Source organism: Lactuca serriola, chromosome 4 (assembly GCF_051521515.1).
Source record: "Lactuca serriola cultivar US96UC23 chromosome 4, Lser_US96UC23_V15, whole genome shotgun sequence".
Classification (NCBI taxonomy): Eukaryota; Viridiplantae; Streptophyta; class Magnoliopsida; order Asterales; family Asteraceae; genus Lactuca; species Lactuca serriola.
Window position 1 is genome coordinate 64,656,737 of NC_136411.1, and position 72,089 is coordinate 64,728,825.

The 72,089-nt window shown below is 38.7% G+C and overlaps 1 protein-coding gene across 1 annotated transcript; it reads left to right on the forward strand.

Annotated features, from left to right (window-relative positions):
* Nucleotides 1–21,856: 21,856 nt before the first annotated feature.
* On the forward strand, nucleotides 21,857–32,989 carry LOC145098449 (amidase 1-like). Its single transcript, XM_079036085.1, has 6 exons — nucleotides 21,857–22,049; nucleotides 31,246–31,395; nucleotides 31,519–31,685; nucleotides 31,761–31,886; nucleotides 32,317–32,325; nucleotides 32,837–32,989. Exons 1-6 carry the CDS (start codon nucleotides 21,857–21,859, stop codon nucleotides 32,987–32,989), a joined length of 798 nt encoding a protein of 265 aa, XP_078892211.1.
* Nucleotides 32,990–72,089: the final 39,100 nt, after the last annotated feature.

The following is a 72,089-nucleotide window of genomic DNA, read 5'->3' on the forward strand; positions in this document are numbered from 1 at the left end:
TATGTCTGATTTTGTTCAAGTGTTTCACTCAGTTCCTTCTACTGCAGTCTTCGAACCACTCACCGCAAAAATGAAGCTATCTGTAACGATTATCCAATCCGCAATGGCTGTTCAATCCTCAGTTGTATTGAATGCACCTTCAACCACTTCATAAATTCAAGGAACTTTGTGTGCTATTAAATGATTCTCATTAAATATAAAACATTCTCAAAAACATTTGTTTGTAGCATATAACGTTTCAATTCCTTTTCAAATAGTCTATTAGTGTCAGACCTATTTTAGGTATCATGACAAATAAAATAGTTTTCCATAAAACAAATCTTTTTAGAAGTCTTCTCCTTAAACTGTCAACTCCCCTCATCCAAAATGTCAAATCCGTTCCAAATTCTTACTTTATTCGACGAACTTTTACCCCTCATCACACGTTCTCGAAACGTGCATTTTTGGGCCTTACATTTTTTTGAAAAAAAAATTTAAAAACTAAAAATAAAGTTTCTTGTATTTACTTTATTCACGGCTGCAATTGGTTAAAAGCCAAGGGTTTTTACGATTCACAGCTGTAAATAGGGTAAATCCAATAAACGTTTCAGATCTGGCGGTATATCAGTTCTTCTCCCCCTCCCCCCAACAAAGCTTTACGCTTTCTGTACTCTCAAACGACGACCTTCATGTTCTTCACCTTCTTGCATTCAAACTCTTTTCCCGCAAGTTCTTAAAATCTTTTTCAACAATGGTGAAGTCTGGCGTTTCAAAGAAGCAAGCCAAGGATTCTGGTTCCACTCATCCCGCTGGTTTTGAATCTGTTGCAAGAAATCAATCGCCTTCAATTGCATCTAGCAATTTTAGGGCAATCTTCGAAGATCATCACTCTTACAGTGATGCCATCCGTCTAGTGATCAAGTATATCTCAAATCATCCCCTGTTTGGAGCCTTTAACTCCTTCCCTGATGTTGTCCGTCTGTTGATTCTCTTCAAATGTGCATTCTCTGCATATCGGCCCATCAATAACCTTAATGAAGTTCATCTGAATCTAATTGATGATTCTTTGGTCGTCCTGACCAAAGAGAAATTCCTGAATGCGATCAACTTGTGTGTTCTTCCTACAACAAAATTCATCACTCCCAGTGTGAATGGCATCATCACCTCACTCTACGAGATGGGAGACCAAAAGAAACTCAAGGGAATTGGAGAGTTCAAGAAAAATTAGTTGCCTACTGTTTGGCAATTCATGTGCCATTTTATCATCTGCAATCTCTTAGGGAGAACCAGAGGCACTGATAATATGGGCCTGAAGCTACTAGAATTAGTTTGGAGCTTATTCAGTAACAACGACGTCAACTATGGGCAAATCTTATGGGATGAATTCCTTCAGTACATACCCAAATAGAATCCGAAGACAGCCCTAAGAGAGCTCACTTTTGCTTAATTTTGGTCCTTTTGCATTTCTGATCTCCACCGCGATGCACAACTGAGCATGGGAAATGACATCAACTTCTTCATCACTAGAGATCTAAAAAGGTACCCCACCTCTATGGATCAATCTTTATTTGGACCACTTAGACGTCTTCATGTTCATATTTTGATCTCCGTTGGACTTGAAATGCATGAAGTCACGAACCATATTGAGGCTACGGAAGGTATTGACCCATACCTTCCTACCCCACCTCCTCCAAGTCAATCTATAATGGCCTCGACAGAACCCCACCATGCGGTGAGTACCGCAGCCCCAAATTTTACTCAATCTCAGCTTCCACTAGAACGACATCTAAAACAGCTTGTATCATCAAAGAAAGCCCCCCGTGGCAAAGCAAAGAAAGGCGAAACCTGAAAAAAAAATGCAAGTCCAAGATCGTTACGTCCTCGGATGATGATTCTGATCACAATCCCCTATCAATGTTGAAGAGTCTAATAGTGACTCAGGTCCTATTCTAGCTCTCAAAAAACAAAGGACCAATCCCTGTTCTAGCCAAATGCGTATCTGGACTGATACCGTAGCCTCTCAAAAGGCTCCAGTAGTCCTTGGGATTCATGCAAACCTATTATGTACAACCCTCTCTAGCTACTCGGACACAACAGGTGTGTTCGTTTCATATTCAAGTGGAGACACGTCCCCGAATGAATCCCAAAGGGATTCACTTGGTTCAAAACTCCCTAAGGTCTCCAAGGCTTCTCGTATTCATTTCTTTTAGGAACAGGAGTTGGGCTCCATACTTGATTTGGTCATCCAAACACTCGATACACCTTCCCATCCGCATGGCGATTCTTCAGTCCATGCCAGAATTGAGCCGAGGCCACACTTGACTACCGGCCAAGGAGACCGAGGAAGCTCAGGAAACCCTAGTCTGCTTACCTTAGAAATATGCGTTTTAGGCATGGTGAGCACAAATGTGCAAGGGTCCGTGAACCCAGGGGACACCCTGGTGCGCAATCAAGGACTTGACGGTTATGATACTGATGATACTTGGAATCGGGATCGTCCCACTACTGAGTCTGTTATTTGAAATTATGAGGCTTTTCGCAGGGCATTCCAAGCCCGCAAGGATCAACAGACCAAGCAGCAACAACCGAAAGAGCAGGAGATCCAGACAGTAGCAAAATACTGGGCTGATGCAATTAACAACTCCAATACCATTGCCACCATCTCCAAAGTTCAAGATTGGATGCTCTCTATGGCCGAAACACTCCAAAGGGCTCAAGCTCTTCAACATAGTGAAGGTCCATCACAGCCCCTTCCAACACAAGTTCGAGACTCTCAAGATGATAGCCCCACAATGGAAGTCAGCTCCACACCTACATTTGGCTTTGATGACTTAGACATGACCGAAGTCAATCAACCTTCGGGTTCAGATGACTTTATGATGATTTTTGATGAAGATTCTTCCAGTGGTTCACAACACTCCACCTCCAAACCTAAACAGAAGAAGAAAAAGAAAATGGTTGTATCTCTTAAAGAGTTTTTAAGCCTACAAGCAAAGGTTGATCAAATTTTGGCTACTGTGAAGTCTACCCAACCGCAAGACACTCCTGCTCAAGAAACGCTCATCGAACGCATTGAATGTCTTGAACCCAAAGAGAGGCTAGCTGATGAGAGAATCTCTCTCAAGGTCGAGATGGGTATTCGATCCCTGGATACAAACAGAAAGGCTGATCATGCGCAATTCATCACCACTAAAGAGAAACTCATCACTGAGGTATCTACCATCATGAATGAACTTCTATCGGCCATCACGGTCCAAAAGCCTCATTCTACCAAATTTGTTGAGGAAAATCATAGTGCTTATGAGTCTGCCATTTTTGTTCTTCATTCAACTATCAATAGTCTCTGATGATCCTTTTTTTCCACTGATCATGGCCAAGAGATTATGAAGTTAACAAAGGAGATCCACACTCTGCTCTTAAAAACCATAATCCCCAATGATCAGCAACTTGGTGATACAATCCGAGCCCACTTTAACGATGTCATTGCGACGATTAACTGTCTTAAACAATGGCTTGTGGAAGACCCATGTGTTCCTTCCGCAAGAGGGGCAAGTGAAAACCGCAATACAAATCAAGTCTCTCATCAATTATCTCATCAACATCAAACTCCCATTCGAGTCAGTCCAAGTCCTCAAGAAAAAGTTCCTTCTCCATAACCATCTCCCAAATAGAAGAATTTGGTACCTTCTCGATCTCCTCCTCAATCTCAAAAAGTGCATAAAAAACCTGAATCGCCTCCTCTCCAAGAAACTCCTCCCTAGTTCAAAAACTTAGCTCCAACGATGTCATCAGAGCATGAAGACTCCACAGCAACGTAAAAAAGGAAGCGTGATTGGAAAACTGCCAAGTTCGCATATAAGATATGGAGAGACCATGGGTTTGACACTACCGTGGATGAAACCTTTATTAACTCGTGGGTCAATCCAACCCACAGGCTCCAGGACGATGACTACAGGCCAGTACTGATGTATGTTGAGCCTTCGGTGGATGGCTACTGGGACATTCCCATTTCCTTGAATGCCATGTTTTTCACGGTTTTTGAGCCATTCGACCTAAGCCTCCCTGATGACCAAAGGCCTTCCAGAGTCAAATTTGAGAGCATATGGTTATGTGACAGGCCTTCCGGTGTCAAAAACTACAAGATTCGAAAATTCGTGAAGGATGAGTTCATTAAATATACACCGACTAGAAGAGGATGTGATTACATCTGTACTCAGGCCGACTTTCCTTATATGAATCCTGAGGAAGTTTTTCTCATTTCTAGGGTGTTTCAATTCAAATTTGAAAAACATTCAACAATGACGATATTCTTTGAAAGAGCATGTGAATATATCTAGAGCACTGTATGCGACTTTGCGAAACTGGATGCGGAAATTCACCCTGCCTTGGCTCAAAAGTTTAATCTTCCTGCACTTGAGCCCGCACCCATCCTTACTGAAGGATATGAAGAACGATCGTTGGGTGCAACCAACTTTCCTGAGTTGGGTGTTATAATCAAATGACGAACAGCAAAGTAGAATATTTTGTCCTTATCTCAGCCATGCACCGCCTAACTCGAAGGCAAATGGAAGTCACCATGAATTCATCTAAAAGATCTAAACACACAACACATGAAGTTAAATTTGAGATCACCCAAAGAATCAACTGGCTGATTGAAGTAAGGAAGTTCTGGTGGCTGCTAATCGAATTTCTAAAGCTCGACAGATGAGAAGTTAAAGAGGTCACTTAGGGGAAATTGTTGAAACATATAAGTGACCCTCTTAAACTTGAAAGATCTGAAGCCATCTATAGATCCACAATCACTATCTCAACCGTAATCAAGAATCGCATCTGCAATCTTCATCTTACTAATTAGCTTTAGTTTTTTCTATTTACTTTTGTCTTTACATCTCTTTGTCCAGTGTTCCTTGCATAACCACATTTGAAATCATAGAACTTGTAACCTTCGAGACTCTATAAATAAAGTTCTATTTATGAATAAAAATAAACATCTCTTGAATCTCATATCTTATGTTACTATCTTCTTACTCTCACATCTTCAAACATCTTCACAATTTCTGTTTATAATCTCTCTTCGGAGCAATTCATTCTTGACTTCAACACTATGTTTGATCGCACTCCCTAACTTGTATTGATTGCAATCCTTGTTAAGAGTCAACTTAAGTATATACTTGATATAATACTTGTCATTTATATTTCCTTATATTTCCACACCTAACTATCTAATTATCTAACTAACTAACCTTTAACTTATTATTGTTGAGCTTTATGATCCTTTGAGTTAAAGTTTATTCCGAAATACTACTTGTACAAATGTTTTTTCAAGTGTGTTTCTTAAGTTTTCCTCTCAGCATCCGTCATCTGAAAGCCCACAGAAGAAACCTTTGTGGTTTTGGAGAGAAAGATGGCAAGCAAGGCTTATTGCTTACTAAAAATTGTAGGCGACCGTCTCAAAAAAACTTGATGAGATAGTTTTTTCCTTTAGCTCGAAAGAAGAGGTGGTGAACATTATGGGAGAGAACATGGTCGAGGCCGATTTTGTAGTCAAGGGGGTGTTCAATGTCATGATTCAGATCAGCCCCGACTTTAGGCTTTTGAGCCAAGAGACTTTTTTGATGAATGGTTACCGTGGAAGAACATTAACCCCCTTAAAAGCTAACAATTATCAAAGACAATATTGTTGCTAATCTTTTTTATGGTGAAAATAGGATTGATTTTGATATTTGGTACATTGATTATGGGGGTAGAAATCACATACCGAGAGCAAAATCAAAGTTTGATGAACTAGACGAGAGCATGCCAAGTTATACTCGGTTTGGATATGGGTCAAAATTGATATCAAAATAAAAGGTTCAATTTTGTTTGATTGTAAAAACGAGAATCAATAGCTAGTTAGCCAAGTATATTTTCCATCCTTAACTTAAAATAAATGTCACAAGTCTTGGGTAACTAATGAAAGATGGGAATGGTGTGAGTTGCATGGTGATACTTTACGAGATTTCGACAACAATAAAACTTTACTTTCAAAATCAAAGAGGTCCTTAACCAACTTTACAAGATAGTTTTAAAAGTAGGTCAAGCGGCATGTTTTTTTATCAACTAACAACGATCCCAATTGGTTGTGGCATGCATGACTTGGGCGTGTCAACTTTTACACCTTAAAATCCTTGCGAGAGAAGAAGACGCTTGACGGAGTACTCTTGATAAAACACCCAAATAAAATTTGTGAAGGTTGCATGGAGGGAAACAGTCGTGGCACCCTTTTCTTGACACAACAAGCTATGGCGCAAAGAAACCAATGTAATTAATTAATGTAGACGTTTGTGGACCGATTACTCTTATGAAACTTGGTGGAAGTAAGTATTTCTTGTTTGTTGATGATATTTTCGACATATATGTGGGTTTATACAATGTCGGGAAAAGACACTTTGAATGGATCATATGGGAGAGTTTCTTTTTAGAAAATTCAAGCACACTTAACCATATGGTTTCATGGGATTCGAGCCCCATTAGTTTTTAAAACACGTCTGATAAGTAAGGTTTCTACACCTCCTTATAAGCACTGCTTCGTTCTACTTACCATCTAATGTGAGATAGTGGGCACCACTTCTCCCCCACAGGGGGCCGACGTCCCCATCGAAAGTTAAACGTCACTGTTACCCAGCTTTCATACCATTTGTAAAATCCTCAAATGCACGTTAATAAGTATTTTATATGCTAATTTTTAATTTATTTATCCTATCTACTCTAACTACCTAAAACACAATAGGCAGTATACCTAGTCGCATAATACGATAGTACAGTAAGTAGGGTGTCGAACACTTGGGGGAATGGGAATGAAAAAGTCTAATAAAAGTTAACTATTTAAATAATTAAGAAAGATTTAGGGGTTATTCTGATTTTGCAAGTTCTGAAACTTAATAAAAATCAAATTTGAAATTTTATAAAATAGGAAGTACTCAAATAAAGACAAAGCAGAAAAAGGGTTTTGAAAACAAGATTTAAAAAGTATTTTCATTTAGATTCGATTCACCTATTCCATAATAAGTATCTTTAGTCGTTAATTTAAGACTAAATGTAGCTAAAAGTATTGAAATATCCCATAAAATATATAACCAAATATGGTGATATCACACGTGAAAGATATTGTCTGCTTTGGAGCTACTCGAATGGAAATGTTCCTAGGGATCACCCATCTAGAAATTTCTCCCATACAAGCATGCTTAATCAGAAAGTTCTCATAAGATGTAAGACCCTCATGATTTTAGAATATATCATGAAACTAAAGTTCCCGCACTCCCTTATAAGGAGTTCTTCATTACATATTAACAACCAAAGAGTAGTATGTTGCTAGAAAACAAAAAAGGCGAAACCATTGTGTCTCGGAAGATTTGATCTATACGGCCTACACCACTATGTTATTCATGGAAACCCAATCAAATTTTATCGCATGATCGAGATTTAATCAAGATGTTCTTTTATGAACATATGACATATGTGGAGTAAGAAGTTGATTCAAATGCATATCTAGACCCATTACAAAATGGTGATTGACCTGTTAAACCAATCGATTTTCACACACATATATTTCTATGGATACTTCTTTGATGACCAACCCTATGCCCTCTTTTGTTTCTCAAGTCTCAACCTTACTATGTAATCTTTATTACTGGGAATTTGAACTTATTTTATTATATGAACATATGTTCATAAATAAGAATAAGTACATATTCACAGAGAGATTGTATTTATAGACAAACATACCTTAGTTATCCATTCCAATCTACAATCCTAATGAAACAAATTTTTTTGTTCAGTTACATTGTCGAAATTGATTTTTTCTTTGATAATACGCTTCAAAAATGATGGACGCATGAAATTGGATGTTGGATTGAGATTTCAATATACAATCGTTTGCGAATCAATTGGTTCTAATACATTGTTAGGATTTTTGTCAATTATATGTCTTTTAATAGGTGAGTTTTCTTCCATAGCCCTACAAAAACATATAAAAAGGGGATTGTTAAGAGGGTGGATTCAAGAAAGAATGATTGCAGGAGGAAAACAATTATTGATTTTAGGTTTTAGTGAGAGCTTCAAGAAGAAGAGATGGAAATAGTTTTTTAATATCTATAGTTATAGGGAGATAAATATATAGGGAGATGAAACAAGAAATATCATATTAAACAGGAAGACAAAAAAAAAACCCTGAATTACCCCAACATACAATTCCACAAATTGTCATCGATAATTAAAAACTAAAATCACAAATGTCAACTATAATAGATTTAATACATAATATTTATCAATATAAGTAAAAATTCAAGATTTCTTATTAAAATACATCAGAAAAATCAGCTAAAATGTTCATAATCTATAAAAATGAGTGTGTGAAAATTTATGTTATTTTTAAGAAATAATAACGTATTCTAAAAGTATAGGTCGTCCCAATCCTGGAAATATAAATTTTGTAAAAATACAAATTCATATGAAGGGTGTATACATTTCAAAAAATATAAAAATCAAACTGCACACAAGGAATGTGCGATGTAAAAAGTTACAAAGAGAATGGTTGCCATCTGGCTAAGGTCACCAAAAGGAGAATTGTAATACTCCTCGAGCTAAGAGTTTTGAGAAAAAAAAATGCCAAAAATGGAGTCTATACAAGAGAGATATGATTCTTGGAATATTATTTAGGATTATAAAAATATGAAGTAAAAATAAGTCACAATGAGTGAATGAAATATAAAGGAAAGTTGTAGTATTCATCGATAGGTACGCATGGATATAAAGAACACCGAAAACAGAGCTTGTATGAGGAAGTTATGCAATTTACAAAAATCAGCATTCCGGCGCGCGCACTAGCGTACGACGCGTACCAGTGTGCTACACACACACACCTACTAGAAGGGAGCATCGTGGACCAGCAGGGTTTTGACATGTGTCACGTAACGGAAGGAGCCATGTCTTCAGAGCGTTGTGCGCTCCCTTAAGGCACAGAGCGCCTCCTATGACTTTTGCCCAATAAAAGGCATATGAATCCCAACCATTCTCTAAATCCAATCTTGTATTTTCTCTCATTTTCCTTATGAAAAATCCTTAGAAAATCATAAGAAATTTCTTCATTTAAATATTTTTGGTATTAGTAAGCTATAACGTCGAGCTCGGTTAATCTTGATCCCCTAACGCCACTAGCCGCAACTAAACAATTGTTGAATTAGATAATCCACTCATCTTAAGCTAATTAGGTTTTAGCTACGACCCTGACCTTTAATCGGAGATGTTTACAATGTAGTATCTGTTGGGTTTTTTTTTCCAAAATTAGTTTCAAAAACATATGGTTTACCAACAGAAGACTTATCAATTTTAAATAACATAAACAAGTTTAAACCCACCACGGATCATCTTGAAAGTTGTATAAAGATTTAAACATCAACCAAATAAGATATGAAGAAATAACAACCTTTGTACATATGTGGGTCCTCTTGAGAAGTTATGAAGTTGATGAAGGATAATGAACTTTTTAGACACCAAAAATGACTCAACTTGATGTAGACTGCTAGTTCCTTCGTATAAAACTCTTATATAACTCTTAAGCTTTGAACGAAACCAAGTATGGTTCAAAGAGAGCATAAATGCACGAAGTAAACTCAAAGCCTTTTGCAAATAGAGAGAACTTGCATAAGAGATGCATGTTACGTTTTTATGTATCAACAAAAGGAATACATGAAAGCCTTCATAAAGTGATTCCTTTACACATAAGTTCTTAACCTCTTAAGACCTCATGTCCCTAAATGTTGTTTGTCTCCCCATGCCTTTAAGGCAAGCCATGCTTTTGATTAATTTGATAAAAGGCCATGCCTTCCTTTTCTTCTAGTAATTTAAAAATTAAGAGAGTAAACAGAAGACAAAACTTTTATATTTTATACACTAAGTTTATGAAATATAAAATTTAACTTTTTGGTAAAAGATAAACAGATTCATCTAGTCCAAAATGTTGTGTATGACTTATTAATTCATACCATATGAATTATGTAATCTTACTTGCGAATGAAAATTATTATTTCCTAGAAATAAATGATTTCCAATTTATTTATAAGAGATTGTTGAATATGTATTAAAATCAATTTCTAATAAATAATCAATTATATCAAGTTGTTGTAAGTGTGACCCATTAGTATAATATGTTATTTAGCAATATCACATTAATATGATTCTTGAGCACACTAGGTCTTTCAGTATTGTGTGGAGCAACCATCTGATCAGGAGCTCGATTATGAGAGCTCATTGTAACATTTTCTGTCAGCTTTAACTAAAGAAAATACTTAAGGAGCGGGACACATCGTAGTAGTAACAACGCAAGTACTCAAACAAAGAATGCTAGGAAGATACATCCCTAGTACATTTAACGTACATAAGATCTGAGTACCATTGATAAGTAGTACACACAGTTACATGTAATAAAACTATGTGTAAGGGGCAAGATCCTTGAATCATATTCAGGATCTCTAAGTATCATGAAGCCTCAAGATCCTTAAACATATCCTAATTATTACCACTAATATTTCTAACACTTATAATGGCTATATTTTCCTTTATTTTCCTTACATGTGCATAATTAGTCAACACAAGACACATTCTCAATGGAAAGTCACTTCAACTAAGTTTAAGACTCGTGGATACTATGTCAAACAACGTGCAAATACATGTTCAAGGAGGATCCCAAAAATCTCAAACTTCTTGTTGATTAGCTTAGACTATAAATAACACTTTTAAATCACATACTAGACACACGATTAGCTCTACCATTACACTTATACTCGTATTATTATCATCATCTTTGTAATCTCATATTTGAATCAAGAAAACACATCAAGGCATGTGATCATTATCACCTACCAAGGTTTTATGTTGGAGATCCTATAAAGGATCATGGGATTTCCTTGTAACTCACTTGTCTCACAATGATCATTATTTTACACTTACATTGTAGTAACACCACAACCTCTCATACAATTTGGCCGAATTACACTTGATCAATATTTGACCAAAATAATTTGGTGCTCACCATGGGGCCATGGTGTTCATAGTCGGTCGAGAATCATGTCTACCCAATCGACATTATCCATTTCCTCCATTATTCCCATTTCCTCCAAAAATCTTCCTCCAACCCCAAGTGGAGCTCCCAAGAAAACCTCAGAGGTACCAAAGAAAAAAACCTCTCTAGTAGCTGCCTAAGTATTTTAGGATCCTCCTGTACTGATTTTCAATAACGAAGTCTTTGCAGGGAAAAATAGGATGATACTTTGACAATACGGGATCCTCAGCAAACCGCCGCGATATAGGATCCTCGACACCGGCATCTGCTCCCACTTAGGGTTCAACTCCAAAATAGCAACGACATACGATCCAGGATCTTGTCGAAACCTTCATCACTCCCAATAAGAAGGATCCCTGTAACTTCGTCAATAGTAATACCTTTACTACTAACTTTATTGATGTTCATGCAAAATTAGCCTCATCATGGGCAAAGAACTTTAGTAGTTGCGACAGAAGATCTTAAGCGTACACGGAGTAGTCCAACCTATATCGGAAGTCCCCCAACATGCCACATGATCTCGAGATTCGCTCCTACAATCAATGACATCGAGGTCCCTAAGCGTTGCCAAACTCCCAACATGAAGCCTTATGATGGGACCACGAATCATAAAGAACATGTGGCATATTATAGGGAAAGAATGAAGATCATCCTTATTCCCGCACACTTAAAGGAAGCTTGCCTATGCAAGGGTTTTGGTTCAACCCCCACAGGATCAGCATTGAAATGGCTATTAAAGGTTCCTCCTTACTCTATTACTTCATTTCCTCATTTAGTTAATTTTTTTAACAACCAATTTTCTTGTAGCTGAACATTAGTGAAGATCACTAGTGATCTCTATCGGGTGGTTCAAGATCCTAAGGAATCCCTTAGGGATTTCGTGAACAGGTTTGGCAGGGAAGCTCTAAGTATCCCCAACATCGACATGGAAACTGTCATAGAAGCCTTCAAAATGTGCGTATTGAAAGAATCTCCTTTCTACGATGACCTTGTAATGACTGCATGAAAAAGAATAGATGAAGTAAGGAGTGGAGCACTACGATTCATGAGGCTCAAAGAAGACAAGGAGATCCAAAAGAGGAGAAACCCACCAAGCTTATATGATAACCCCAATAGGAAGGCCAAATCCCCAGAGATCCCATAAATCTAAACCTTATTCCAGACCCGATCATCACAGGGTTAATTCCATCGAAGATGAAGGGGAGGAAGAAGAATTTCCTAAGATCATTGAATACTGTTTTTCAGTGGATGTTTTAGGTTTGATATTTTCCATGCAGGATCTTGGCAATAAAGCGAGATGGCCAAGAAACAAAGAAAAGTCCACTACCTGGAAAGATAAGTCCAAATAGTATGCATACCATGAGGATTTTGGTCACATTACTGAAGATTACTAAGCCCTAGGAAAGGATATTAGTTACCTACTATGAATGGGATACCTCAAGGAGATCATGTGAAAAAGAAAAGAAAGATCCAAAGAAAAGGATCTGGATCCTCATAAGACCCAAGCAAAACTAGGATCCCCTCCTGCGGATGCTATGATGACAAATGTGATCTCTGGAGGATGTAACATTTGTGGAACCTCTTACTCAACAGAAAAAAGACATGCTAAAGTATCAAAGGTGCAGAAAAAAGAAAGGCCACAGAAGAACGTATTGATCACAAACAAGAAGGAGATCACCTTAGATGAAAGAGCTAGAATAGTCGTCCAAGATCATCATCACGATGGATTGGTGATCACTATTTACATCGCACACCATTTGTCATCAGGATCCGTGTTGATGGAGGATCCTCAGTCAACATCATATTCTTGGCCGCTTTAAAAGGATGAACATCCCTGAAGCCAAGAAAGGTCAAAAGATCCTCATTGTTGATTAGATTCAGTGGCAAAACAAAGCATACATTCGGCGAAATAAAGCTACCCATTTACATCATGGGGGTAAACTCTATACAACGCTTTTGTAAATCGTTACATTATCCTCCTATTATATTATACTAGGTAGTCCATGGACCCACGATATGAAGGTTGTCCCTTCAACATACCATCAATGTGTTAAAATGCCCACTCCTTGGGGGATAGTAAAAATCACTGGTGATTAACAAGAGTCCAAGGAGTGCTATAAGAGTTAGATCTTCAACTGCAGCATGACAAGGATAGCAATTAAAGCAGGGGCACGAGGTGTGTTGGACACAAGAGAGCATGATATATATGAAGTGCGCCTGAACCTTGAGGATCATAGATGCTAGAAAAAATCGAGCGAAGACTAATAAAGTTCCTAAAATATAGAAGCAAAACATTCACCTGTAAGCATGAGGATATGACAGATATAGACGAGAATATTCTAACTCCTAAATTTAACAATGATCCTTATTAAAGATCAGTGAACCAAAAGAGAAGAAATTTTGCATCCCAAGAAACCAGATGTAACATCAATAAAAAACAAGCCAATTTATAAATTTTTAAATATCCAAAATACCATTAATTATTACAGAGTGTTTTCAAAATAGTTTAAGCATCAGACTTCCTAGAAATCAAAATCATAAATCGAGGAAGTGTACGGTCACGCCTTCGTCTTCACGCGGTCATCTGTTGCACCTGAAACAATAATCGATAAATGTAAGCTTGAAGGCTTTGTGAGTTACCCCCAAAATACCCATACATACAACAATACACATATAATAACAAACAACATACTATGGGTCCAATCATCCATCGGGATGGAATAACCTAGGCCCCTCAACCATCAGGTTGGAATGCCAACATACTATGGGTCCAATCAACCATCAGGTTGGAAGTCCACAGGACCTCAACCATCGGGTTGGAATGCCCACATACTACAAGTCCAATCATCCTCGGGATGGAATCCTCTCGGCCAACAACCATCGAGTTGGAATGACCACACACAATACATATATAACAGATACTATGGGTCCAATCATCCATCGGGATGGAATACCCTAGGCCCCTCAACCATCGGTTGGAATGCCAACAAACTAATGGTCCAATCAACCATCGGGTTGGAATACCCCAGGCCCTTAACCATCGGATTGGAATGCCCACATATTACGAGTCCAATCATCCTCGGGATGGAATACTCTCGGCCCACAACCATTGGGTGGGAATGCCCACACACAATACATATATAATAGACACTATGGATCCAATCATCCATCGGAATGGAATACCCCACGCCCTAAACCATCGGGTTAGAATGCCCCCAAAACCAATAAAAAATGTGCACTTATATCAGATAGTCATATAGCAATCTATAAAGACAACATACTAGGGACTTATCATCCTCGGGATGGAATACCCTCAACTACAAATCAATCATGTGCACATATAATAGGTAATCTCCTACCACCATACGGACAATCAGACCAAACTATAGGTCACTAAGCATGACGACATCCGATCTACCAGGATACCAATCTAACAAATCATACTAGCATATAACCATCCTATGTACCAGGATACCGAGCTAACATATCACAACAGTAACACTCCCAAATAACAAACCAAAGGGTCGGTCTTGGTGCCTTAGACCCTTAAGTACAGTGAGGATAACTCATATCGCAATGTCAGATCCGAACTAAAGAATCACTTTCCCGAATCACCGTCCCGCCAAGAGTCCCGAACTATCCAAAATAACAAATGCTAAGTCAACATATGGGCTATAAATCTTGACTAAGGGATCCATATAGTCCAGTTTGCCTTTTCTCTTGTTTGGGCCAAGGCCCAATAGCAAATCCATGGTCCACAAATCCACATATGCAAGGCCCATTATTGGCCCAATTTACCAAATTGGGCCCAACTCCCAAATCGGGGCTCATTTCAAGATCCATATTGAAAACTGGCCTAAAACACCATATTAATAAAGTCTAGCAAAGGCCCAAATCCAACTAATCCATAAACTTCCCAAACCCCGAAGCCTAAATGATAAAACCCAACAGAGGACGTACGTTGGGCATACTCCGCCTTCGGTTAACCACCAACAGGGTGGTTGACCCAGTATGTTGGGCGTACTGGATTTACTCAGGGCATACACGATCTTTTCTTAAAACTCTAATAAGTGCTTAATGGCTTAAGCACTTAAGCCCAAATTTCAGATCAATCGACCAAATGTGCCTTAGAACCATAAAGTCTTCAACTTAATCACTTTAGTCGTCTAGAAAGTTCTTAATATATGGTCTTAATCCATTAAGAACCTTCTACTACATGCATAGGACACCTGCAGCAATTGGGACATCATTTTAACACTTAGGACCCTTCCTAGACTCTGAAAGGACAACTCATATCGTCCAAATCATACCATTCACTAACTTGAGGACTTTTGGGACAAGAATGGTTCCATAAAGCTAGAACGGCTAGATCTATATCATTTAAGCATAAAGTTTGGATCTTTCTACCTTCTAGAGCTTCTAGGGCACCAAGCAACTTTAGATCTACAAGCTTAATCTCCTTCTCCAGCTCCATGATGCAACATCTTCCTCACCAACCACTCAAAATACACACTATAAGCTCACACACTCAAGGAAATGATTAGGGTTTAGGGAAAACGGCTCTAAATAATGGAGGCTAAGGTAAGGGAGGGTTATGAGCTCATAAGGTTGTTTATATTGCACTCAAACCCTAATTATTAGGGTTTCCTTCTGTCACGAGTACGCCCAGCGTACTAGGGTGCACCTAGTATGCTCAGCGTACCCTTATGTACGCGCAACGTACTCTTCCTAGTCCCAAAATTGCAACTTAGCCCTTAGGATTTTCATTGCTTTACCCTTCCATCCCCAGGGACTATAAATGAAAAATCTTGAGTTGTTACAACTCTCTCCCACTTAAACTAGGCTTCGTCCTCAAATCCTATTGTGGTGATCAATTCAGGATAATGCTCCCGCATCTTGGACTCCGCTTCCAAGTCTACTAGGATCCTTTCTGATAATGCCACTAGTTTCCCTACATAGTTCATGTGATCTCTGACCTAAACATCAACCAACGATACGACCGCCTACTCATCTAATATTCGCCTTTGCAGTTGCCAGACGTGTAGAGTATCACGAATTTGACTGAGCTTCATTAGAAGGTCTAACCTATACATCACCTTGCCAAACCTGATAGTAACCCTGATGATCCAAAGTATCGGAAACCCAGCCTTCGCTCTTCCTGAAGCAAACCCTTTGGTGCTGACAGGATAATGTGTCCTTCAGCTCCCAAAATATCATACATAATCAATCCACTAATAAACACGAACACTCATGCCTGGCCCAATCAGCCTCGGGTTAGAATAGCAGGCATGCCTATAACGGGTCCAGTCATCCCAAGGATGGAATACCCTCTTATCCCACACATGTTTGGCCCAATCAACCCTCGGGTTGGAATACCAAACATATCAGGTCCAATAAATCATAGGGTCCAGTCATCCTCAGGATGGAATGCCCTACATTGGAATACCTTTATGAACATAACTCGGGTCTACTCATAACTTGAGATCCAAGGATCTATCCTTGCGTCTCATCCACAATCCTCTGATTTGTCACAACCGAGTAAAACTCCTATGAATCTCAACAATACATCCATTCCGAACGCACTCCTACAAGAGACATAACCAACAAAATCTCTATGCCCATGACCTATAACTGGAATACTCCTACATGGTCCTCAACATAGGTCTAGATTGCTTCTGAGCCCACATCATGAGTATGGTATGCCCTCACCGACCCTCAGCTCATGAATGGAATGATCCCTGATAACCTATGGACAATGCTATTGTCACTTTAGTTGCCCAACACTCCATCCTGTAGATACTCACCTCCTCCATTGCCTAAGGAGGCCTAATCAATGTCCTTCACAACATCAACATGTGCCATAGTGCTGAAAACTCACCCTACACTATCCACTTGTAGAACAAGTTGATACCCCCATAACACATATATACTCAGTACCCGATCATATAACTAACAAACCCATATAATGTTTTTAGGATGCCTGGACCGCCTCTACCCAACCACTCTGGAAACCGTTATCCAAATTGCAACATACATCATCTCCCAGAGCTAACGTCCCATCCAAGAATTCCCAATTCTCACCCACTTAGAGCACTAACCACTACCTACTGGTGGCGAAGCTAATACGCGAGTTAAGCATCCTAATACGAAGTAACGAACTTCAAAAGAATCCAAAATCCCGCAGATGATCTCTAAATTTCTAAATTACAACTGCTCGCCCTAGACTGGCAATTCTCTATCCTATCTCTTATCCTCGAATGCATCTACAGATCCTAACCATGTATGATCTCCTAACAATAAACTCTCCTTAGCATCTCATATGTCCTAATAACACATGCAGTAAGAAAATGAAAGCTCATAATACAATCATAAACAAAGAGATAGGAGAAAAGACATATCAGTCGCCATATCTAGTACTGTCCTGGACTCCTCAGCTGTAAGCTGAAAGGCACGTCCTTGAGCCTTCGGAGGCTCTGCTCTACCCTGATTCCTGCCAGTAATCCTCAGGGTAGTTGGTCCTGGGCCTGCATTGGCCTGACAGCAAGTAGGGGAAACTGGGCCTCCATATGGCCCACCTACTCCCAATGGTAACAAAATCTGACACCAGCCCCTGGATTCTGCTTCCTGCAATCCTTCGCGATGTGACCCTCCTTGCCACACTTGTGACATCTTGAAGAAGATCGGCAAACCCCATCATGTTCTGTGCCGCACTTTCCATAAGTACCACCCTTTTGACTCTCCTGCCTCTAGTAGCAGCCCTAAATTGCTTCAGCGCAGATTGTGACTATGTTGGGGCCTGTCTTTTCTCCCTCAACTGAAGCTCAATCTCTAACTCACGCCGTCTGGCAGCCTCCTGCAACTCTATCAAGGTATCACATCTCTGTGTGGAAACGAACTCTCTAATATCCATCTTGAGCATGCTTAGATATCGGGTCATCTCAGTCACCGACTCTGAATCATGTCGCAAATCCAAGAACTCCAGCGGTAGTCTCTTTTTATCAACCCGCGGTACATAACGGGTACGGAACATATCCCGAAATCGATCCCAAGTAACCACAGTGCGCTGCTAATACGAATATGACCTAGTAATCAACCTCCACCTATCGTTTTCTCTGAACCTCAGCAGGTTTAGAGCACACATGACCTTCTGGTCAACAGGGCATGAACATGTGAAGAAGCATCCCTCCACATCAGATAGCCACCCCATGGCTACATTCGGATCCTGAGTACCATCAAATGTCGGGGGCTTCGTGTTATCGAAGTATCGGTACTGAAAAGATAGCTAGTTCCCAAACCTGTCGCTGATACATCTGTTGTGGCTACTACGACAGTCGCCTCAGTAAGGACCACATAACGATCATCGAAATACCCCACCATAGCAGACTTGATAGACCAAAACATCTTCGGCAACTGAGGCCGAAACATAGTGGCAACCCCATCATGCAGGATCTCCCAAATCCTGTCATCCATCTCGTCTGGACTCATCTGGCCGATAGTCTCGGACGCTGACGGCGCCTCCTGTCCGCCCTCTCTTGATCCTGACCTGGATACAGTCATAAATCATCATGTAACCACCATGCTGAAAATATACCGAAAAGATATCAGATACTCCTCATAATAACCCGGGAACCAACTCCCAACCAAACCCTAGGGGTTGTGACTTCCTTGATAAGCATATGGGTCATGTGCTTTCAGTAGTACGGACCCATACTACCTTCCACACCTACCCATATTTTTCTCAAGTATCACCACAACACCCTAATAATATATATATATATATATATATATATATATATATATATATATATATATATATATATATATATATATATATATATATACATGGTGACCACTCAATCCTCGCTCCTACAGGAATGCTAACTATCTCTAACTGGACTCCTAACCTCTCATTATCCACCCATCCACCAACTACAACACGACTCTCTATTGGTGCCAGTTAACTATTGCATGGATACAATCACATACCGCAAGGATTAAACAGTCTTAGACTAAAAGATTCAATCCCACAACGGTTGGACTCAGACAAGAGCTGCACAACAAGACCAAATCCCTTAACCTAAGATAATTTAACCCATGTAGCATGTGACTTGGAGTAGTCACCCAATAGTTAATTCAAACATGAAAGAGTCATACAACAATCAATGAGGTACTCTACATATTATAAGGCATCAAGGATCAGGCAATTCTAATATACGGTTCCTGAGGATCCCTATCTTATCACTAGCATGTTGTTCTAACATATCAATAATCAAATAGCTGCATGGTATTTTGGACTCTACTTACTGGCTCCGACTGATCGTACACTTCGCATCCTCTTTTACTTTTTTTGAAAACCATTTAAAAATCATTTTGAAAATCTTTACTTGATTTGAGACTGGATTCACACGTGTGATCCTCCAATTCACTCAAAGCAAGGCTTTGATACCAACTTCACTACTAGAAAACAAGCCTTTACCGACGCGCTATGCGTGTTATAAAATGCTCATACGATGCGCAAATGCACGTCAAGGAAGGCCTTGTCATAACGAGAGACGACACGGTTTTGTGCGTCGTCTATTTACGACGCGCATTTACGACACGCACTTATGACATGCATTTACAACGCGCAGTTATGACACACAATGCGTATCAAGGAAGGCCCTGTCATAAAGGAAGATGATACACATTTTTGTGTTGTAAACTTACGACGCGCATGTTTATGACACGCAATGCGTATGAAGGAAGCGCTGTCATAAATGAAGATAACACACATTTGCTTGTCATAAACGTCATTAACCCTTTTTGATATGCATTTACGACGCGTCTTTACGATACTCATTACACATAATACTAAAATATGTAAACAAATATATACCAAAACAATCAATTTCATCCAATAACATCATGTCAAAAAATGGTAATACATTGATATTAAGGGCATCTAATTGTACATTGTTATTAATAGGCTTTCCCTAACTATATATCCAAATACTACATTGCTATTAAGGGACACCTTCTGCGATGTAATGTTATAAAAACTAAAAGGATATACACAAAATTAAAGGAGTTCGAATGCAGTGAGCCTTGTCTGCTGACGAGATGAAACAAAAATTAAAATTGGTTTTGTTGGTGAGTGTGTACATATGGCAGCAGAGGTTGGCTTATTCATGCTATTCATTCTTGGATAGTAGAATTTCCCTGGGTACCCTTGTAAATTGAAATGATTAATTATTAATAATTGAAAATTTCTTGTGTATTTGAGACTTTTATAGATTTTGAAAAGAAAGTTGACTTACTTGTATATGAACTGCAAGAGGCACATGTCTTACACTTGGTTTGTAATTGAACAGACCGATATCCTCCACTCCCAATCAGTCAACCAAATTCCTGAATGTACATTGTACAATTGCAAAGTGGAATTCTTGAGGGATTATGACTTATAATTTTTTGTTGCAAAATATCCGCAACTCACCTTTACTTTCAAATATCTACAAAAAGTTTATCAAACAATGAAAATTTGTGTTTTGGAGGGCAATTATGTCTTTTAAACACATTACTGATCAAGAATATGTCCCTATCCCATCTTTCAAAATATGAAAATTTTGACCAGAGGCATTATGACGATATCCCATCTTTCCCACGTCTGGTAAGGACAAAAAATGAGAATTTTGACAAGGGGCATTATGGTTGTTTACACCTTCTTATTTAATGCTATAATTTTATTTTGACCAGGGGCATATTGGTGATTTACACACATAAGAGATCAAGAAGCATAAGAGAGAGATCAATAATTTGTGTCTATCCCATCTTTCCCACATCTGTCAGGGACAAACAATGAGAATTTTGACGTCGGGTAAGATTTGTGTTTTGTTATTAAGAATTTTTCTGGGTGTCGTTGACCTTCTAGTCAATAGATACCTTATTGGGAAGGCTTTCTTTGTGTCCATTTGTTACATCTTCCTTACTTTCAATAGAATCATGGTCATTTTTTTCACTGATTTTGTTGAAAAAAAAGAATAGAATTAAATAATGATTACAAGCATCATGGGAATTCCAAATTAGAAAAGTTAGATATTGTGAAAGTTTAGTTGCACAAAGATCTACGAACCTCTGTCTCTCTAGTTCCAAACTGTTGTTTAATGCATCTTTAAAGGTTTCATTTTCCTTAGTGTCAACGGGATTAGCCACAGTTTTTTCTCTGATTTAATATTCCTTAGTTCCAAATCTGTGAATGTTTATATGTTAATGAAAGTATATATGAAAAAAACCTTTATAATGATATTCTTATTCCGTAGGGTTCTGTTAAGAAAGATTGGATTCCTTTTAGGTAAAGTTTTCTCTTCACTTAACATGTACTAGTAATCATTTGTCAAAAAGATCAACAATCATAACCTGAGAGTGAGACAACATAACACATTTTCTATATTTCCTTACATGTTATGTGATTTGTTAAATATAAAAAAAAATGAAATTACAAAAAAGATTTGGAACTTTGAGAAGCTGAACATATACCTGACATCTCAATATATCATTCTTGGCTTTCTCATTATCCATGCCACTCCAACCATCAAACCGAGAAAAAATAACAACTAAAAAATCAAAGTTGCCACAATGAGATATTAATCCAGAAAATGAATAATATTATCTAGGTGGTTTTAAGAAGCACAGGCTCTTACCAGCACAATATAGAAACCATAATTTTTTTTCATTTCCCTATATGAGTGGGCATGAGACTGACAGACAGAGATATAAAGAAGAAAAAATAAACCAATACAAGTCATGCCTAGAAGATCAAATAAACCACAAATAAAAAAGTGTGAAGTTACCACCTATTCTTTGTATTTACCTATTGAAAAACTTGTGCAGCCTAATAAAGTTTTAATTGATGAAGATTGTTTCAAGCTTCGTAGTATTCCAACCACCCGAGTGACCAAACTTGTTGCTACATCAATCGAGAACTTATTCGGAGGTAATCATTTGATTTTCAAAGTTATTTGGAGGTGATATTGTAACATCCCAAAAATACAGGCCAAAAATTTCATTTTTTAAATACGTCATTATAAAACCAACAGTGTAATAAAACATCTGGAATATCATGTCATGTCAAAACCAAAGTAGAAATAATCAAAGTTGTTATCATAAAACAATATCAGAGTGTAATCCTAAAGATCTCATGTGCGGAAAACCATAGTGTGATGTGCTGCGATCAAGCCGACTCCTTTCCTTTAAACACGAAGTACCTGAAACCAAAACTAAAAACCGTAAGCATGAAGCTTAGTGAGTTCCCCCATCATACCACATACCATACAAGCACATAACATATATACTGTCGGGAAATTCTGGGGTGCCCGACCTACCCGGTATGGCCGTTCTGGGGTGCCGACCTACCCGTACGGCCATTCTGGGGTGCCGACCTACCCGTGTCAAGCCATTTTGGGGTGCTGACTGCTGACCTACCTGTCAGTCCTAACAACTGACCCTCGGGGACTATTCCACCCCTACTACTACTGTCACACATATCATAACATAAACATACTATTAGACATATCTGGGGTGTCCGAACTACCCTTCGGTCCTAACAACCGAACTTGGGGACTATTCCCCTCCTACTACCACTATCACATATAACATATCGTGCCAACATATAAACATATCATCACACACTGTCAGACATATCTGGGGTGTCTGACCTACCCTTCGGTCCTAACAACCGAACTCTACTACTATCACATATAACATATCATGCCAACATATAACATATCAGGTAGTAGCAAACCTAGATGATATCACAAAGACAATCATCTAGCACACAACTCCTACTGGTGGTCCGACATTATGGTCGTAGACCCACCGCTACTGGAAGGTAACTTACCTTACACTGTTGAAGTCCCAAAGACACAATCCCACACTTGCTGAAGTCCCGCAGACTCTACCCCAGCTGCTGACTGATAGATTCCTAAACTGTCAACACCAAAATAACACCCAATTATTAATTGGGTCCCAATACATAAACATAAGTACATTCTTTGGGTAATTACTACATTACCCCTAGCTTGGCTTATTCAAGCCCAAGGCCCAATCCATAGGCCCGAAGTTAATTATGAATCAAAGCCCAACACATGGCCCAATTTTCCAAATTGGGCCAAGGCCTATACATGGTCTCATTCTAAGCCCAACATCATATAATCATTTAGGCCCAAACTATGACCCATCTATGGCCCAATTTTCCAAATTGGGCCCAAGCCCCATACATGGGCCTTACCCTAGGCCCATTAAATTACTCTAGACCATTTGCTTGATCTTGGATAGCCCATTTAATAACCCTATCATCAAGGCCCAATAGAAAGGCCCAACAATAAACCCAAGTGAAATAAGGGTTTCACATAAAATGATGATTAGGGTTAAATTTCCTACTTAACCCATTAAGGACTTAATCCATTAAGTCTAATATTGCTTAGATTATTCATTGCCAATGAGTATTATTTAATATCTCAAGTTATTAAATAATTCTCGTGTGTGTGACCCGATTAATTCTTAAAGTTAGGTTTTCATTGACATTAGGGTGTTCCAATATAAATATTAGACCATTTATCAATTTGTTGGACTTTTATGACAATTAGGGCTTTATTGGGCCTAATAAGCCCACTAAAATCTTATTAAGCCCATATGGGTTTTATTGGGTCCGTTAGAGTCCATTAAGCTTCATTGGGCCCACTAGAGCTCCTTTGAGTCCATTAGGGTTTCTAGCACTCCAAACGAATCTACACAAGAGGCAAAGCGCACCGCCACCCGACACGGCGGCCGGTAGCGGCAGGAGGCGGCAACCACCACCCTAAGGTGGTGCTTTTCCATTTTCTTTTCATTACTCTTCTTTTTGTTACATTTTATAATGGTAAAACCCCAAATAATCACACACACACAAATACAACCACGTATACATAGCAACCTAGTGGGGACCAATGGTGGCGAATGGCGGTAGCCAACATGGCTGGCGGCCATGGTGGGTATCTTTTCCATTTTCGGCCTTCAAACACACCCTACACGACACCCACTCTACTGAAGCAATAACCAACGCACACAACATGTTGGACATGAAAAACATCCCATCGGACATCTCGAGGCGGCAACATCGGCGGTTGTGATGACAGCCACCACCTCACGTGGTGGTGGCGGTGGTTTACCTTGTTTCCCTGCCCAAAATAACACACACATTCCACTGTTAGCTTCAAAATCAACCCATAAAGGCGAACACATGCACCATCAGCCACCTACAAGGTGCCAGAACATCGCCGGAATGCCACCGAGGTGGCGACAGACGGCGGCGGCAACTCAAAACGGCGACCACAAGGCTGCCGACGACAGCAATCGATATATATATATATATATATATATATATATATATATATATAGATATATAACTCCAGCACACTAGAAATAGCGAAGGATAGGAGACGGTAAGGTGGCAGATGGGCCTACCAACAGTTTTCTGGTCGCTCCCGGCTCTTACAGCAACAATACGCACTCAGCTGTTGGCCTTGGCGGCCAAACCAGTCGAAACAATGTTTCTGTTGGCGGAGATTTGATGGCAATGTTCCTCAGCGAAGCAGCAACGACTGGAGGTGTTCCAAAGGTAGTGGCGGCCACCGGACATGAAGAAAGAGGGAAGGTAGCGGCTGTTCCATCGCCTAGGGGGTTAAGGGTTAGATTAAATACCCGACACACTTGAAACATCCATCCATAATGGCAGTATCGGCCCCTCCCTCATGAAATGATTTCAAAATAAACCCCCTTAATTACCATTTAAACCCTGACCTCGAAAATCCCTTTCAGATTAAGTCCCCTATTTTACCAAAAACCCCCATCTTCTAAAATCTTTACAATTCAGCTCCCTATGTTACCCCTTTAGTCCCCAATATCTTAACTATGACATATTCAAACGTTTCACCTCTTTTCCTTTCAAACTAAATCTACATAATTACCACGGAGCCCTTGTCTTCATAAATATTAACAAACTGAGTCCGACTCTCACACTTTTGACCACCAATTACTTAATTATGCGAATTTACTCCTTGAAACCACCCCCTGCATATATAATTATTTATTTTAGGCTAGCATTAGCTCATTAATTTATTTATTTAACGTAATAAATAAATGGGTGTTACAACTCTCCCCCACTTAAATTAGATTTCGTCCTCGAAATCATTCATTATCCTTCCTTACTCACCCAACCACTCTAGTAACATGGTCACCATCATGGCCACATCCTAGCCTTCCCAAGGTAGCCATAACCAATCCTCGTAAGGCCCTACAATCCGTAGATGAACGAATTTCTCGCAACAAGGTAACATTTACTCGATCTGAATCTGTTGTCTCGAGATGGTCTGAATCCCTGGCAGACCACTCATACTGAACCATTATTGTTGGACCCAATCCACTTTATCCTTCAACCGGCTACTCAATTTCCGATAACTCGAGGTTCCCATTATAAAATGGGATCACCGACCTAATTATCCATACAGATCACTTGTACCTGGCCAAGGCCCAGATACTCCTGCTGTGAGTGACTTGTCACTCTGCAATAAACTAACTATTCCGTGTGTACTAACAACCTAAGACACAAGTACTAATACTGCCCAGACTCTGAAACTGCCCGAACATTAAATTGCCTGAAGCAGTATGTTGCCACACGGCTGCTTTCCAAAATCTAATGAGATCTCCCTGGTCCCCATTCGTTCACTAATTATCTGAAATATCAGGTTCCTGCCCGGCTGCGGAGCCAAAGGACTCCCACTTAGTCGCCTTACACGACTTCTGAAAAAAATCTTCTTTGGAACTAGTTGCCACTAGTTATCATGCCACTATGGCTCTAATAATCTTCCGATCCAACTGGTCAGGTCCATGCGTCAAATCTTTATATACTCAAATCCAAGACTAAAAGTGATTGCTACCTAACCAATGGTAGCCTTACATCACAAACGCCCTTAAGCAGTCCATTACTTCCCTGATCTTATAACTGTAGCGGCATTTCTACAGTCTTATCACTGGCTCAGCCATGTCTAATCCATCTGGGTAATACCGAAATCCAATATTTGGATTTCCATATCTTCACTGCTGCACCCGAACTGGTGGGTACTACTATTCCTTCCGCATTTTAACAACACGCTCATGCCATCTATCATCCTAGTGAAAGCTACGGCTACACCCGCAGACTTACAACACTCTATCACTATCTAGCTGCTAGTGAATGCTACGGCTACACCTGCATACTTACAACACTCTAATACTATCTGGCTATTAGTGAATGCTACGACTACACTCGTAGACTTACAACACTCTAACACTATCTGACTGCCTGGTGAATGCTACGGCTACACCCGCAGACTTATAACACCCTAACACTATCTACCAACCTAGTGAATGCTACGGCTACATCCGCAGACTTACAACACCCCTCACACTATCTACTGCTAGTGAATGCTACGGATACACCCACAGACTTACAACACTTTCCATGCTATCTGACCGCTAGTGAATGCTAGGGCTATCCTCGTATTCTTACAACACTTTCCATACTATCTGACCGCTAGTGAATTCTACGGCTACCCCCGTAGTCTTACAACACTTTCCTTCCCGGGTCGAACACGCATTCGACCTAACCCTGAACTGAACTTGAGTCCTAACCGGAACTCTAACCTGGTTCCCGAAACATGCTATCACGTGACCCCATTGTATCAATACCGCACCCATGCCCGTGATTAAAGCGACACGGTAAACCACGAAATCATCTACACCCTCTGGCAGGGTGAGAATCGGCGCCTCGCACAACCGCTGTCTGAGAGCCTCGAAGGTTGCCTGCTGCTCGGGCCACCAATGGAGGGCCATCGACTTCCTGGTCAGTCGAGTCAAAGGAACCTAAATCTTGGAGAAGTCCCATATAAATCTTCGGTAATAACCCGCTACACCCAGGGAATTCCGAATCTCAGATGGAGACCTCGGAGTCTCCCACTGCATCACGGCCTCTATCTTGGCCGAATCAACTAGAATACCCTTCTGGTTGACAAGGTGGCCAAGAGATTGCACCTTGCACAACCAGAACTTACAGTTGGAGAACTTTATAAAAAGTCTCTCCCCCACTTAGATTCGACTAAGTCTTCACATTACATAAGAATTGAAGGATTTCCAATCCTTCTCGCTTTCTAATATCCCACTGATGACAACCTGTGCCTGCCAATGCTAGCATTTAATCGCCGATTAAACCTTGAGATCTCCCATCCTCGGAAGTCTCGATGAGTACTCTTGAAATCTGATCCAGTCTGACACCTCATTCCATCTAACATGTTGTCAATTGAAGACCTTAATCTTCACTCTAGCTAACGAATCCTCGTCCCCACTCCTAGTTTTGCAGTACCACTAAACTCCAACCGAACACAGCCCATGCAAAAATACAATTCTCTTGAACATCCAATGACCAACCACTTATGCATCTAACACTCGCGACTGACACTACCCTCTTCCCGTCACCAGTTTTGTCCTAGCAACAATAGTGCCTTGAACCCCAAAGTTCATCCAAAAACAATTACCGACCACGCCTGAACAATGATAAAACCCCTGAACGCTAACTTCACTGGATAACTATAGCCCTACTCCTGACCGAGTATCCTCTAACTAATTCTTCTGCATAGATCCTGACAAAGATCTGGAATAATAACGGTACACGTGAAACACATTCCGCAAGATGCGTCCCTCTGTGGGTTCGTCAAGGACCTTTTGGCATGCAGGATGGAATATATGATCCTTGATAACCCGAACACTACCAGAAACTGACCTGAGATCCGACTTATCCAAACTCACTCGCAATCCCAAAGCGATATGTATTCCCAATATCCATCTAATAAGATGACATACCCGCAACATCGGGAGGAATACTGATCCCCTTCTGCTGACATGACCAATCCTGCTACCCTGTATCAGCCTGAACCCTTGGAGTGCCAAACTCCCTCGTGTACTTTCTCGTATGCGCTGCACTGACTCAGGCCCTGTGGCCTTTCACCCGATGATCAGAAGTCATGGGTCTCTTCCCGGGACCCTCTACTATACGTACTTGGTACGAACCTCTCTTCTCAAAGCGCTCCAAATCGATCCCGCATCTGCAACTCTTGGAAATCATATCCTTCAGGGTCTGACACCCTGTCACACTCACTACCTCGCTTGCCAATGGCTAAACACAAAGTACCAGAAACCAAAACTGAAAACTGTAAGCACGAAGCTTAGTGAGTTCCCCCATCATACCACATACCATACAAGCGCATACCATATATATTGTCGGGCAATTCTGGGGTGCCCGACCTACCCGATACGGCCGTTATGGGGTGTCGAATTACCCGTACGGCCATTCTGGGGTGCCGACCTATCCATACGGCCATTCTGGGGTGTTGTCCTACCAGTGTCAAGCCATTCTGGGGTGCTGACCTACCCATGTCAAGCCATTCTGGGGTGCTGACCTACCCTTCGGTCCTAACAACCGACCCTCGGGGACTATTCCACCCCTACTGCTACTATCACACATATCATAACATAAACATACTATCAAACATATCTGGGGTGTCCGAACTACCCTTCGGTCCTAACAACCGAACTTGGGGACTATTCCCCTCCTACTACCACTATCACATATAACATATCGTGCCAGCATATAAACATATCGTCACATACTGTCAGACATATCTGGGGTGTCGGACCTACCCTTCGCTCCTAACAACCGAACTCTACTACTATCACATATAACATATCATGCCAGCATATAACATATTAGGTAGTAGCAAACCTAGATGATATCACAAAGACAATCATCTAGCACACAACTCCTACTGGTGGGCCGGCATTGTGGCCGTTGACCCACCGCTACTGGAAGGTAACTCACCTTACACTACTGAAGTCACGAAGACTCAATCCCACACTTGCTGAAGTCCCACAGACTCGACCCCAGCTGCTGGCTGACAGATTCTCGAACTGCCAATACATAACCATAAGTACATTCTTTGGGTAATTAGTACATTACCCCTAGCTTGGCTTATTCAAGCCTAGGGCCCAATCCATAGGCTCAAAGTCAATTATGAATCAAAGCCCAACACATAGCCCAATTTTCCAAATTGGGCCTAGGCCTATACATGGTCTCATTCTAAGGCCCAACATCATATAGTCATTAAGGCCAAAACTATGGCCCATCTATGGCCGAATTTTCCAAATTAGGCCAAGCCCCTTACATGGGCCTTACCCTAGGCCCATTAAATTACTCTAGACCATTTGCTTGATCTTGGATAGCCCATTTAATAGCCCAATCATCAAGGCCCAATAGAAAGGTCGAACAATAAACCCAAGTGAAATTAGGGTTTCACATAAAATGATGATTAAGGTTAAGTTTCTTACTTAACCCATTAAGGACTTAATCCATTAAGTCCAATATTGCTTAGATTAATCTTTGCCAATGATTATTATTTAATATCTCAAGTTATTAAATAATTCTCGTGTGTGTGACCCGATGAATTCTTAAAGTTAGGTTTTCATTGGCATTAGGGTGTTCCAATCCAAATATTAGCCCATTTATCAATTTGTTGGCCTTTTATGACAATTAGGGCTTTATTGGGCCTAATAAGCCCACTAAAATCTTATTAAGCCCATATAGGTTTTATTGGGTCCATTAGAGTCCATTAAGCTTCATTGGGCCCATTAGAGCTCCTTTGAGCCCATTAGGGTTTCTAGCACCCCAAACGAACCTATCACAAGAGGCAAAGCGCACCGCCACCAGACACGACGGCCGGTGGAGGCAGGAGGTGGCAACCACCACCCTAAGGTGGTCGTTTTCCATTTTCTTTCCGTTCCTCTTCTTTTTGTTACATTTTACAATGCTAAAACCCCAAATAATCACACACACACACACACAAATACAACCACATATACATAGCAACCTAGTGGCAGCCGGCGGTGGCGAGTGTCTGGCGGCCATGGTGGGTATCTTTTCCATTTTCTGGCCATCAAACACACCCTATACGACACCCACTCTACTAAAGCAATAACCAACAGACACAACATGTTGGACATGAAAAACACCCCATCGGACATCTCGAGGCGGCAGCATCGGCGGTTGTGATGACAGCCACCACCTCATGTGGTGGTGGCGGCGGTTTACCTTGTTTCCCTGCCCAAAATAACACACACATTCCACTGTTAGCTACGAAATCAACCCATAAAGGCGAACATACGCACCATCAGCCACCTACAAGGTGCCAAAACATCGCCGGAATGCCACCGAGGTGGCGACTCAAAACGGCGACCACAAGGCTGTCGACGACTGCAATCGTTATATATATATATATATATATATATATATATATATATATATATATATATATATATATATATACGCCGGCTCACCGGAAATAGCGAAGGATATGAGAGGGGAAGGTGGCAGATGGGCTTACCAACGGTTTTCCGGTCGCTCCCGGCTCTCACAGCAACAATACGCACTCAGTTGTCGGTCTTGGCGGCCAAACCGGTCGAAACGACGTTTCCGTTGGTGGAGCTGTGATGGCGAAGTTCCACAGCGAAGCATCGACGGTTGGAGGTGTTCCAAAGGTAGCGGCGGCTACCGGATATGAAGAAAGAGGGAAGGTAGCGGTTGTTCCATCCCCTAGGGTTAGGGTTAAGGGTTAGATTAAATACCCGGCACCCTTGAAACATCCATCCATAATGGCAGTATCCGCCCCTCCCTCATAAAATTTCAAAATAAACCCTCATAATTACCATTTAAACCCTGACCTCAAAAATCCCTTTCAGATTAAGTCCCATATTTTACCAAACAACCCCCAGCTTCTAAAATCTTTACAATTCAGCTCCCTATGTTACCCCTTTAGTCGCCAATATCTTAATTATGACATATTCAGCCCTTCCACCTCTTTTCCTTTCAAACTAAATCCAAATAATTACCACGAAGCCCTTTTCTTCATAAATATTTACAAATTGAGTCCGACTCTCACACTTTTAACCACCAATTACTAAATTATGCCAATTTACACCTTGTAACCACCCGCTGCATATTTGTTTATTTATTTTAGGCTACCATTCGCTCATTAATTAATTTATTTAACGTAATAAATAAATGTGTGTTACACATATTTTACAGTATATTAACCTTGGAGACATTATACAAAGCAAAGTTCCAAGTGTGAAGCACATCATGCAAAATGATGATACAGAGAACAAAAAATTCAGCATCAAATCTTTCGTGGCTCTTTCTACTTCCATGGCATTGCTTCAAAGGTGTGGCTTTTAATTTTTTTATAGAATATGCCATATTGTTTAGTGTTCCAATTTGGGGAATGGACTGTATTTTTATCTGATAATAGAAAATTAACATTGTGATATTATTGTTCATGATGTGTAGATTTCATTCAAGAAGAACCATGGTGAGTGGGTAACCCCAGTGAAACCTAAATTGGGTGCACGTATATCAGAAAGGGTATTTGATGTCCTTAAAACGTCAGAACAAGACATAGATCCTTTTGACTCCATTAAGACTCAAGTAAAAGAAGCTCTCTCTTCTCTCTTAGGGGTATCACTCCTCTCCCTCTTGAAATACATTTAGTTTATTGTGGGTAAAAAAAGTAAAAGTTTTTTTGTGTTATAGGAAAATGAGGTAACTGTTTTCCCTACTGTTCCTGGACCTCCACCTAAATTGCAAACAAAGACGACTTCTTTGGAGACTTTTCGCGCCAGGGCATTCTACTTGCTTTCTAAAGCTGGAGTTAGGGGTGTTGAACGGGTAATTTTTTTGGGTTTCAGGTAATTCGGGTCGGGTAATTCGGGTTTTTCATGTTAGAAAAATTACCCGTTACCCTACCCAAACTAAATTCGGGTAATTCTTGTTTGGGTAATTCGGGTATTGGGTCGGGTTTGGGTAATTCGGGTATTACCCGAAATATATATTTTTTTTTTGAATTTCACCTGAAAATAAATTTAAGAAAATAAATACGTCGTGCTTTATTAGTCTTGTTTATATAAACAAACGAGACATAAACGAAGTTACTCAAGCTTTGAACATTGAGATTTTTTAGTCAATAGTACATGAGATATCAAGTAATATTTTAACAACTTAATCTAATCTAATAAGATGTTAAAAAAAACAAATGCCTAAAGATCTTAATTTAAAAGTTTAAAATGTTTAAGATAAATGTAGCCATAAGTTTTGCAATGTTCTGAAGTTTCGTCAAGATAATGAGTTTGTTAGTTGCAATAAAAACTATAATTTAGAAAACAGTTAAGTTTTAACGAACGTGATGATATATAAAAATTGCTTTTAATATTGTTAGTGTCGTAGTGTCATAATAAATATATTTATGTTTTACAATAATGATAGTTAGTTTAAGCGTGATCATATACTTGCTATATAGTACAAGATCTACAAAAAAAGGAATTTTTAAAATAATTTGGGTAATTCGGGTATACCTGAAACCCAAAAATGTACCCTTTACCCGATCCGAAAAAATCCGGGTAACCCGATTACCCGGAAAAATTTACCCGATACCCGATTTACCCGACCCGATTTACCCGATACCCGAAAAGATCGGGCGGGTAATTCGGGTATCGGGTATTTTTGACAGGGCTAGCTGGAGTATCTGGATTCTGCCAGGTCAGCATTTAAAACCATTATGTTTTTTTTTTAAATTATTTATTAAAAGATTTAAAACGCGGTTTGCTTTATAGGTGACAATTCTAGTAGGGAAATATGAGGATCTTCCTGTGTCGGTTTATGTGTTGGCAAAGCATGGTTTAGATAGGCTCCTACTAAATCTAGTTGAAACCCTTTATGAAATTTTGCAAGAACAAGTTTCCACTGTTGAAAAAGTGAATTACTAGATTTAGAATCCTCAACGTAATTTAAATTGCTTTGTACGTATGAATATGTGTATGGATACACAGTAATATGTATATGAAAGCAGCAAGTAAGAGTCAAGTACAAGTATGTCTCTAAATCAAAAGCCTCAACGTATACAGTGGACCTACTCTATTACAGAATTATTATGATGCTTCCATTTCCAAAAAATGATATCCGGTTTTTAATATTAATGTCAAAATATATGATGCTGATAAAATACCAAATTTGAGTCCCAAATACTCTTTGAAATCATTGGCGAGGGAATATATGGCACTAATCAAGGTCTCCAAAAAAAACCCTAGCTAAGACTTAGAGAATTTAGGAGAAGCAAGAGGCCAGGTCGACAACATCAAATTAATTAAGCAAGATCTGTGAAATCGATAAAGAGAGGACAAGAGTCTGTTTGTAAAGAAATCTAACAAATAGGGAAGATGATAGAAGAACGACAACATTGGGAAGAGAAGAGAACAAAAACATACCTTAATCAGACCTACGACTTATAGACTTGAGTAGTCGTTGCTGTCACTGGCAAGGTCAGGTAAGCCTAATGTCGCCGACCAGGAAAGGTGAGTCGGAGGTTGCCGGCGAGGTGAGGTGAGGCGAGGTCGCCAATTGATATTGCAGAGAACTCTCATCTATGTTTTAAACTAACCCCTGCATTCTATTTTAATATCGAAATTCAAACTCTAGATAACATATAAGATAAGAATCGAACCTGCTTCTGCGTCAATCGGACGTACGACTTGTAAGGAGAAGGGATTTTCGACTGGTGAAAACAAGGGAGAGAAGAACACATGGATGGGTTTTTAACTTTCGGAATTTCGTTCCCCCCCCCCCCCCCCCCCCTTCTTATTAACAGAGAACGCGCGTTTCCTAAAATAAAACGACATGCTTATAGGTCGCGCTTTTTTGATAAGCGCCCTCCGTGTTTTTTTCTTGTGACACAAATTTTAGGGCACGCAAAAATTACGCATCCTAAATTCTTCAAATTTGTAAAGATCTGACATTATTTTTAGGGCACACATTACACGTCGTAAAAGGTTGTTTTTCTAGTAGTGCTTGTAACATCCCTAAAAATCGAGCCAATTTAAAACTTTTTAAATATCCAAAATATCATTAATTATTACAAAGTGTTTTATAAATAGTTTAAGCATCAGAGTTCTCAGAAATCGAAATCATAAATCGAGGAGTTGTACGATCACGTCTTCGCCTTCCCACGGTCATCCGCTACACCTGTAATAATAATCGATAAAGGCCTGTGGCTATTTTGGAAAGGAAGAAGAAGATTCTGTAGAACAAGGAAATACCTTTAGTAAGGGTACAGTGGGAACATTTGAAGGGATCCGAGTGGACATCGGAGCCGGAGGCGGAGATGCGCGAGCATTACCCGACATTGTATATTCCAGCGGACTTCGAGGGCGAAGTGTAGTTCAAGTGGGGGAGAGTTGTAACGCCCCGATTCTCAAGTATTGCTTAAACAAGAATTATTGGGTTAAGCTCTACTCGACGAGTTAATTGACCTACTCGTCGAGTAGCAGCTGGATGAGATCGCGTTTTAAGTAACCTACTCGACGAGTCCATGCTGGGACTCGGCAAGTAGGAGCTGGCAGTGGAAACCCTAAATCTCGGGGTTTGCACCTCTATTTAAAGGAGTCTTAGCCTCCTTTGGCCTCTTTACAGTCTTTGAGAGCTCCTTAAAACCCTAATTTGTGTGCGTGTGCGTTGGTGTGGTGTTTGAAGCTTGGAAAAGAGGATCTTGGAGGAAGAAAGCTAAGAGTGCAAAGGAAATTGAAGCAAGGAAGGAGTGGGAATCAGGATTTACCTCAGCTAGCATCCTTTGGAGGTATCAAACAGCCATTCTTATTTCCCTTTTTCCCTTTTGTTGAGTTTCTAGGGCTTTTTATGGATTTTCATGTTGGTATGATGAGCTATGGGCTAGATCTGAAGTTGTAACTTCAGATCTGGACCCTCCTTGGATTCTAGAAGGATAAACTCACAGTCTTGGTTGTGATTAAGGTCCCTCTTGAGCATGAAGTTCCATTAAGAACATAGAATAGACATTTAGAGCCTTTAAAGTCATGCATGCACGTAAAGTTTGCAACTTTATGTGATAAGCATGCCCTAGAAGCTTGGATCTATGAGTTGGAGCCGTTGCATGGCTTAAAATATGTTTGTATGGAAAAAAAGTATTGAATGGACTCAACGAGTCGCAAAGTAACTCAGCGAGTCCCATGAAGATGGCCGTGAACTCGACGAGTTGGATGAACAACTCGGCGAGTCCGATGAAGTTCGTCATAAGACTCGACAAGTTGAAGAACAACTCGACAAGTCGGATGAGTTTTCTCTGGGATATGTATGAGTGTGTATCCATCGAGTTGCAAGGAGGGAACTCGACGGGTGACCTTAAGTTTGATTTAGAATCAAAGGAACTCGACCGTCACTCTGATGACTCGGCGAGTTGGAATGTACTTCAGGGAACTCGGCGAGTAGCCAAGGGTACTCGCTAAGTTAAGGTCAACATGGACTGTTGACCTCGACTGAGGACTTTGACTTGGACCAGGGATTGACTAGTGGGTTATGGAGTACCTTATAAGGTTAAGGACTTATGAGTATGTTATACTATGATAATAGGTGGTGGAGCCTGTGTCAGGTGATCCGAGAGTTGGAGTTTACATGTCGTGTCAACATCTGTGAGGTGAGTTATCCTCACTATATCGATAGGGTCTACGGCACCAAGGCCGGCCCTTTAGTTGTTATTGTTATGGTATGCTACATGTGGTTATGATCTGTTAGATCGGAATCGGGGTAGACAGTTTGTTATGCTCTTATGATCCATAGGGATTGGTATGTTAGTGACCTACTAGGTCGGTACTCTAGTTACAGGAGAATTCTATGATTGATGATCAGTGTGACAGATATGTTTGATGTTTGTATCCGGGGAGACTGTAGGCCCACGTGGCGGACCAATCGTGCCGAAGGCTTGGGATAGATTCAGACAGACTGTAGGCCCGGTAGGGTGGTCCAGTCTAGCCGATGGCCCAGTATGCATGTTGATTGATTGATTATTACTGATATGGTATTGTTAGTGGGGTATTGGTATTTTGGGGGTAGCTCACTAAGCCCTCGGGCTTATAGTTTTCAGTTTATTGTTTCAGGTACTTCAGGAGATCATGGAAAGGCAAAGTCGTGACTGTACCGCTCCTCATCCTTATGTTATGATTTTTGGGACACTCTGATGGATAATGATTTGAAAACATTTTGTAAACAATGCTATTTGGTTTTTATTTATGATTAAAAATGTTTAAATTTGGCGTAAAATTATGGATGCTACAATTTGGTATATATTTCAAAGGCTTATGAACAACAAATTTCGAGTGAATACTAGCATGTTTTGATGGTTCTACTCTTTCTTGGTGGATACTTGTAGAGAACTCTTGCTTTAGAGTTTTATGCCACACTTCACCAACTTCCAACCTCCCATGAGGATCGAAGTCTTGAAATGATGTTATGCGTTCCCTTCAATGGTTGTTTTAATCTTTATAACTCTTTCAAAATGATCCTTGGTGAGTAAAATAGTTTTAGTTTTATTCAACATTTTTTAAAGCTACCATTGTCATTTTTTACCGGTTGTGAAACCGGATTTTTGAATAAAAACCCAACATGGTAAACCTTGGGATGAAAGCTAAAAAACGCGGGGAACAATAGCCCTAATCAATTTCCTCTATTTATGTTGGTAGAATAGGAGAGAAAAAGGTCGATTTGACTGGTTAATGATGGTCATTGAACGGATAAATTCTATCCGTTTGGGTTTAAAATTTAAATCCCATATCTCCTTTTTTTTAAACTAACCCTTTAAATGCTGGTAAACTAACATCAAAATATTTTGTAGGAATAATTTGGGGGCAATTGTTAGGGACAGGATCCCAGAATTACATTCATGATCCTCAAACGTCAGGATCCTTAAACATACTTTAGGATCTTGATTATTATCGTTTATTTTCCTAACATATATAACAATTATATGCTTCTTTATTTCTCTCACATGTGCAAAAATAGTTAGCTAAATGCTTATTCTCAATGAAGAATCATCTTCACCATGCAATAGACCCTGAATACCAAGTCAAATAACATCTATAATCGGATCTCGGAGGATCCCGGAATTATCGGACTTGTTGTTATTTTCTTTAGACTATAAATAGCACTTGTATTAAACACAAAATATGGACGATTATCCCATCTACAATACTTGTACTTACATTTCACACATTCATCTCTGTAATCAATATTTTCAATCACTAAAATCATCAAGGAGGGTGATCATTATTACCTCCCAAGGTTTTGTGTCGGAGATCCTAGAAAGGATCAAGGGCTTTCCTTGTAAACCACTTGTGTCACTTTGATCATCATATTATACTTGTTTTATTATGAACATCACAACCTCTCATACAATTTGGTTGATTATTGATTCTTCATTTTTTGACCAAAATACAAAGGCTTCAAGCCTCTATCCGTTTCGAGAAGTAGTATGTCATTACCAACATGAACACTTTTCCACCAGGAGCTTTTGGTAACTTGTTGACTATATCCATTCCGTATTACATGAATGGCCAAGGGGAAACGATAGGATGCAATGGTTCTGCAGGTTGATGAAGGATGTTGCTATCTCTCTGGAAAACATCAAATCTTTGGGCATACAGGTAGGCATCATTTTTCATCTTTGGTCAGTGATATCCTATTCTTAAGGCTTTGGATCATAAGGATTTACCACAAATGTGGTTGCCACAATCTCCTTCATGTATATGCTCTAGTACTTCTACAGCTTCGTGATCTTCTAAGCATTTAAGGTATGGGTATAGCATGAATTTCAAGTATAGTTTTCCTTGGATCTTCACAAATCATGAGACCCTTATCATGAATGCTCTATCACTTTTCTCTTCTCTTGGGATCGTTTCATTTTGGAGATACTCCAAAATGGGATGGATCCAAGATGTGGAGTGTTGCGGAGGTTCCTGAATGTTAGGATCCCGACGATTAGGATCCTGAGGAAGTGGTTGAGGGTCACGTTGGTTGTTTGGTCATGATGATTGGGTTTATCTGGTTTGTTGAAGGGGTATTCTATTGTCGGGGCCAATATATTGGTTATATGGATCCTTATTTTTTGTGGGATCCTATTGGAAGATCCTAGGTTGGCTAGTGCTTCTTCCTAACCATTTTCTTCTCTAGGAACTTGTCTTAGGCTGAAAGCTTCGAATTCAGAGGCAAAATTTTTGAGGATTTGGAAGTATAGTGCTAGAATTTCACCTTTTACTACATAGAAGCCATTAAAATTATTAGTTAATAATAAGGAGTCAAGAATTACTTGAAGATCCTTGATTTGAAGATCCTTGGTCAGTTGTAATCGCATGAGTAATGCTTTGTATTCAGCTTCGTTATTGGTTACTGTGAATTCACAGATGATTGCCTAGGGTATGATGTCTCCATATGGAGATTTTAGTATGATCCCTAGGCTTGTTCCTCTAAAGATCGAGGATCCGTCAGTGAATAGTGTCCATCTTCCCATGCTTTCTTCTTTTTTGTGTTCCTTGCTTTCCAACTCTGGTTCAAGTTATAGATGATCTCTAAAATCAGCCACAAAGTCTGATAGTGCTTATGACTTTATTATTTATCTTGATTCATATTTATGTCATATGTGCTATGCTTCATGGACCACTTTTCCATCCTACCTTAAATCTATAGTATATGGGATGTTGATCCCCATTGATATCCTTGGATAAAACTGCAATTACGAGGTTAGAGGATACTGAAATAATTTTTAAGTTCCTAAAATTCATCTTTGTGTTCTTTAGTCCACACATATCTTTTGTTCTTCTTCAAGATAACATAGAAAGGCTTGAACCTTTATGAGGATCTTGACATGAACATGTTAAGTGCTGGTACTCTTCTTGTTAGTCTCTGAATATCCTTCGTCGAGGATGAGGATCTTAAATCAATGGTAGCTTTTATTTGCTCTGGACTTGCTTCTATTCCTCTTTTGGTCACCATGTATCCAAGAAACTTGCTTGACCTTATTCCAAGGTGACATTTTGAAGGGTTCTGCTTCATGATATATTGATCAGGTATGTTGAAGGAATCTTCAAGATTGATGAGGTGATCCTCCTATTTCTTTGATTTTACCACCATGTCATTGATGTAGACCTCCGTGTTGTCCCCTAGTTTATCCTTGAACATCCGATTGACTAACCTTTGATATGTTGCACTTGCATTTTTATGACCAAAGGGCATAGCAGTATAGCAATATATACCTGTTGCGGTAATGAATGCGGTATCCTATTGGTCAGATAGTTCCATTTGGATTTGTTGGGAACCTGCTGATGCACCCATAAATTTTAGCAGTTTATGGCCTGTTGTAGCATCTATCTTGGAGTCTATGTGTAGCAGAGGGAAATGATCCTTAAGAAAAGCCTATTTAGATATGTATAGTCCACACATACTCTCTATTTGATCCGTATAGTCCACACATACTCTCTCTTTTTCGTACTTCTTGTGCACCATGACCATGTTGGCTACCCATCTTGGGAACTTAACTTCCTTGATCATCCATGTGTTAAGGAGTTTTTCTACTTCTTCTTAATTGGATGATCTAGTGTAACATCCCAGCATTTGTCATTTATAGTCCCTAGGGATGGAAGGGTAAAACCATGAAAAGCCTAAGGGCTAAATGAAATTTTGAGACTAGGAGGAATACACTGCACGTACATAAGGGTACGCTGAGCGTACTAGGCGCACCCTAGTATGCTGGGTGTACCCTTGTGTATGCTGGGCATACTTATGACAGAAGGAAACCCTTATAATTAGGGTTTGAGTGCTATATAAACAATCTTATGAGCTTATAACCCTCCCTTACCTCAGCCTCCACTGTTTAGAGCCGCTTTCCCCAAACCCTAATCATTTCCTTGAGCGTGTGAGCTTATAGACTGTATTTTGAGTAGATGGAGAGGAAGGTGTTGCATCAAGGAGTTGGAGAAGGAGAATAAGCTTTTATATCTGAAGTTGCTTGGTGCCCTAGAAGCTCCAAAAGGTAAAACGCTCCAAACTTTATGCTTGAATGACATAGATCTAGCCATTCTAGCTTTATGGAACCATTCTTGTCGCAAAAGTCCTCAAGTTAGTGAATGTTATGATTTGGACGACAGGAGCTGTCCTTTCAGACTCTAGGAAGGGTCCTAAGTGATAAAAATAATGTCCCAATGGCTGAAGGTGTCACATGCATGTAGTAGAGGGGTCTTAACGGATTAAGACCATGTATTAAGAACTTTCTAGACGACCAAAGTGATAAAGTTTAAGACTTTGTGGTTCTAAGGAACATTTGGTAGATGGATATGAAATTTAGGCTTACGTGCTTAGGCCATTAAGCACTTATTAGAGTTTTAAGAATAGCTCGTGTATGCTCTGCGTAAATCCTGTATGGCCAACGTACTGGGTCAACCACCCCATTGGTGGTCAACAAAAAGCGGAGAAAAGGCAAAGTGGACTATATGGATCCCTTAGTCAATATTGATAGCCCATATGTTGATTTAGCATTTGTTATGTTGGATACTTCGGGATTCTTGGCGGGACGGTGATTCGAAAAAGTGATTCTATAGTTCGGATCTGACATTGCGAGGTAAGTTATCATCATTGTACTTAAGGGTCTATGGCACCAAGGCCGGCCCTTTGATTTATTTTTTGGGATTGTTACTGTTGTGATATGTTAGCTCAGTACCCTGGTAGATAGGATTGTTATATGCTAGTATGATCTGTTAGATTGGTATCCTGGTAGATCGGATGTGGTTATGCTTAGTGACCTATAGTTTGGTCTGACTGTCTGTATGCCGGTAGGAGATTACCTGTTATACGTGCACATGATTGATTTGTAGTTGAGGGTATTCCATCCCGAGGATTATAGGTCCCTAGTATGTTGTCTTTATATATTGCTATATAATTATCTTATATAAGTGCACATGTTTGATTGGTTATGGGGGCATTCCAACCCGATTGTTTAGGGTGTGGGGTATTCCATCCCAATGGATGAATATTGTCTATTATGTATGTATTGTGTGTGGGCATTCTAACCCAATAGTTGTGGGCCGAGAGTATTCCATTCCAAGGATGATTGGACTCATAGTATGTGGGCATTCTAACCCGATGGTTGAGGGCCTGGCGTATTCCAACCCGATGATTGATTGGACCTATAGTATGTTGGCATTCCAACCTGATGGTTGAGGGGCCTGGGGTATTCCATCCCGATGGATGATTGGACCCATAGTATCTGTTATATATATGTATCGTGTGTGGGCATTCCAACCCGATGGTTCAGGGCTTGGGGTATTCCAACCCGGTGGTTGATTGGACCCATAGGATGTTGGCATTCAAACCTAATGGTTGAAGGGTGTGGGGTATTCCATCCCGATGGATGATTGGATCCATAGTATGTTGTTTCTTATTGTATGTGTATTGTTGTGTGTATGAATATTTTGTTGGTACCCACTAAGCCTTCGAGTTTAGAATAAGTCTTAGATGACTATTTTAGGGCACAAAAAAATTATGCATCCTAAATTCTTCAAATTTCTAAAGATCTGACATTATTTTTAGGGCACACATTGCACGTCGTAAAAGTCTGTTTTTCTAGTAGTGCTTGTAGCATCCCTAAAAATCGAGCCAATTTAAAACTTTTTAAATATCCAAAATATCATCAATTATTACAAAGTATTTTATAAATAGTTTAAGCATCAGAGTTCCCAGAAATCGAAATCATAAATCGAGGAGTTATACGATCACGTCTTCGCCTTCCCGCGGTCATCCGCTACACCTGTAATAATAATCGATAAAGGCCTGTGGATATTTTGGAAAGGAAGAAGAAGATTCTGCAGAACAAGGTAATACCTTTAGTAAGGGTACAGTGGGAACATTTGAAGGGATCCGAGTGGACATCGGAGCCGGAGGCGGAGATGCACGAGCATTACCCGACATTGTTTATTCCAGCGGACTTCGAGGGCGAAGTCTAGTTCAAGTGGGGGAGAGTTGTAACGCCTCGATTCTCAAGTATCGCTAAACAAGAATTATTGGGTTAAGCTCTACTCGACGAGTTAATTGACCTACTCGTCGAGTAGCAGCTGGATGAGATCGTGTTTTAAGTAACCTACTCGATGAGTCCATGCTGGGACTTGGCGAGTAGGAGCTGGCAGTGGAAACCCTAAATCTCGGGGTTTGCACCTCTATTTAAAGGAGCCTTAGCCTCCTTTGGCCTCTTTACAGTCTTTGAGATCCCCTAAAAACCCTAATTCGTGTGCGTGTGCGTTGGTGTGGTGTTTGAAGCTTGGAAAAGAGGATCTTGGAGGAAGAAAGCTAAGAGTGCAAAGGAAATTGAAGCAAGGAAGGAGTGGGAAGCAGGATTTACCTCAGCTAGCATCCTTTGGAGGTATCAAAGAGCCATTCTTATTTCCCTTTTTCCCTTTTGTTGAGTTTCTAGGGCTTTTTATGGATTTTCATGTTGGTATGATGAGCTATTGGCTAGATCTGAAGTTGTAACTTCAGATCTGGACCCTCCTTGGATTCTAGAAGCATAAACTCACAGTCTTGGTTGTAATTAAGGTCCCTCATGAGCATGAAGTTCCATTAAGAACATAGAATAGACATTTAGATCCTTTAAAGTCATGCATGCACGTAAAGTTTGCAACTTTACGTGATAAGCATGCCCTAGAAGCTTGGATCTATGAGTTGGAGCCGTTGCATGGCTCAAAATATGTTTGTATCGAGAAAAAGGACTGAATGGACTCAACGAGTCGCAAAGTAACTCAACGAGTCACATGAAGATGGCCGTGAACTCGACGAGTTGGATGAACAACTCGGCGAGTCCGATGAAGTTCGTCATAAGATTCGACAAGTTGAAGAACAACTCGACGAGTCAGATGAGTTTTCTCTGGGATATGTATGAGTGTGTATCCATCGAGTTGCAAGGAGGGAACTCAACGGGTGACCTTAAGTTTGATTGAGAATCAAAGGAACTCGACGAGTCACTCTGATGACTCGGCGAGTTGGAATGTACTTCAGGGAACTCGGCGAGTAGCCAAGGGTACTCGCTGATTTAAGGTCAACATGGACCGTTGACCTCGACTGAGGACTTTGAATTTGACCAGGGATTAAATAGTGGGTTATGGAGTACCTTATAAGGTTAAGGACTTATGAGTATGTTATACTATAATAATAGGTGGTGGAGCCTGTGTCAGGTGATCCGAGAGTTGGAGTTTACCTGTCGTGTCAACATCTGTGAGGTGAGTTATCCTCACTATATCGATAGGGTCTACGGCACCAAGGCCGGCCCTTTAGTTGTTATTGTTATGGTATGCTACATGTGGTAATGATCTGTTAGATCGGAATCGGGGTAGACAGTATGTTATGCTCTTATGATCCATAGGGATTGATATGTTAGTGACCTGCTAGGTCGATACTCTAGTTACAGGAGAATTCTATGATTGATGATCAGTGTGACAGATATGTTTGATGTTTGTATATGCTTGTATATGGTAGTATGCGCACATGGTTATTTGCTTGTGGTTAGGTTGAGGCTGTCCTGCTTTGTGCTGAATGCCAATATACCCTATGAGTGATCCGGGGAGACTGTAGGCCCACATGGCGGACCAATCGTGCCGAAGGCTTGGGATAGATTCAGACAGACTGTAGGCCCGGTAGGGTGGTCCAGTCTAGCCGATAGCCCAGTATGCATGTTGATTGATTGATTATTACTGATATGGTATTATTAGTGGGGTATTGGTATTTTGGGGGTAGCTCACTAAGCCCTCGGGCTTATAATTTTCAGTTTATTGTTTCAGGTACTTCAGGAGATCATGGAAAGGCAAAGTCGTGACTGTACCGCTCCTCATCCTTATCTTATGATTTTTGGGACACTCTGATGGATAATGATTTGAAAACATTTTGTAAACAATGCTATTTGGTTTTTATTTATGATTGAAAATGTTTAAATTTGGCGTAAAATTATGGATGCTACAATTTGGTATATATTTCAAAGGCTTATGAACAACAAATTACGAGTGAATACTAGCATGTTTTGATGGTTCTACTCTTGCTTGGTGGATACTTGTAGAGAACTCTTGCTTTAGAGTTTTATGCCACACTTCACCAACTTCCAACCTCCCATGAGGATCAAAGTCTTCAAATGATGTTATGCGTTCCCTTCAATGGTTGTTTTAATCTTTATAACTCTTCCAAAATGATCCTTGGTGGGTAAAATAGTTTTAGTTTTATTCAACATTTTTTAAAGCTACCATTGTCATTTTTTACCGGTTGTGAAACCGGATTTTTGAATAAAAACCCAACATGTTAAACCCTGGGATGAAAGCTAAAAAACGCGGGGAACAATAGCCCTAATCAATTTCCTCTATTTATGTTGGTAGAAGAGGAGAGAAAAAGGTCGATTTGACTGGTTAATGATGGTCATTGAACGGATAAATTCTATCCGTTTGGGTTTAAAATTTAAATCCCATATCTCCTTTTTTTTAAACTAACCCTTTAAATGCTGGTAAACTAACATCAAAATATTTTGTAGGAATAATTTGGGGGCAATTGTTAGGGACAGGATCCCAGAATTACATTCATGATCCTCAAACGTCAGGATCCTTAAACATACTTTAGGATCTTGATTATTATCGTTTATTTTCCTAACATATATAACAATTATATGCTTCTTTATTTCTCTCACATGTGCAAAAATAGTTAGCTAAATGCTTATTCTCAATGAAGAATCATTTTCACCATGCAATAGACCCTGAATACCAAGTCAAATAACATCTATAATCGGATCTCGGAGGATCCCGGAATTATCGGACTTGTTGTTATTTTCTTTAGACTATAAATAGCACTTGTATTAAACACAAAATATGGACGATTATCCCATCTACAATACTTGTACTTACATTTCACACATTCATCTCTGTAATCAATATTTTCAATCACTAAAATCATCAAGGAGGGTGATCATTATCACCTCCCAAGGTTTTGTGTCGGAGATCCTAGAAAGGATCAAGGGCTTTCCTTGTAAACCACTTGTGTCACTTTGATCATCATATTATACTTGTTTTATTATGAACATCACAGCCTCTCATACAATTTGGTTGATTATTGATTCTTCATTTTTTGACCAAAACACAAAGGCTTCAAGCCTCTATCCATTTCGAGAAGTAGTATGTCATTACCAACATGAACACTTTTCCACCAGGAGCTTTTGGTAACTTGTTGACTATATCCATTCCCTATTACATGAATGGCCAAGGGGAAACGATAGGATGCAATGGTTCTGCAGGTTGATGAAGGATGTTGCTATCTCTCTGGAAAACATCAAATCTTTGGGCATACAGGTAGGCATCATTTTTCATCTTTGGTCAGTGATATCCTATTCTTAAGGCTTTGGATCATAAGGATTTACCACAAATGTGGTTGCCACAATCTCCTTCATGTATATGCTCTAGTACTTCTACAGCTTCGTGATCTTCTAAGCATTTAAGGTATGGGTATAGCATGAATTTCAAGTATAGTTTTCCTTGGATCTTCACAAATCATGAGACCCTTATCATGAATGCTCTATCACTTTTCTCTTCTCTTGGGATCGTTTCATTTTGGAGATACTCCAAAATGGGATGGATCCAAGATGTGGAGTGTTGCGGAGGTTCCTGAATGTTAGGATCCCGACGATTAGGATCCTGAGGAAGTGGTTGAGGGTCACGTTGGTTGTTTGGTCATGATGATTGGGATCATCTGGTTTGTTGAAGGGGTCTTCTATTGTCGGGGCCAATATATTGGTTATATGGATCCTTATTTTTTTTGGGATCCTATTGGAAGATCCTAGGTTGGCTAGTGTTTCTTCCTAACCATTTTCTTCTCTGGGAACTTGTCTTAGGCTGAAAGCTTCGAATTCAGAGGCAAACTTTTTGAGGATTTGGAAGTATAGTGCTAGTATTTCACCTTTTACTACATAGAAGCCATTAAAATTATTAGTTAATAATAAGGAGTCAAGAATTACTTGAAGATCCTTGATTTGAAGATCCTTGATTTGAAGATCCTTGGTCAGTTGTAATCGCATGAGTAATGCTTTGTATTCAGCTTCGTTATTGGTTACTGTGAATTCACAGATGATTGCCTAGGGTATGATGTCTCCATATGGAGATTTTAGTATGATCCCTAGGCTTGTTCCTCTAAAGATCGAGGATCCGTCAGTGAATAGTGTCCATCTTCCCATGCTTTCTTCTTTTTTGTGTTCCTTGCTTTCCAACTCTGGTTCAAGTTATAGATGATCTCTAAAATCAGCCACAAAGTCTGATAGTGCTTATGACTTTATTATTTATCTTGATTCATATTTATGTCATATGTGCTATGCTTCATGGACCACTTTTCCATCCTACCTTAAATCTATAGTATATGGGATGTTGATCCCCATTGATATCCTTGGATAAAACTGCAATTACGAGGTTAGAGGATACTGAAATAATTTTTAAGTTCCTAAAATTCATCTTTGTGTTCTTTAGTCCACACATATCTTTTGTTCTTCTTCAAGATAACATAGAAAGGCTTGAACCTTTATGAGGATCTTGACATGAACATGTTAAGTGCTGGTACTCTTCTTGTTAGTCTCTGAATATCCTTCGTCGAGGATGAGGATCTTAAATCAATGGTAGCTTTTATTTGCTCTGGACTTGCTTCTATTCCTCTTTTGGTCACCATGTATCCAAGAAACTTGCTTGACCTTATTCCAAGGTGACATTTTGAAGGGTTCTGCTTCATGATATATTGATCAGGTATGTTGAAGGAATCTTCAAGATTGATGAGGTGATCCTCCTATTTCTTTGATTTTACCACCATGTCATTGATGTAGACCTCCGTGTTGTCCCCTAGTTTATCCTTGAACATCCGATTGACTAACCTTTGATATGTTGCACTTGCATTTTTATGACCAAAGGGCATAGCAGTATAGCAATATATACCTGTTGCGGTAATGAATGCGGTATCCTATTGGTCAGATAGTTCCATTTGGATTTGTTGGGAACCTGCTGATGCACCCATAAATTTTAGCAGTTTATGGCCTGTTGTAGCATCTATCTTGGAGTCTATGTGTAGCAGAGGGAAATGATCCTTAAGAAAAGCCTATTTAGATATGTATAGTCCACACATACTCTCTATTTGATCCGTATAGTCCACACATACTCTCTCTTTTTCGTACTTCTTGTGCACCATGACCATGTTGGCTACCCATCTTGGGAACTTAACTTCCTTGATCATCCATGTGTTAAGGAGTTTTTCTACTTCTTCTTAATTGGATGATCTAGTGTAACATCCCAGCATTTGTCATTTATAGTCCCTAGGGATGGAAGGGTAAAACCATGAAAAGCCTAAGGGCTAAATGAAATTTTGAGACTAGGAGGAATACACTGCACGTACATAAGGGTACGCTGAGCGTACTAGGCGCACCCTAGTATGCTGGGTGTACCCTTGTGTATGCTGGGCATACTTATGACAGAAGGAAACCCTTATAATTAGGGTTTGAGTGCTATATAAACAATCTTATGAGCTTATAACCCTCCCTTACCTCAGCCTCCACTGTTTAGAGCCGCTTTCCCCAAACCCTAATCATTTCCTTGAGCGTGTGAGCTTATAGACTGTATTTTGAGTAGATGGAGAGGAAGGTGTTGCATCAAGGAGTTGGAGAAGGAGAATAAGCTTTTATATCTGAAGTTGCTTGGTGCCCTAGAAGCTCCAAAAGGTAAAACGCTCCAAACTTTATGCTTGAATGACATAGATCTAGCCATTCTAGCTTTATGGAACCATTCTTGTCGCAAAAGTCCTCAAGTTAGTGAATGTTATGATTTGGACGACAGGAGCTGTCCTTTCAGACTCTAGGAAGGGTCCTAAGTGATAAAAATAATGTCCCAATGGCTGAAGGTGTCCCATGCATGTAGTAGAAGGGTCTTAACGGATTAAGACCATGTATTAAGAACTTTCTAGACGACCAAAGTGATAAAGTTTAAGACTTTGTGGTTCTAAGGAACATTTGGTAGATGGATATGAAATTTAGGCTTACGTGCTTAGGCCATTAAGCACTTATTAGAGTTTTAAGAATAGCTTGTGTATGCTCTGCGTAAATCCTGTATGGCCAACGTACTGGGTCAACCACCCCATTGGTGGTCAACAAAAAGCGGAGAAAAGGCAAAGTGGACTATATGGATCCCTTAGTCAATATTGATAGCCCATATGTTGATTTAGCATTTGTTATGTTGGATACTTCGGGATTCTTGGCGGGACGGTGATTCGAAAAAGTGATTCTATAGTTCGGATCTGACATTGCGAGGTAAGTTATCATCATTGTACTTAAGGGTCTATGGCACCAAGGCCGGCCCTTTGATTTATTTTTTGGGATTGTTACTGTTGTGATATGTTAGCTCAGTACCCTGGTAGATAGGATTGTTATATGCTAGTATGATCTGTTAGATTGGTATCCTGGTAGATCGGATGTGGTTATGCTTAGTGACCTATAGTTTGGTCTGACTGTCTGTATGCCGGTAGGAGATTACCTGTTATACGTGCACATGATTGATTTGTAGTTGAGGGTATTCCATCCCGAGGATTCTAGGTCCCTAGTATGTTGTCTTTATAGATTGCTATATGATTATCTTATATAAGTGCACATGTTTGATTGGTTATGGGGGCATTCCAACCCGATGGTTTAGGGTGTGGCGTATTCCATCCCAATGGATGAATAATGTCTATTATATATGTATTGTGTGTGGGCATTCCAACCCAATGGTTGTGGGCCAAGAGTATTCCATTACAAGGATGATTGGACTCATAGTATGTGGGCATTCGAACCCGATGGTTGAGGGCCTGGGGTATTCCAACCCGATGATTGATTGGACCTATAGTATGTTGGCATTCCAACCTGATGGTTGAGGGGCCTGGGGTATTCCATCCCGATGGATGATTGGAGCCATAGTATCTGTTATATATATGTATTGTGTGTGGGCATTCCAACCCGATGGTTCAGGGCTTGGGGTATTCCAACCCGATGGTTGATTGGACCCATAGTATGTTGGCATTCAAACCTAATGGTTGAAGGGTGTGGGGTATTCCATCTCGATGGATGATTGGATCCATAGTATGTTGTTTCTTATTGTATGTGTATTGTTGTGTGTATGAGTATTTTGTTGGTAACTCACTAAGCCTTCGAGTTTAGAATAAGTCTTAGATGACTATTTAAGCACATGTGAAAAAAATACAGAAGCATATAACCGTTATATATGTTAGGAAAATAAATTAGAATAATCAGGATCCTGAAGTATGTTTAAGGATCCTAAGGTTTGACGATCCTGAATGTAATTCTGGGATCCTATCCCTTACACTTTGTTCAAGTATGAGAAAAGAAGTAGCCTCTTTTATCAAACGTAATATCTTGACCAGGTTTGGGATCCCCGCTAAGATCATATGCAATAATGGATCCTAGTTCATTAGCAAAAGGACCAGTGACTTTTGCACAAGTTGGGGGTTTAAAATCATAATGTCCACTCATTTACACCATCAAGCTAATGCTCAAGCTATGTCCAACTATAAGATCATAGTCAACAACCTAAAGAAGAGGTTAGATGAGAAGAAAGGAAGATGGGAATAGGAACTTTTTCTCGTCTTGTGGGAAGATAGGACCACTTCAAAGGCAGCCACTAGCCAAACTCCATATTCATTGGTGTTTGGAATAGAAATCGTGATCCCTAATGAAGTAGTAATCTCAACAACATGATATTAATTACAGGATCAAGAGAACCATGATTTGATCCTAGCCTACAATCTTGACACTATCGATGAACTCAGGGATCATGCCAAGATGCGCATTGCAACTTATCAACAAAGGGTCACTAAAGCATATAAAAAGGACATTAAATCCAGAAGGTTCTCGGTAGGTGACTTGGTACTTAGGAAAACATTCCAAGATACCAAGGATCCCAATACATGCAACTTGGGAACTAAATGGAAATGATCGTATATCGTTGATTCAAAAGCAAGAAAGGGGGCATATTGGCTAGCAACCCTTGAGGGTAACAACCTGCCAAGATTCTGCAATTCCATCCGTCTAAGAGCATACTTCTTTTAAGTTATGTTGATCATAAACAAATAAAATCAAGGCACACTCTCTCTACCTTTATCCGATTCTTTTTATTCTTTTAAATTCTAAACTAACTTAAGCATCTGAGGGGTGTTAGCCAAACTAATTCCCACCCCCAAGCTAACATTTTCTATGCGTAGAGAGTCAAGGATCGTAACACATAAGGAGTGTAGCGCCCATGGATCTAGGCATATTGGGATCCTAACATTCAATGATCCTGACGTTGTAGGATCCTGATATTTGACGATCTTAGCATTTAGGTATCCCAATAAATATGCAATTCTATGATCTTAATGATTACAAAATGTAATTATCCAAGTAACCACGAACAAAGGTTGATCATCTCTCCTACGATTCATGTAACACTAGTCAAAATATGTCAATAACAATCACATGTGATTATACCAACCATCTAATGTGATTTTGTTAAACTAGTAATGTAGTAAACTCACTATTTATTTCATGATAATTCTAATATAAATATGAACTTTCATACATACATTATGGTATAAATCAAAGTATACGTCCATACAACTCCAAAAATATAGAGAACATCTAAATCTGACTTTGCATGAAGAAGTTATGATAAACCGAACACTATAAAATCTCTATAACATAAGGAATATAAAATATGCTTAGAATTAGCTATTGGAGTCTAAAATAGAGTTGTAGTTCTCGTAAATACCTACGCGTGGATTTAAAGAACGTCAAAAACGGAGTTCGTATGCAAAAGTTATGGCCTTCCGAAGATGCAACTGTCAGAACCCTAATTTGACTCACGACGTGAGCGTCAAAAATTCACGACGTGAGGAGTCAACAGACACTAATCGGAGTTAGAAAATACGCGTTAAGGCTATGGGATGACTCATGGAAGTTCACGACGTGAACCTATCATGTTCATGACGTGAATGGCCCCAGAACACCCTATAAGTAGCGATCAAAGCTCATTCAAACCTTACACCTTCTTCTGTCATTCTTTCTCGTTTCCGAAGGCCGTTTTCCCTTCCCGATCTTGACTATGACGAGCCTCTGATTGTTTAGATTCTATAGATCACGCTGCTAAGGTGAGTTTCACGGCCCCACTTTCTAATATTTTCGGGGGGAAACGCATGCTAAATATTGAATAAAAGTTAATATTATGTTTATATGATAGTATGTTCGTATCAACATATATAGTTATATTAACTGTGATATAGTTGTTATGCCTCATATACACGTAAAGTATATATGATATTTTTATAACATACAACTATCGTAAACTTGTTAGCATGTTATTATACTAATGTAGACCTTGAGTTATACTCGGGAGTTCTGTGTATACTATGTGTGATATAGCCTCGATGCTATACTCAAAAGTTATATATATATATATATATATATATATATATATATATATATATATATATATTGATTTCTAAGTATGTTATTATTGTTAGGTTTATGTCAAGATAAATTCTAGTTTTACTTCAAGTTATAGCTGTTATACTGCCTAAATGTTATGAAATTAGGAGTAATGTTTAAAAGCATAGTCTAGTAACTTAGGGTTTTAGACACGAAATGATTTTGTTGTTAGAACTATAGAACAGCGTCAAAGTCTACCTAAGCTACTTTATTCATCATCTAAGATTGGGGATCTTAGTGAAAGTCCTCTGACCTGTATTCGTTAATCCCGTGTGAGCGAGGAAGTTGTGTATAATTAGTATACGGGTTGACCACCCCACTTGTGACTGTTAGCTACAGTCAACCAAAAGCTAGTGATGAACTATCCTTTTATTTGTTATTGTTGCGGCGTCGATGAAACGTGCGGAAACTACTGCAAGGTGTGATCCTTGTGCTACCGCAAGGTGTGATCCTTGTACTACCGCAAGGTGTGATCACTGCAAGGTGTGATCCTTGTACTACCTCAAGGTGTGATCCTTGTACTACCTCAAGGTGTAATCCTTGTACTACCGTAATGTGTGATCCTTGTAAAAATAATAAGAGGTATAAAACTAAGTCATACAGTCGCAGCAACAGACTCATGGTAGAACAACTGTAGAAGCTTTATACTTTGTCGATATACAAGTATGAATGTTAAGTATAAGTTTCCCAAAGACTTATACTCTAAGTATAAGAATCTAGTAGGTATATTACTTGTATATTAAGTAGACCACTATACCTATCCTACTTACTCGTATAGAATTGAAATAGATTTATACGTAACAGTTTTACTCGTATAGAATTGAAATAGATTTATACGTAGCAACTTAGTTTGTATGGAATTACAAACATTTATACTTATACTATAGGTTCAAAGAATGTTTAGGTATAACACTTATTTGGTAAGTAAGCCATTATACCTAAGATATATATATACTAAATGTGTGAGAGTCAAAATGATACTTTCAAAACTATACTTTTGAACTTGGAAAATGTATTATTTTATATGGAGTCAAAACCTGTGGACTCACCAACTTTATGTTGACGTATTTTAAAATGCATGTGTTTTTAGGAAGTTGATAACTATGATACGAGAAATGACGTTACACCGCCCGATGTTTCCACCGACGGCCGGGGTGTGATAATTCAGGGTACTTAGTCTCATCTAATGTTTAAAGATTTTATTACCTCTTTCATACGAGGTAAGGTTTCTATACCTCACTTGAATGCAAGAAATATTACTATGGGATGTGAATAAGGAGATCATTTCACGCTTAATGACTTGGAAACCCTCCTATTTATGAACACATGTCGAGACCCTAATGTTTGAACATAAGGTTTATAACACTTACGTGTTATCCTAAGTTGTCATCTTCCCCAATGATTTCATAAGGTTTATAGCACTTACATGTTATCCTAAGTTGCGATCTTCCCTAGTGATTTCCTATGGTCAATAACACTTGTGTATTATTCTAAGTTGGGATTTTACCTAGTAAATTACTAAAATTAATAACACTTACATGTTATCCTAATTTGGGATTTTCCCCAGTTACTTTCTAAATTTTATAACACGAATATGTTGGGATTTTCCCCAGAAGTTTTTTGAACATAATTGTTTTTTTAAAACATGATTTTTTTTCTAGGAAACATCTAAAGTTTGTAGCAGTGATCCTCCCCAGTTACATTTGCAGTGGGGATGATTCCCAATTAATTTCTATAGAGGGATCCTCCATGGTTCACTAAGTGGAAGCTTAATAGGGATCTTTCAAGTAAGTATCCTTCAATGTCTAATTAAAGGGATTGTAAACCCTAAGGAGCACCAGGTTTTGTCTATAATTTAGAACCAAAATTTCTATGTAATGTTCAAAGGTCTATTGTCTTAAAAAGATCTTAACTATTTCTGAATACGCAAGAATGCCTAGAAGTTCTATTGCTATGAGCATATAAACTTACTATGCGAACATAAGAATATAAAACAATCAGAGATAAAAGAATGAGTTATACATCAATTCCACAAAAAATTAAAATTGTCTCGTCCAAAGTCATGTTAAATATTTTTGTCTAATAGACCTAGACCATGACATAGTGATCATTGCATGAGGTTTTCTTCTCTTCATTCTCCTTTGGCTGCTGCCCCTCAGGATCCTCACTGTTCTTGACAGGTTTGCCCTTTAATTCAGTTAGGGTTGCACGCCACCCAACTAGGTTCCAGGATCTTCTGTTAGCCACATCTTCAACTAATTTAATGTTGGATTCCCAAACAACCATGATGGTGCTAGCCTTCACTTCAGCGATCACCTCCACTATCTCTGCATCAGGCTCTTCCTCTTTCTCTGCTTTTTCCTTTCTCAGAAGTTCCACTCGTCTCAGGAGATCCTCGTTGGTCGCCTTCCACACTTTTTCTTTTTCCCTTAAATTTTGTTCAACCTTTTCTACCTGGACCCTCAAGTCTGTGTAGACATTATCAAAGACCTAGAACAAGAGTAACATCAAATAGAGTGAAAGGCAAAGTGTAAGTGACAAAAGTAAGACTAACACCTAGATCTTGAGAAAAGGATACTAGCCTCTTAGGAGCATCCTTAGCCACAATATTTTCCAAGCTCAAGCTCGTAGCTTCGAGAGTTTTCTTCTTCCGGGATCCCGGGGTCTTCTTAGTTAGACCAATGTTGGTCTTTTTTAAGGGAATGAAAGATTTAATCTTGTCTTTCTTCACAAATATTTGCCCACTTGACATGGTCGTATCAAGATCAGAAAGGGAGAAATGAGCACTGACACGTGTGGTTTTGGTTCCTAGTAAAACCAAAGAAGTCTTAAAAATTTCTCAAGACCAAAGATGAAAGTACTCAAGGATCCTTACCGGTATCCATAGGGATGATATCGGTTGATCTTTCTTGATGATTGGAAGAATCGAGCATGAATGTCGTGTCAATCTCGGGCAGAGCAAGGAAGTTCTTGATCCTGTCTACGGTGTTTTCAGTAGGGGGGGGGGGGGGGAACTAAGTCGTCAAGCTTGAAAGATGCAAAAAATTAAACAAAATAAGAAGTGTGAATATTAGGATACCTAGGATTAAGGTAAAAGATTTCCACCGAGAATCGTGTCACGTTTTACGAAAAAGTATATTCCTTTCCAAGCACCATCATTATTGTTGTATTTTAGTTCAAGAGGTGACCCATCAGTTTTAACTTTCAACAGGAAGCAGGATATTACAAAAGGTAGAAAGTTCGTAAACATAAGGTAATTTATTTAGACCAATGTTGACACCCATGGAGTGGTTCAGATTATCAATCCAATAAAGGATCCTCCAAACCACTGGCATGGCTTGCCAATATATGAAATCTTGGTACTTTCTAAAAATTCAGAAATGATTCTGGAAAAGGGATAAGTAAGGCCTAAGGCAATGTGATACTCAGGAAACAAACCCAAATGGAATAAATAAAAATCAGGTAGGATCCTGACATCAAAAGGCTTAAAAATAATACCAGCGGGAAAGGTTTCAATCAAGCTCAAAGTTTCGATATTGTCCCGTCAAAGGTACCAATTTCCTTGTAAGAAGGGAGTTTTTGATTTGTGAAATCATCATCAGGTATAGCTATGATGCTTGTGCGAGACCGAGCTCCTTTTTTTGGCCATTTTTAGAAGAAAAAGAAAACCAGGAAGGGTAAAATAGGCAAAGATAGTGTCTTGGATGATATTCGTTGAACTTCCAGAAGAAAAACTAAGAGTAAGATGAGATTGAAAGGTTGTATATCCTATTTATACAAGAATTAAGGCAATGTAGAAGGGGGATTTGACATATTCCAATGGCTAGAAATCTATCCGTTGAAATTCAAATTACGTTATTCGTTAGAAATTTTTACTTCATTTTTTACTTAGGATCTCTCAAAATTCTAGAAGGAATTTTTAGGAACCTTCCAATTACTATAGGGAATCACTACCACTAGGAATATCAGCAAGTACTTGTCTGATGGCACTACCACTACTACTTTGAATATCGGATAACACTTTTGCTACCACTAGAAATATCGGAAAGTACTTTTATGATGGCACTATCACTATCACTATGAATATTGGATGACACTATCACTACCACAAGGAATATCATAAAGTACTTGTCTGATGGAACTACCACTACCTCTATGAATATCAAATGACACTATCACGACCACTAGAAATAGCGGAAAGTACTTATATGATGAAACAATCACTACCGCTAGGAATATCGGAAAATACTTGCAAATGACACTATCACAACCACTATGAATATCAAAAAGTACTTGTCTAATGAAACTATCACTACCTCCCATAGCGAAATCCAAATCAGTTTTAAAAAGAACCCTAGGAAGTTAGTTCACTCCTTAAAAAAGTAAACTATAATGATATTCTTAGTAGTTAAGTGCAAACTCAAAAAGTCCTATTTCACTAAGATTCTACCAATACTAACCCCACATCGGACACTACAAGTTGAATTTTAGGGACAAGATTCCTTAAACAAGGAGAGAATGTGACAATTTCAAAATTTGTCAGTGATCATTAATAACTAAAAATGACAAACATCAAGTATAATGGAGTTATATCGATTTCGAATTACGATATCGATCTTGATTTGATTTTTGGGATTCCTGATCAGGCCATTGATGCAGAAATCCATGCTGATGATAATCACATTCCTGAAGCATCGAAACACTATATTACAACAATCAAAAGTGAAAAACTGATGCACATTCATCATCAGCTTCCAGTGTAGATGTTGAATGAATACCAATTTTGACTGGTGATCAAGTGGAGGGGAAGCACTTGATCTCGACATCTCAAAATGAAAACCATGATTCGACTGTTGAGGGAGAGCATATGCCAACTGTAACTCATATCGAGGGGAAACATATGCCTAACCATGCTAGTTTTGAGGGGGGAGCATCACATATCAAATCCATTGGCTGAGGAGGAGCCAAGTTGATTGAATTATGATAATAGTAATGATCAAAACAATGATTTTCATGATGTAACTGATAATATCTCGATTCAAGGAGAAGGTTCAGAAGCGGATGAAATTTTCAAAGATGCGTCTTAAGACTTTGATCCTGCATATCCACCGATAGACAAGTGGACAATAGATCATCTAAAAGAATAAATACTTAGTGGTCCAAATTCTGGTGTCTTGACTCGAGCCCAGATTTGTGCCTGAAATGAAGTAGTGAATGTTTATCAAGAATTTTGTATGTTTACTATTTTCATTTCAAAATTAGAACCAAAAGCAGTAAAGGTTGCATTAGAACACTCTTCTTGGGTTGTTTCAATGCAATCTAAACTTGCTGAATTTGAACAAAACAAGGTTTGGAGGTTGATTCCTAAACCTATGAATGTTACGTTAATTGGTATAAAGTGGATTTTTAAAAACAATTCTAGTAAAGATGGAAATATTATTCGAAACAAAGTGAGACTAGTCATAAAATGTTATTCTCAACAACAAGGTATCGATTATGATGAAACCTTTGCCCCTGTTGCAAGACTCGAGGTGGTACAAATTTTTCTTCCTTTTGCAGCTCATAAGGATTTCGAACTATATCAAATGGATGTCAAATTTCCAAGAACCCTAACTATTCATCGTATCGAAATTCTTTTGCATTCTCTGTAATGGCTGCTCCTGATCACACTGCTGGTCGAACAATAGCAAATGAAGAGGAAGTTTTGTAACCACGGATGAAGATGAAAACCTGAAAGACCCCTTTCATATGTAACATTATTAATCCAAACATGCTACATGCATACTCATAAACATATTTTATAAAAGTCTTATTACAAACGACTGGATACAAACTGACTAACAAGGTTTTCACAAAGTGTATCATACAACAGGAATAAGTGTATCATACGACATGCTTTCCATATCATCAAATGATCTGATTCAAAGATTTACAAACAACGAGACACAATGATTTCAACATGATATACATCATAACAACTCCAAACCAGGAGACACAGAAAATAAAAGATTTCTTATTATCATTTTGCTAGCATTAACAAGCTTTCAGCCCTACCTAGTCCATTGACAATACCAAAGTGATACGATTCATTCTCTACATGGCCAACGGCACAAAGCCAATACCAAAGTGATACGAGACACGCTCTACATGGACAAAGTCATAATACCAATACCAAAGTGATACGAGTCATTCTCTACATGGCCAAAGTCACCAAGCCAATACCAAAGTGATACGATACATGATCTACATGGCCAAAGGTATTAAAACTATTACTTGAATAACACAGGAAAGCACATTGCACATATAACACATAACATACAATTGTCCCTATATTGAACTCACCGTGAAATAACCGAATGATAAAATGATAATTTGGGCAGCACTTCGTTTCTAAACATGACTTTCTTTGACGAAACCGGGGTTTTTGTTTAAAACTGGGCTTTGAGCGGGCAGAGTTTCGACTGTAAATATTAATTTCTCAGGGTCTTTGGTGCTCTGGAGCTTGCTTCGGGTGTTAGGGTAGTTCCCCAGGCTTTTGGGGGTGTTAGGGTAATTTGAGAGAGAGTATAGGGTGAAAGAGTTTGAAATTTGAAAACAAAATCCAGAAGACCTCGCTTTCTATTTATAGTAACCGAAGTCCAGCATTACGTTGGGCGTAACTCCTCGGTATGTTGGGCGTACCTTGTACGCAGGTACGCTGTGCGTAGATTGATATGTGGCATGTGCTCGGTTCTCGGGCCTCGGACGTGTTGAACCTGCATGTTACGTGTCCTTCGTCTGTAGTACGATGGGCGTACTTACGAAGTATGATGGGCGTGTGGCTTTGGATAAGTCTCGAATTTTATGTTTGAAACTTCAAAAATTCATATCTTTTGCATATGGACTCCGTTTTTGACGTTCTTTATATCCACGCATAGGTGAGATTATACTCTACAAATTTTGTTTAAACTCTGTCGGCTAATTTTGAATTCATTTTTAATATTATATTTTTAACAGGTCGGGACAGTAAAAGTCGGTTAAAAATTCATAACTTCTTCATATGACGTCCGTTTTCGTCTGTCTTTTTTACCGTTGTACTAATATTAACGAGACCTTCAATTCTCATTTAAGTTGTGTCGGCTAAAAATCACTTGATCTTTATTTCGTGTTTCGGGCTGTGTACTGTAATGCCGAATTTTTAGAAAAATCAAAACTTCCTCATACGAACTTAGATTTTCACGTTCTTTTTATGAAAGCTATCGGTTTGATGAATACTATGATTTTCATTTAGATCACTAAAGCTAAAAAGTAGTTTATTATAAACTCACTTTTTACGTCATATAGTGTCGTGTCGGTTCTTTCGCGAAACTTCGATAAGTCATAACTTCTTCGTTATAACTCGGATTTCGGTGAGGTTTTTTCCTAAATGTTCCTTACGAGATAATTTACAACTTTCAATAACGTTAGTTTTACTTATTTCCAAATTAAATGTTATATTTTCGTTAATTTTGATAATTGATTTTTTATCAGAATCTCATAAGACTTCCAATACTTCCCGAATGATTCTAAACATAGGTTTACTTCAAATCTCATAAAAATATATTGTTAGAACTCAATTCTCAAAACAATATAATATTTAATAATAGTGATTTTTAAACTAACAAAACACGATAACTAAACATGTATGTTACAAATACCTCCTCCTTTTGAGGATTTCGTCCCCGAAATCACAACGATTTAAACAAATAGGGATATTTCGCTCTTATCTCATTCTTATTTTCTCAAATATAATTTGGCCCTCGATGATATTTCCAATTAGTAAGCACTAACTCTACTTCTTTATTACGTAGATCAACCGTTCTCTCGTTTATAATCTCTTCGGGCTCTTCTACATTTCTTAAATTTATGATCCAGTTTCACCTCGGATAAATGGATCGTTTCATAATATATGCTCAAACATTTACACAAATAAATCACATGAAATACAACTTCAATATCTGCCAGATTTTTAGGCAAATCCAAGCGGTATGCTTGCTTACCAATTCTCTAGACAATTTTGAAAAGACCAACAAATCTAGGAATCAATTTTCCTTTCTTCCCGAATTGCATAATTCTTTTCCATGGAGATACCTTTAGCATTAGGAAACCACCCACCAGGAATTCTATGGGTCGTCTCCTCCTTTCTTCATAGGACTTTTATCGATCATGGGCCGCGTTCATTCTTTCTCATACAATTTGAATCTTATCAGTGGTGTCTTGAATCATTTTAGGACCACCAAGGACTTTCTGTCTTACATTACATCAACATAATGAAGTATGATATTTACGCCCATATAGTGCATCATATAACTTCTGTATATTTTCTACTGTTTGGATCATTCTCTCCTTCTGACCATCTGTTTGGGGATAAGAAGTTATGCTGAGAGTGACACGAGATCCCAATTCACATTGCATACTTGCCTAAGAATGAGAAGTGAAGATACTATCACGATCGGAAGTAATCATTAGCGGCACACCATGTCTCGCAACATTTTCGTCCAAGTATACTTGCGTGTATTTCTTCATTGGAGTTGTTTCACACGTGGCAAGAAAATGAGCACTCTTAGTCAGCAGGTCAACAATTACCCAAACGTTATCATTTTGTCTATCAGTCTTTGGCAATTAGAGCAACACTAGACATAAACTCAGTTCAGAATTCTATTTGCCTATCCGAGGGAAGTCGAGGCAAATCATCGGGGAAAACATCAGGATATTCATTCACAATGGGAACATCATTTATAGTTTTTCCCCTCTTTTGAGATATCAACTGTATAGGCTAAATAAGTAGAATAGCCCTTCGATATAAGTTTCTGAGTTTTTAGGAAAGAGATTATTTTTAAGATTTTAAGTCTTTGTTTACCGAATGCATAAAATAGAATCCTTCCCTTTGATAGTGATGCATACCATCTTTTCCTAACACAAGAGTTCTTTGCGGTTCTTTGACAACCAATCCATGCCGAGAATAATATCAAAGTTTGGCAAGGAGATAGAAATCAGGTTAGCAAGAAAATTATAACCTTCAATTTCTATGACACAATCTTTATTGACTTTATTAGCAAGTAATGATACACTTCCCGCGGTATCTACATGAAATGATTGGGAGAATGTATAACAAGCAATTTGAAAAGAATGCACAAATTCATAAGACACAAAAGAAACTGAGGTATCAGAATAAAATAAGATGTGAGCAAGTCTAGAGTTGACGAGAAATGAACCGGTCACAACATTTGGGTCCTCGTGTTCCTCCTCTATGGTAATCTGAAATGTATGGCCTTTAACTAAAATATTGTTAAACTATTCAAACTTCTTAATTGATGGCGGTGCTCAAATCTGCACTCGCTCTTCATTCCCTATTGGGCCTTCGGTCCTAATCCCTAAGTTAAAAACTCAATTCACATTGTAGAATCCTGCTCCTTCAATTTGGTTTATAAACTCAACCCAAGATAAGGTCTTCACTTTTCATACAACAACAACTCGAGTGGTCATATTCTAATGACCTTTGATTTCATAACGCAAAAGACAAACAACGAACCATACTCTTATTTCTATTAGTCAAACACTATCATAGAAGAAACCTTCCTTCATGTTCTAATGTGATATAATATCTTCATAACTAGTAGCATTTCTAGCTAATGGTTGCTTAATCCTTTAATGAAGGTTGTTATACTTTTATCAACTACATAGACCATCTCCTTCTTTAATCTTCTGATTGAAGTTTCGTCACTACACAAGACATGGTTCTCTGAACCAATCAATTCACTTTGCAAATCTATATTAGTCGGACTCAATTCTTTACGACCACTAAGGTCCAAATGAAAATCATTTTCTAAGTCATCACTGAAACGAAGGTAATGACATACTTGAACAAAAACATAATCGATTACTAGCTTCTTTCATAACCTTGTGACTTTCCCTGATCCAAGTGTGAGTCCTGTGCTTCCAGTAGTATAGGCCTCTACTATTATTCACACCTACTCATACTCGTCCCATGTATTCTCTCGTAGTTCCCAAGTCACCATACAATAGTTTTCACAACACAACTTATCACACATGAATGTGTTCAAACAAGGATATACATCAATTTCTCCTAGACTCCACTAGGGATTTCACATTTCTATCAAACATATCTTGAATTTATTATACTTGCCTTCTAGAATCCTTTTTACACATATGCTCGATCTAGCATATCCTAATACTTTTCAAAGGTCGATAGGAAGTTTACTTCCAAATTCTTCATATAAATTCTTTCTAGGGTAGTGTCTACTCTGCAAGACACACTATACCATAATTTACACTTATAGTGTGGAGACAAACGGTCTCCAACTATCTGCATCATCGTCTAACTCATGTAAGTCACCATGCACAATTTTTCATTTCATTATCCTTTCGTGACATCGTCATTCCCTTATATGAGAAAATTTTCTTCTCATGGGTGTATCTTTTAAGTCTACTTCATAGGAATCTATCCTAGGAAGTTTGCATTTTAATTGCATCTCAACATATTCTACTAGCTTCAACTTGGTTCTCTATCATTCCTAATAGAAATATCCCTTCTCAAACAACACTATGAGTGTATATCTTCTTCAACTATGTACTCTACCTTACTCTAACTAGTAAGTCATTCAGCCTAACTAAATGACTCATTTCACCATCCTAATCAAGTATGTTAAAGTTGGCTTAACACACTATGGAACTTTCATAAGGATGTGATAGAAGTCAATTGTCACTCAATATTATTAAATACTAAATCTGAGCATCTTGTTTAGGGTTACATATCAACTCTTACCATACCACTCGTACTGTATACTAAATTACAATGTTTTGCCAAGTCTTGGCCTATTGAGTCTGAAAACTTTATTAGCCTTTCCTTTGATCTACATTGAATTCTTCTTAATCTTGCACAATATCAATTTCAATATCATCGAAGTAGATATTACCAATTTCAGTTCTTCTAACTCCGTAAGTAATCACTGCTTCAATTTGGTCAGAGGTGGAACAACTTCATGGATTACACCAAAACATTCATCTCATCCAAATGTACTTCAAACACATAAAATTCCCTCTTACAAACCAAGGTCGGCAATAGACCTTAAACTTCTTCACGTAATAGCAATATAGGTAAGCTACCAAAATGATGCTATATTATTTATCATTTAGCATATATTAGAATATAAGGCATATCTCCTAAAATATTTTAGTGCTTGTGTGTATTTAATATTAATTTAGGTATTCAACATAAAGTATACTAGACACACATCGTACCATCACCACTTAGCAATCCAAGTTTAAGTCTAGAAATCCTCAAAGTTCATAACTCGTTTAAAATAATGCTCTAAAAATTTTGAAGTAACTAAATACTTTAGAATTTTAAGACTTATCATTACCCAATACCCCACTTAATTCTTTCCTATGGTTTGTATCCAGGAATTTATCACACACAAACATATATGTATATCAAGTACAATTGTAGTAATATCAACTACACAAATTCTTCCAACATAACATGTCTATTCTGGATACTTATCACCTGCAATAGTTAAACATTGAGAGGGATAACCGGGTGACGCTTAGTGAGTTCAACAATAGATACAATATAACGTTATGTCATATATATATATATATATATATATATATATATATATATATATATATATATATATATATATATATATGACAGAAGCAAAGAGGGAAAAAGAACAACAAAAGCATAAGTGTATCATATGACAGGCTTTCCACATCAACCAATGATTTGATTCAAATATTTACGGACAATGAGACACAATGGTTTCAACATGATATACATCATAAAAAATCCAACCCAAGAGACACGGAAAATAAACAATTTGTGATTATCATTTTGCTAGCATATATAGGTTTTCAGCCCTACCTAGTACACTACCAATACAAAAACGATACGAGTCATTTTCTACATGGCCAAAGGCACAAAGCCAATACCAAAGTGATACAAGACATGCTCTACATGGCCAAAGGCATAATACCAATACCAAAGTGATACGAGTCATTCTCTACATGGCCAAAGGCACCTAGCCAATACAAAAGTGATACGATACATGCTCTACATGGCCAAAGGTATTAAAACTATTACTTGAATAACACAGGAAAGCACATTGCACATATAACAAATAACATACAATTGTCCCTACATTGAAATCACCATGAAATAACTGAATGAAAAGGATAATTTAGACAACACTTCGTTTCTAAAAATGACTTTCTTTGACGAAACCGGGGTTTTTGTTGAAAAGCGGGCTTTGAGCGGGCAGAGTTTCGACTGAAAATATTATTTTCTCAGGGTCTTCGGTGCTTCGGGGCTTGCTTCGGGTGTTAGGATAGTTCCTCAGGCTTCGGGAATGTTAGGGTAATTTGAGAGAGAGTAAAGGGTGAAACAGTGTGATATTTTTATACAAAAACCAGAAGACCTCTCTTTCTATTTATAGTAACTGAAGTCCGACATTACGGTGTGCGTAACTCCTCGATACGATAGACGTACCTCGTACTCACGTACGTTGCGCGTAGATTGATACGTGGGTTGTTCTCAATTCCCGGGCCTCTGACATGTCGAACCTGCATGATATGTTTCCTTCATCCGTAGTACATTGGGCATACGTACGAAGTACGCTAGACATACAGCTTTGGATAAGTCTTAAATTTTATGTTTAAAACTTCAAAAAATCATATCTTTTGCATATGGTCTCTGTTTTTGACGTTCTTTATTGTTGGACCATGAAAATGCTCTACAATGTTGAGTGTTTATTAGGTAAGAATATTCCCTTGTATGAAAAGCATATTCCCTCCACTAGTATATAAAGTGGAGGTGATGGTCATTTGTTTAGTAAGAGTGCACTATCTAGACTTTGTAGATTAGAGAGAGTGTAGTGAGATCTCTCCCACCATGGGAAAGTTATCTCTTCCAACCATGAGTGTTCTTGTAATATTTTATATCTCTCTATTTCTCTACTACAATTTTACTCACATATCTTGTTCATCATGTTTATACACGATTATCTTCTTGGTAATATCTTCCGCACTGATCCACTCGATAAAATGGGAACCTACATTTATACCCACACGTAGGTGAGATTATACTCTACAACTTTCGTTTAGACTACGTCGACTAATTCTGACTTCATTTTTAATATTATATTTTTAACAGGCCGGGACATGAAAAGTCCGTTAAAAATTCATAACTTCTTCATCTGATGTCCGTTTTCGTCTGTCTTTTTACTGTCGTACTAATATTGACGAGACCTTCGATTCTTGTTTGAGTTGTTTCGACTAAAAATCACTTGATTTTTATTTCGAGTTTTGGGTTGTGTACTGCTATGCCGAATTTTAGAAAAATCATAATTGCCTCATACGAAGTCAGATTGGACATTCTTTTGTTGAAAGCTATTGGTTTGATGAATACTACGACTTTCATTTAGACCACTAAAGATAAAAAGTAGTTTAGCACAAACTCACTTTTTACGTCATATGGTGTCGTACCGGTTCTGTCGCGAAACATTGATAAGTCACAACTTCTTTGTTATAACTCGGATTTCGGTGAGGTTTTTGCCTAAATGTTCCTAACGAGATAATTTACAACTTTCAATAACATTAGTTTTACTTATTTCCAAATTAAATGTTATATTTTTGTTAATTTTGATAATTGACTTTTGATCGGAATCTCATAAGACTTCCAAGACTTCCCGAATGATTCTAAACATAGTTTTACTTCAAATATAATAAAACTATCTTGTTAGAACTAAATGATCAAAACCATATAATATTTAATAATATTCATTTTTAAACTAACAAAACACAATAACTGAACGTGTATGTCACAAAACCACTAATTTCTGTTTGGTTCCATCAATTAATCAATATCCAGAGACATTATTGATGCTTGTTCAAACCCTGAATAACTCTTTGTTATCAACTGCACTTTCATCCTGGTTTGCAGTTCCAACGGAATGGATTTCTCTTGCTGGTTCAACTGCTATCTTCAAAAAAACTAGTAAGGTAGTCACACTTTTGTTGTCGAATTCAATGACTAAGAAGCTTACTCGGAAGCAATTTTCCTAGATCCTGAAGTTTCTAGTTTCGGGTACATTCTATGAGGTTTCAACTGATCAGGTGCTTTGTACATTTATTGAAATAGGGCGTCAACCAACTCTTACTTGAATAAGTCACTTTAAGAAGTCAGTTCTTCTTTGTATGTGGAGTTTTCTGTTTGTGATTGTTTTACGCTGCTTAACAGGACGAAAGGTATGGGTCGACAAAGCCAAGCTTGAAGTCTATTCAATCATAGGAGAAGTGTATTACAATCTGAATGTGGATTATGCTACAGATCTCTGGAAGGATTTTGGAACCTCAATTTCACACAAAATCTCACGAATGGTGTTTCGAGTGATCTATTTTGGAGCTTGATTTTACAGGATGTTTATCGTCAAGAGGATATTTTGGTTCCTTATGATGTCGAAATTGCTGAGTTTCTAGTTATTGCTGCACCAAGGATTTTTGTTGATGATCCAACTATTTTTCCCAATGTTGCTCGTATTGCAGATGCGAAGCTCAGGCTTGGGGATCCCAAAACTATGCTTCTTGTGCAATACTTGGCTTCGATTGACTCTTCTACACTAATTGGGGTTCTTCCACTAAAGGGGATATAAGGACCCTGTAAAGCTTCCAAAGTTTCAAAGAAGAAGAAGCAAGTCGAAAAATCACCAATTGTGGAGGAGGAAGTTATGAAAGAAATCATTCGATCGAAATCGGGAGTTCTGAAACGAACAGAGAAACCAACAAAGAAGACTACTACTTCACCAATCAAGCAATTTGTACAAGAACCAACCATCAAAAGTGTTGACCCAATGAAGGGTATAAAGAAGATTCAAAAGCCTCAATTAACCAGGAAGGGTGCTTTGTTTCATGAAGTTGCTTTTCCTATTTCACCAGCTTCGAAGAAATGTCAAACTCTTGATATGGCTCACGAGTTAAAAAAGAAGAAACATAATATTCTAGTTCCACTTGAAAATGTGATAGTCGAAATTGATCACAACAGTGATAGTGAAAGGTCAGATCTTCACATAGAAGATTCTGTTATTGGATCACCTCGAAGGGATTCTCATATCAAGTCGAATTTCGAGGCAACATGGAATCCTGCTGTCAATGTAAACATATCTAATATGGATACAAACAACAATTTGAGTGATCATCAACTAAAATCCATCCATAAGAAGACCTTGCTCATACCATCCGGAGTTTCGCATACCGAATCCAATACGGAGAAGGTTTGAGCTGCAAACATCTGTATAAATTATCAGATAAGGACACACATGTCAACATGGATGAAGGGATACATAACAATGATTCATCAGTCACTTTTACTATAGAACCTTTCTATGTCAATATTTCTACAATCAACTCATTTACCATCGAAACTTCCATAGTCGACACTTCAACAACTTTACCACCAATTTCATCACCTGTTACAATTTCAGTTCCAGTTTCGACGATATCACCAACATTTTATGGTATCATGCATGAGCCTATTATAAATCTTTTCTCATGTCAATCAACTGAGGCTGAGAAAGTGGTTCATGATGAAGAACCTAATGATGATGATATAATGGTGACCTTTGTTGATATTCAATTTGATTTTGAAAGGAGAATATTCCTAATGAATTAATCATGTCAGGTAAACAGTTCAAGATCCTTAACTCAAAAACCAATTCTCTTCTTCAGATACAACAAATACGTGAACAAATCAATTTATTACTGGCGTTGAAATGGAATATTTAATGAAAGCTAAAGAAACTCGCTTATGAAACTTGATTGAGGGTATTGAGCAGAAACAAGCAGAGAGGTTTGTGATTCATTCCAAAAGCTATGCTTATGAGATTCATAAGCTTCATGACGTTGCAAAGGAATGTTATGAACTCTTTTTCGAACATGCTACTGATGGGTTTTGAGCATTCTAACACTTCCTAAGTATACATGCAACCCTAATAAACCTTGGATCTATGCTTGTCTAAGATACATGCAAATAATTATTTTTCCAAGGTTCATATCCTATCTAGCATGGCATGGGGAACTTGAATCAAATAAAGCTAGTAGAATTACTTACCTTGTAGTTGTAGTTGTGTAACGCCTGTGTTTCTGGGCTTGCCATTTTTAGCAATGTAATAGTCTAGGTTAACCTTTGTAACCCGTTTTGAAATAATAAGATTGTATTATTTGAGTATTATGTGTTTTGTGCTTAATTGCTTAATTATGTGGTTTGATTAATTAAGAATAAAAATAAGCGTCGAAATTTAAATGTAAAATAAACTTGATACATTTTGTTAATGTTGTAGTAGTTGAAACGGGGTTTCCGAATATATATAGAACGCCCAAATCTGACTTCGTATGAGGAAGTTATGATTTATCGAAGTTTCGGCTTAGCGGTATGCAGCCTGAAATACTCGATTTGAGATCGAGCGGTTTTTAGCCGAAGCAATCTAAACGAGGATCGAAGGTCTCGTTGTTGGTATCGAAGCGATAAAAAGTTAGGCGAGAACGGACGTCAAACGAAGAAGTTATGAATTTATAACGAAGTTTTTCTATCCGGCTTATTAAAAATAAATAATAAAAATAAAGATAAAATTAGCCGACGGAGTCTAAACGAAAGTTGTAGAGCGTAGTCTCACCTTTGTGTGGATATAAAGATTGTCGAAAACGGAGTTCGTATGAAGAAGATATGAATTTCCGAAGTTTATTAAATATTTTGTATTTAAAATTAATCTTTAATTCGGATGATTATCCGAAGGAGTCACCGATCTGATCCGAAGTACGCCCCGCGTACTCGTTTACGCCCCGCGTACAGTGAAGCATGACGCACCTCGCACTCGAGTTCTTCGGATGACGAACGCCATGACGTTTCAGAGCAGTACGCCCCGCGTATTCCGAGGCTCTAGCCTCCTATAAATAGTAAGCGAGGGCAGCCGAGTTCTTTTGCTATTTTCTCTCTTCTCTCTCCCGTTTTGCATCAATTTGCGTGCCAGAAATATCCCGAAGCCCCGGTATTATTCTCGAGCCCCGAAGCAAGTCCCGAGATCCCGAAGATCTCGAGAAGTGCGGTTCCCGAGCCGAAGCTCTGCTCGCGAGAAGTTCGATTTTTGTGAAGATCTTCCAGATTTGCTGAGGATTACTACTTCTGTAAGACGTAGTGCTGTCTGATCATCTTCTGATCAAGTGAGTGTATACTACCTTTCATAAACACGATAATAATACAATTATGGTTTGAGTGTATTAAGTATAATGTTGTGTATATGTGTGAATGTGTATTCACTTTCTTCTATCTTATAGATCTGATTATATTCTCTATGAAATACGTGTTATGTGTGTGTGTGCCTCATCTGTTATGTGGAATATGTATTCATTAAAGTATGCTATACAGGTTTTTAAACTATGTATAAAAATGTACATTTTTATCTACTAATATGTTGGGTAGAACATGGGTAGATAGTTGGTGTGTAATAAACAGATGAGAGGCCTCGTTGTTCTTTGATTTAGTCATCTAGCGGAGTTTAGATGACGACCACGGACTTTCTAGATAGTCTTGTTGGAACATTAGTAGGCTCGCCACCTGTAGGTGTTAATGAACTTGGGTGTTCATTCGCTGTACTCCATCCCCCTCATGGTTGCCCTATTTGACTTATATTGCTGAGGAACCCCCGAAGCATGTGTTGTCGCCCCGATGAAATATTCTTAGACTAGGTCCCTTATGTTAGTTGTCTTAGGGACATAAATTGAGAATAACGGGATTGGGTAATTGGGTTATTGTTGGTTGGTGGAAATTAAATATGATTATTTATTGTGGGTTGAAAACCCTATATGCTCACCAGGCTCCCAAGCCAAACCCACTCAGTTTTATTTGTATTACAGGAAGTGGCGCGAGGGCATAGGATGGATGAACCATCAAGTTGTTTTGTTTACAAGTCTGTATATGTATATATTTGTTGAATGACTTGTAATGTTATCGTTTATGCTTATTGTTCTGTATCGGAACATCACACCCCGAGTTTTGATTATATAATGAAAATACATTTCTTTTATAAAATGCTTTGGTAAACATTGTTTTATCATGTTTTGTGTTTAGGAACAAATTCTGCAACTCTTTCAAATCAAAAGGATTTACTCTGAAATTATTTTAAAAGCATAAATGAAAATCGGTCTTTTCTGGCCGAGATTTTGGGGATGTCACAGTTGGTATCAAAGCATTAGTTTAAGCGAACTAGGAATTTGTAGGATTTCTAGACTTAAACTTAGAATGCTAAGTGAAGTTTTGAGATATGTGTCTGATATGTTTTAGACACGAGCACTAGTTTATTTTAGGAAAGTTGCGTAAAATGCTTTATGTGATAAATGTTATATGTTGCCATATATGATATTATTTGTTCGGATCTATGGTTTGTTGCCGACCGGATCTAGAAGCCTTATGTGTGTAGGATTCTAAGCGTACGTCTACGATATTAGAACTAGCATGTAAACGTTTCGGAGTGATAAGGATGATTTGAATATCTATCGTGATTGAGGATCTAATTTCACCTTATTCGGTGTCTAGATGAAAATGGTGAGAACAAGAAGTGGAGTTGGAAATGCTGACGAAAACAGGAATCAACCACCAGTGATTGAACAAATACCTGTCGTAGCAGCAGCACCTGAGCCAATAACCATGGCTGGTGTGCAAATGATGATTCAGATGATGTTGGATCGTCGGATGGATGAAACTAGACGGTTACTTCAACAAAATCGTGAAGAACTGTCAATTCGCGTGGAAGAGCCTGAATTAAATGAAGGGCACTCGGAAGGTGGAAACTTTAGTGGGTCTGTTGGTCAAGCCAACCCACTGATAGTTAGGCAAAACAACCATGATGGAAGGAATGATGGAATAGGATGCAAGTACAAAGACTTTCTAACTTGCAAACCATCGACCTTCAATGGAAAGGAGGATCCGATCGGCGTTATGGATTGGATCTCAGAAATGGAGTTAGCCTTCATGACTTGTGGCTGCAGAGGCAAGTTGCAAACTATCTATGCAGTGCGTCAGTTCCGAGGTGGAGCCGTTCGTTAGTGGAACACTCTAGGGAAGACGTTAAGCCCTAATGAGCCACTGCAATTGACATGGGCAGAATTCTTGGTGCAGTTCAAGCGCAAGTTCTGTTCGGCTCAAAATTTATTGGAATTGGAGAACAAGTTTCTGACATTGATGAAAGGCAGCATGTCAGTTGATGAATACACCAATAACTTCACCGATCAGATGGAGTTTGCCTTGCATATCGTCCCAGACGAGTTGACAAAGGTGGACCGGTATGCGAAGGGACTCCCATGGGAGTACGAGGTGCCAGTACGTCAGGCACATACTCTAGAGGCAGCTATCTGGGCTGCCAAGTCTGTTGAGAACATGATTAAGTAGAGAACCACCAACAAGGTTGAGGTTGGTGAGAAAAGAAAGTTGGAGGGAACATCTGGTTCCGGTAAGAAAGGCAAATTTTCGAAATCTGATTCGAAAAAGTTGGGAGGAAAGGGAGGCGAAGTGAAGTGGTGTGATAAGTGTAAGAAAAAGCACTTTGGGAAATGTAGCGAGGATGTAACCTGCTACAAGTGTGGAAAGGTTGGACATTTTGCCAATGAGTGTCCGAACAACAAAAGGATGTGTTTTGGTTGTAATGAAGAGGGGCATATTTTGAAAGACTGTCCGAAGAAGAAGGAGGCAGCTAGGCCCAAAATTCCACCAAAGCCAAAGGCGAGAGCCTTCCAGATGACACTTGAGGCCGCGAAAGATGAAGTTGATGTCGCTTCAGGTACCTTTCTTGTTAACGAACTACCTGCTCAAATTTTGTTTGATTCTGGAGCCAACTACTCCTTTATTTCGCATGAGTTTGGTAGAAAACTCGCTTTGCCTGTTATTAGACTAGATAATGCTTTATTAGTCGAAGTTGCTAGTGGAAAGTTTGTACCTGTTAGCCATCGTATGAAAAACATCTTAATCGACCTTAATGGGAATAAGTTTCACGAGGAATTATTGCCTATCGAACTTAATGGTTTCGACATCGTTCTGGGAATGGATTGGCTTAGCGCCAATGATGTCGAAATTTTATGCAAGAAGAAGATAGTTAAAGTAAACCCGCCTGGGAAAGATTCGTTTATGGTGTATGGAGACAAACGCAGAGTGAATTATGGAATCATTTCCCTAATGAAAGCCAGAAAGTGTTTGACCAAGGGATGTACATCATATTTAGCATTCGTGATTGATGCTAAGAAGGAAAAGAAGGTGATGCAGAGTATTCCAGTGGTGTGTGATTATCCGAAAGTATTTCCCGAAGATCTTCCTGGATTACCACCTGATAGACAAGTAGAGTTCAGAATAGACTTGTTACCAGGAACCACGCCAATAGCAAAAGCACCTTATCAATTAGCACCGACGG

What these genes read in the sequence shown, in the direction of transcription:
- LOC145098449 (XM_079036085.1), top strand. Translation starts at nt 21,857, where the DNA reads ATGCCTAGAAGATCAAATAAACCACAAATAAAAAAGTGTGAAGTTACC. An exon ending in CATGGCATTGCTTCAAAGGT is followed by an intron (nt 31,396 to 31,518) that starts GTGGCTTTTAAT and finishes ATGATGTGTAGA; the next exon opens with TTTCATTCAAGAAGAACCAT. An exon ending in CTCTCTCTTCTCTCTTAGGG is followed by an intron (nt 31,686 to 31,760) that starts GTATCACTCCTC and finishes TTTGTGTTATAG; the next exon opens with GAAAATGAGGTAACTGTTTT.